At 42.5% G+C, this 57,774-nt stretch overlaps 1 protein-coding gene across 1 annotated transcript; it reads right to left on the bottom strand.

Moving 5' to 3' along the window:
* Nucleotides 1-13,289: 13,289 nt before the first annotated feature.
* On the bottom strand, nt 13,290-51,437 carry sepsecs (Sep (O-phosphoserine) tRNA:Sec (selenocysteine) tRNA synthase). Its single transcript, XM_023969930.2, has 12 exons — nt 51,354-51,437; nt 50,831-50,955; nt 46,933-47,087; nt 46,687-46,805; nt 44,121-44,279; nt 40,673-40,826; nt 40,317-40,419; nt 38,834-38,963; nt 36,351-36,442; nt 17,415-17,508; nt 16,445-16,535; nt 13,290-13,852 (listed from the first exon to the last, which is right to left on the bottom strand). Exons 2-12 carry the CDS (start codon nt 50,942-50,944, stop codon nt 13,609-13,611), a joined length of 1,455 nt encoding a protein of 484 aa, XP_023825698.1. The 5' UTR covers nt 50,945-50,955; nt 51,354-51,437; the 3' UTR covers nt 13,290-13,608.
* Between the last annotated feature and the right edge of the window lie 6,337 nt (nt 51,438-57,774).

The following is a 57,774-nucleotide window of genomic DNA, read 5'->3' as shown; positions in this document are numbered from 1 at the left end:
CAGTACAGCACAGCACAGTGAGTAGAGTGCAGTCCAGTACAGCACAGCAGTGTTTAGTTCAATAGAGTGGAGTACAGTACAGTAGACTACAGTTAAGTACAGTATAGTATAGCAGAGTACAGTACATTATACTTTACTCTACTGGAACTCTCAGGTGTGCCGCAAAACATTTCCTAATCTTGATAATTTTTTGGAACACACTTAAACGTGACCTGTGGAATGCACATGGAATTTTGATGTGGGAGCACCAGTGCCACTCAGATAATACATTGTATGGCACACATGGTTACATCTGTATTGTTGTTTCAAGTTCTGTGCTCTCAGGCTGTTGTTACATTTGTATCATTTGAGGGGCATGCATCAAAAAGGTCATTTGTATCATTTTACTTTGCCTGGAGGCCCATTAGCACAGGCAAGTCTGAATAGGAGTAGCTGTACCACAGCCTCTGCAATAGAAACAAATGGAGCATGGCTCTCTCAAATTTGCAGGTGTTAAAATCTCGGTGTTGAGGTAAAAAGTGTTGTAAGTTTTATATCTGAATGTTGATTCTAGAGGGGTTAACACCAGTGGGATTGAAATTGATGCCACCTGCAGTGAATAAATTAAGGGTTATTTGAATCACAGTCACATGGTGATGTTGTTACTCAACTGTATTGAATTGCTTTCTGTTAACTCTGAGTGAAAAAGACATGGGAGAGGCCTCATTATCATATTTCCCAGCATGCAGTTTTTTTTTTGAATAGTTTTTTTTWATATCTATGTTTCTGCATGCACATTGATTGATTAATTTATCTTCTACTACAGAAAGATACATTGACAGTCATTCTAACTGCAGATTGCAGGTGATTAAAAGTTCCAATTGTTGGATATCCTAACTCTGGCTAGATTCCAATAGGAATTATATAACACTATGTATGCCAGCATAATGTGACTTGCCGATGTGGCCTGCAAACCAGGAATTTCAGACCAGTGTGTTAGGGTAAAACGAGTAGTGATGGTGTCACGCCCTGACCGTAGATTGCTTTGTATGTTTCTATTTTTTGTTTGGTCAGGGTGTGATGTGGGTGGGCATTCTATGTTTGTATGTCTAGGTTTTGTATTTCTATGTTTTGGCCTGGTGTGGTTCCCAATCAGAGGCAGCTGTCTATCGTTGTCTCTGATTGGGAACCATACTTAGGTAGCCTGTTTTCCCACTGTTAGTTGTGGGTGGTTATTTTCTGTTTAGTGTTTGTTGCACCTGTCAGAACTGTTTCGGTTATTCCTTTTGTTATTTTGTATTTAGTGTTCAGTTTCGATTAAATAATATGAACACGTATTACGCTGCACCTTGGTCTTCTCCTTCTTCCGATGAATGCCGTTACAGATGGGTCGTTCACGAACGAGTCGTAGGTGAACGTTGGGAGCAGGCACGCATACCAGAAGAGCCGAATCTATTTATTAAAAAATAAAAAAATTAAGATATGAATAATCAAAAGATTTACATGAATACAATTAACTAATTCAAAGAGCAAAAAAATAAATAAAATATAGGCCTAAATGCTCAGACTAACAGCCTCGCCTGTTGTTCCTGTCAATCAGACACGCAGTGTCAACCAATGAACCAAAGATGCGTGAGGGAGGGCCCGAGCCAACTCACTCACAGTCACACATTTAGCAGCTGAGGGGAGAGAGGAAGGACAGCTGTGAAATCAACAGCTGGAAAAATGAGTCGGAAGCACAGTAGCATTTGGATGCATTTTAACAATGTAGACAATGTTAGAGCACAGTGTCGAATTTGCCAAAACAAAATCTCATATATAGCCGGTTCTACGCACAACCTACACCGGCATATGCGAACTGTGCACCCAACTGTGAAGCAAGCTATAGCGGAGCTTCGAGACACTAGCGGGCCTGCTGTGGATAGTGGTGGAGCCAGCACCTCCACACATGGAGATGTATCCACTCAGTCAAGTAGGCCTACTCCGCGACCCACAGTAACGCAGTCTTCTATGGACCAGTTTATGCCAAAGTCTATGTCTATAGCAAAACAAGGCCAAATTGATATTGCATTGGCTAAAATGATTGCTACTGATTTCCAGCCATTTTCGATCATGGAGGACAGAGGTTTTAGAAATTATAGCAATAGTCTAAATCCAATGTACACAATTCCAAGCAGGAAAACCCTTTCAAAATCACTTATTCCACAACTGTACGAGAGCACACAGGCTTCAGTGCGGGAAAGAGTCCAAAAAGCTGCAGCAGTTTGCCTTACCACTGACTGGTGGACATCAAGGGTAACCAATTCTTACATGTCGGTTACATGTCACTTCATTGAAGATTTTTCAATGTCTAGCTGTCTTCTGGACTGCTTTGAGTTCAGCGACAGACACACCTCAGAGAACTTGGCAGAGGAACTGTTGAGAGTGGCCAGAGAATGGCAAGTAGATGGAAAAGTGGTCTGTTGTGTTAGTGACAATGCAGCTAACATAACCAAAGCCATGAAAATGTTAAAATGGACCCATCATCCATGTCTTGCCCACACAATCAACCTGATTGTAAGATATGCTCTGAAGGTGATGAAGCCCACTGTGGACAAAGTGAAAGCAGCTGTGGAAGACTTCCACAGGAGCACAGTAGGTGCTGAAAAACTAAAGTCTACACAATGCCAGATGGGGAAGCCTGAGCTGAGGCCTAAACAAGACTGCAGAACAAGGTGGAATTCAACATTTTATATGTTGAAGCGGTTTCTTGAGTCAAAGGATGCCATCATCTCTACCCTGGCCATTGTCAATGCACCTGTTAATGCTCTGACCCAAGAGGAATGGGAGTTGGTGGAGGAGGTGTGCAGAGTCCTGGAACCCTTTGAGCAGGTCACTGTGGAGATCAGTGGAGAGAGTTACAGTAAGCAGTTATTACTACATCATTATTTAATACGGTATTATACGGTACTCACCGTTCTTGTGATCATTTTGACCCCGTGGGGTGAGATCTTGCTTGTTTGTAGGTGACCAAATACTGATTTCCACCATAATTTGCAAATAAATTCATTAAAAATCCTACAATGTGATTTTCTGGATTTTTTCCCCTCATTTTGTCTGTCATAGTTGAAGTGTACCTATGATGAAAATTACAGGCCTCTCTCATCTTTTTAAGTGGGAGAACTTGCACAATTGGTGGCTGACTAAATACTTTTTTGCCCCACTGTATGTATATGAGCAGTAGATGAGAGATGAGAGCCTCTTTTTTACATTAACCAATCTGTTTGATTATTTGAAATCCAGTGGCAACAATAAGTTATTGAATGGATTGGACAAAAGTAGAAGGAATCTCACTTTTGTGGCAGATAAAGGAAATTCCTCCATGTTAAACCACTGAGTAAACAATTTTTGCATATCACTATGGTCATCTGACATGTCTATGGCATAATGTTCCCATTGAAAGGTTTGGCAGGGATTGTAATTGCAAATATTGAACACAGAAATTACGTATGCAAAAGCCTTCAATGTATTCCACATTACTAAAGTAATCGAAAAAAGTGTTTACATGCTTCTTTACAGACTGGTTGAAAGACTAGCCAAGGTAATTGCTTTACTGTACCCACCTGGTATTATTAGGTTGTATCCATAGAGCATGATAGAAGCCATTTTAGCATAGACCATAGAGCCCCACATTGGAGGTGTCATAATACCCATAAAACCTAGCAGTCAAACAGAAATGGTTCCAATACTTTTTCCACCATTCATTTTTTTACTTGGGGATTTTAGAAACACTTAAAATAAGGGCTGTGTTTCGTGTAGGCTTACCCTGGCGTGACGTTTTGATAACCATGTGTTAAAAAGAAAAATGCTATTGCAACCTCTTTGCAATAAGGAATTAAGACCAAAAGCTCAAGAGAAGTTTCAAGTGTTTAATACCAAGTATACAGTCAGCTGCGTGCATACATTTAGAAAGTTCACAAAACATCTTATACTCTTCCCTCCTTTTGGTCCCCACCCTCTTGTAGGTGTCACCTCCCCAGCTATACATTTTATGAACCCAATGAGTTTCCCTCCTTTCCCCCTGTGGAATGTCCATGGTCCTCTCTTGGTTTAGCTAGATGTCAGAAGCACAACCCGTCCATCTTCATTGTCCTGGGCCTGACCCTGCTCTCTGATCCTAGGCAATTTCCTCTTATCTGATTAGGTCAACCTTCCTAAATTCATTCTCACAGTAATCATTCACTAAACAGGATACAAACAKACTACAGTTAAACTTGAAACATGTTATATTTTAATAGAATCGATCACATGTTAATCTCTCTCGGATAAGTTAACTTTTATCAATATATTTGGCTCTATTTACTCTCAGATTTGAAAATGCTAATTAGCATTAAAGTAGACCGTGCAAAATTACAAATCCCTGCAAGCTGCTGCACGTCATCTCTAGCTGACACCTTTGCTTACAGGTATTGCGTCAATTTAAAACTTGAACAAGACAGTTAACAGTCCGTTTAAAGAAATGTTGCCAATTTAATCATTACATTTAGATAACATTAGATAGTTAATACACATATTCTTACCTTTGCTTCGTTTCGGCAGTCTTGCCCAGATCATCATGGAATTTGTAGTTCTTTATGATAACCACATTAGCAGCTAATTATCATTAAATTTTGGGGGGGTAATACAGGCGAATATATTGATAAGTCATCTTGTACTAGAGAGATGTACACGCAGGAGTGGAAAAAGTACCCAACTGTCATATTTGAGTAAAAGTAAAGATACCTTAATAGTAAAAGTCACCCAGTAAAATTCTACTTGAGTAAAAGTCTAAAAAGTATTTGGTTTCAAATATACTTAAGTATCAAAAGTAAAAGTAGAAATAATTTCAAAATCCTTATATTAAGCAAACCAGATGGCACCATTTTCTTGTTTTTTATTTATTTACGGAAAGCCAGGGGCACACTCCAACACTATTTACAAACAAATAATGTGTTTTTAGTGAGTATGCCAGATCAGAGGCAGTAGGGATGACCAGGGATGTTCGGGTTGATATGTGTGAATTTGACTATTTTCCTGTGCTGCTAAGCATTCAAAATGTAACAAMGAAATAGGGTGCAGGCCAGGCAGCAGGCTGTTAGCCAACCTGCCAGCTTAGTGGAGTCTGCCAATAGCACAGTCAGTGTAGTCAGCTCAGCCATCCCCATTGAGACTGTGTCTGTGCCTCGACCTAGGTTGGGCAAAACTAAACAWGGCGGTGTTCGCCTTAGCAATCTCACTAGGATAAAGACCTCCTCCATTCCTGCCATTATTGAAAGAGATCGTGATACCTCACATCTCAAAATAGGGTTACTTAATGTTAGATCCCTCACTTCAAAGGCAGTTATAGTCAATGAACTAATCACTGATCATAATCTTGATGTGATTGGCCTGACTGAAACATGGCTTAAGCTGATGAATTTACGTGTGTAAATGAGCCTCACCTCCTGGTTACACTAGTGACCATATCCCCCGTGCATCCCGCAAAGGCGGAGGTGTTGCTAACATTTCGATAGCAAATTTCAATTTACAAAAAAAAAAAAGACGTTTTCGCTTTTGAGCTTCTAGTCATGAAATCATGCAGCCTACTCAATCACTTTTTATAGCTACTGTTTATAGGCCTCCTGGGCCATATACAGCTGCCTCTCTGAGTTCCCTGAATTCCTATCAGACCTTAGTCATAGCAGATCATATTCTAATTTTTGGTGATTTAATATCATATGGAGAAGTCCACAGACCCACTCCAAAGTCTTTCGGAGCCATCATCGACTCAGTGGGTTTTGTCCAACATGTCTCTGGACACTCACTGCCACAGTCATACTCTGGACCTAGTTTGTCCCATGGAATAAATGTTGTAGATCTTAATGTTTTTCCTCATAATCCTGGACTGTCGGACCACCATTTTATACGTTTGCAATCGCAAAAATAATTCTGCTCAGACCCCAACCAAGGAGCATCAAAAGTCGTGCTATAAATTCTCAGACAAGACAAAAATTCCTTGACGTCTTCCAGACTCCTTCTGCCTACCCAAGGACGTCAGAGGACAAAAATCAGTTAACCACTAACTGAGGAACTCAATTTAACTTGCGCAATACCCTAGATGCATTTGCACCCCTAAAAACGAAAAACATTTGTCATAAGAAACTAGCTCCCTGGTAACAGAAAATACCCGAGCTTTGAAGCAAGCTTCCAGAAAATTGGAACGGAAATGGCGCCACACAAACTGGAAGTCTTCGACTAGCGTGTAGTACGAAGAGCCCTCACCTGCGCTCGATCATCTCTTTTCAACTTAATTGAGGAAAATAAGAAACAATCCAACATTTATTTTTGATACTGTTGCAAAGCTAACTAAAAAGCAGCATTCCAAGAGAGGGATGGCTTTCACTTCAGCAGTAAAAAATCATGAACTTTTTGAGGAAAAATCATGATCATTAGAAAGCAAATTACGGACTCTCTTTAAATCTGCATATCCTCCAGGGCTTAGCTGTCCTGGATCTGCACAGCCTGCCAGGGCCTGGGATCGAGAGAGACACTTAAGTGTTTTAGTACTATATCTCTTGAACAATGAGGAAATAATCATGGCCTCTAAACCTTCAAGCTGCATACTGGATCCTATTCCTACTAACTACTGAAAGAGCTGCTTCCTGTGCTTGGCCCTCCTATGTTGAACATATAAACGGCTCTCTATCCACCGGATGTGTACCAAACTCACTAAAAGTGGCAGTAATAAGCCTCTCTTGAAAAGCCAAACCTTGACCCGGAAAATATAAAAAACTATCGCCATATCGATCTTCCATTCCTCTCAAAATTTTAGAAAAAGCTGTTGCGCGGCAACTCACTGCCTTCCTGAGACAACAAATGTATACGAAATGCTTCAGTCTGGTTTTAGACCCATCATAGCACTGAGACTGCACTTGTGAAGGTGGTAAATGACCTTTTAATGGGTCAGACCGAGGCTCTGCATCTGTCCTCGTGCTATCTAGACCTTAGTGCTGCTTTGACACCATCGATCACCACATTATTTTGGAGAGACTGGAAACCCAAATTGTTCTACACGGACAAGTCTGGCCTGGTTTAGATCTTACTGTCGGAAAGATATCAGTTGTTCTCTGTGAATGGTTTGTCCTCTGACAATCAACTGTACATTTCGGTGTTCCAAAAGGTTCCGTTTTAGGACCACTATTGTTTTCACTATATATTTTACCTCTTGGGGATGTTATTCGAAAACATAATGTTAACTTTCACTGCTATGCGGATGACACAACAGCTGTACATTTCAATGAAACATGGTGAAGCCCCAAAATTGCCCTCGCTAGAAGCCTGTGTTTCAGACATAAGGAAGTGGATGGCTGCAAACTTTCTACTTTTAAACTCGGACAAAACAGAGATGCTTGTTCTAGGTCAAAGAAAACAAGAGATCTTCTGTTAAATCTGACAATTAATCTTGATGGTTGTAAAGTCGTCTCAAATAAAACTGTGAAGGACCTCGGCGTTACTCTTGACCTGATCTCTCTTTTGACGAACATATCAAGACTGTTTCAAGGACAGCTTTCCATCTACGTAACATTGCAAAAATCAGAAATTTTTCTGTCCAAAAATGATGCAGAAAAATGTATCCATGCATTGTTACTCTTAGGTCACACACTGCAATGCTCTACTTCCGGCTACCCGGATAAAGCACTAAATAAACTTCAGTTAGTGCTAAATACGGCTGCTAGAATCCTGACTAGAACCAAGAAATTTGATCATATATTACTCCAGTGCTAGCTTCCCTCACCTGGCTTCCTGTTAAGGCAAGGGCTGATTTCAAGGTTTTACTGTTAACCTATAAAGCGTTACATGGGCTTGCTCCACCTACTTTCCGAGTTGGTCCTGCCGTACATACCTATTCGTACGCTACGGTCACAAGACGCAGGCCTCCTAATTGTCCCTAGAATTTCTAAGAAACAGCGGGAGGCAGGGCTTTCTCCTATAGATCTCCATTTTTATGGAAGTCTGCCTACCCATGTGAGAGACGCAGACTCGGTCTCAACCTTTAAGTCTTTACTGAAGACTTATCTCTTCAGTAGGTCATATGATTGAGTGTAGTCTGGCCCAGGAGTGTGAAGGTGAACGGAAGGGCTCTGGAGCAACGAACCGCGCCTTGCTGTCTCTGCCTGGCCGGTTCCCTCCTCTCCACTGGGATTCTCTGCCTAACCTAATTTACAGGGGCTGAGTCACTGGCTTACTGGTGCTCTTTCATGCCGTCCCTGGAGGGTGCGTCACTTGAGTGGGTTGAGTTACTGACGTGATCTCCTGTCTGGGTTGGCTCCCCCCTTGGTTTGTGCTGTGGTGGAGATCTTTGTGGGCTATACTCGGCCTTGTCTCAGGATTGTAAGTTGGTGGTTGAGATACCCTCTAGTGGTGTGGGGGCTGTGCTTTGGCAAAGTGGGTGGGGTTATATCCTTCCTGTTTGGCCTGTCCGGGGGTTTCTTCTGATGGGGCCACAGTGTCTCCTGACCCCTCCTGTCTCAGCCTCCAGTATTTTAGCTGCAGTAGTTTATGTGTCGGGGGGCTAGGGTCAGTTGGTTATACCTGGAGTACTTCTCTATCTAATCCAGTGTCCTGTGTGATTTTAAGTATGCTCTCTCTATTCTCTCGTTCTCTCTTTCTTTCTCTCTCTCGGAGAACCTGAGCCCTAGGACCATACGTCACGGAAACGGGGCATGATGACTCCTTGCTGTCCCAGTCCGCCTGGCCTTGCGCTATTCCAGTTTCACACTGTTCTGCCTGCGGTTATGGAACTCCTACCTGTCCCAGACCTGCTGTTTTCAACTCTTAATGATCGGCTATGAAAAGCCAACTGACATTTATTCCTGATTATTATTTGACCATGCTTGTCATTTATGAACATTTTGAAAATCTTGGCTCTCTCTATTTCTCTCCTCTCTCTTTCTTTCTCTCTCTCGGAAGACCTGAGCCCTAGGACCATACGTCAGGACTACCGGGCATGATGACTCCTTGCTGTCCCCAGTCCACCTGGCCTTGCTGCTATTCAGTTTCAACTGTTCTGCCTGCGGTTATGGAACCGCCACCTGTCCCAGACCTGCTATTTTCAACTCTTAATGATCGGCTATGAAAAGCCAACTGAAAAGTATTCATGATTATTATTTGACCATGCTTGTCACTTATGAACATTTTGAACATCTTGGCATAGTTCTGTTATAATCTCCACCCGGCACAGCCAGAGAGGACTGGCCACCCCTATAGCCTGGTTCCTTCTCTAGGTTTCTTCCTAGGTTTTGGCCTTTCTAGGGAGTTTTTCCTAGCCACCGTGCTTCTACACCTGCATGCTAGCTTTGTTTGGGGTTTTAGGCTGGGTTTCTGTACAGCACTTCGAGATATTAGCTGATGTACGAAGGGCTATATAAAATAAACTTGATTTGATTTGATTTACTTTTGGGTGTCAAGGAAAATGTATGGAGTAAAAAGTACAATATTTTCTGAAGTAAAAGTAGTCAAAAATATAAATAGTACAGTACAGATACCTCAAAAAATTACAAGTATTTCTACTTAAGTACTTTAAACCACTGTTTACACAGTTATCAAAACTTCATGCCAGGGTAACACAGCCCTTATTTTAAGTGTTTCTCTTGGCCTGGCCCCTATGGGAAAAATCAATGGTGGAAAAACGATTGGAACCATTTCCCTGTTTGACCGCTAGGTTTTATGGGTATAGAGTACCACAGTATGAGTCATAATACCCATAAAACCTAGAGGTCACGCTGACGTGACGTAACAAGGTGACTTATCAATATATTTGCGTGTAATTACCCCAAAAATTTACTATTGACTATTTCAAAATGGAGATATCCTCAAAGGCGCTGCCCATGCTGTCACAGATGCTATAATGGCACAGATATAAAGATGAGTCCTCTATGGTTGGTTGTATCTCTTTAAAATGACATTTTCTGTGTGAAAAGATCCCATCGTACTACCTGAAATGCTGCCCCTCACAAAAAAATGTATGTTATTGTTTTCATTCTTATTCAGAGAAAGCAGCATACCATCCTGCATCCCACTGCTGGCTTGCCTCTCAAGCTAAGCAAGGTTGTTCCTGGTCAGTCCCTGGATGGGAGATCAGATGCTGCTATAAGTTGTGTTGGAGTGCCAGTAGAAAGCACTCTTTCCTTTGGTCCAAAATAATAATAATGTCCCATGGCAATAATTGGGGACATTGCCCTGTGTAGAGTGCCGCTTTTTGGATGGGTTGTTAAACGAGTGTCCTGACTCTCTGTGATCACTAAAAATCCCATGGCACTTATCGTTAGAGTAAGGTTGTTAACCCCGGTGTCCCGGCTAAATTCTCAATCTGACCATCATGGCCACCTAATCATCCCCAGCTTCCAATTGGCTCTTCAGATTGCCCACCAGCTGCATTAAGCACTGCAGTGCATCTCCTCCTCATGGGCTGCACCAGATTTGACAGTTCTTGCTGTGAGATGTTACCCCACTCTTCCACCAAGGCACTTGCAAATTCTCAGACATTTCTGGGGAGAATGGCCAGCCCTCACCCTCTGATCCAACAGGTCCCAGACGTGCTCAATGGGATTGAGATCCGGGCTCTTCGCTGGCCATGGCAGAACACTGACATTCCTGTCTTGCAGGAAATCACGCACAGAACAAGCAGTATGGCTGGTGGCATTGTCATGCTGGAGGGTCATGTCAGGATGAGCCTGCAGGAAGGGTACCACTTGAGGGAGGAAGTCTTCACTGTTACGCACAGCGCTGAGATTGCCTGCAATGACAACAAGCTCAGTCTGATGATGCTGTGACACACCGCCCCAGATCATGACGGACCCATCACCTCCAAATCGATCCCGCTCCAGAGTACAGGCCTCGGTCTAACGCTCATTCCTTCAACGATAAACGTGAATCCGACCATCATTATTCACTCGTCAGTGAAGAGCACTTTTTGCCAGTCCTGTCTGGTCCGGCGACGGTGGGCTTGTGCCCATAGGCAACGATGTTGCCGGTGATGTCTGGTGAGGACTTGCCTTACAACAGGCCTACAAGCCCTCAGTCCAGCCTCTCTCAGCCTATTGCGGAGGGATTGTGCGTTCCTGTTGTAACTCAGGCAGTTGCTGTTGCAATCCTGTACCTGTCCCGCAGGTGTGATGTTCGGATCCTGTGCAGTTGTTGTTACACGTGGTCTGCCACTGCGATGATCAGCTGTCCGTCCTGTCTCCCTGTAGCACTGTCTTAGGCGTCTCACAGTACTGACATTGCAATATATTGCCCTGGCCACATCTGCAGTCCTCATGCCTCCATGTAGCATGCCTAAGGCATGTTCACGCAGATGAGCAGGGACCCTGGGCATCTTTCCTTTGGTGTTTTTCAGAGTCAGTAGATAGGCCTTTTGAGTGTCCTAGGTTTTCATAACTGTGACCTTAATTGCCTACCGTCTGTAAGCTGTTTGTGTCTTAACGACCGTTCCACAGGTGCATGTTCATTAATTGTTTATGATTTATTGAACAAGCACGGGAAACAGTGTTTAAACCCTTTACAATGAAGATCTGTGAAGTAATTTGGATTTTTACGAATTTTCTTTGAAAGACAGGGTTCTGAAAAAGGGACGTTTCTCAATTTTATATATACAAAAGTATGTGGACACCCCTTCAAATGTGTGGATTCAGCTATTTCAACTACACCCGTTGCTGACAGATGTATAAAATCGAGCACACAGCTATGTAATCTCCATAGACAAACATTGGCAATAGATTGGCCTTATAGTACCGTCATAGCATGCCACCTTTTCAAGAAGTCAGTTTGTCAAATTTCTGCCCTGCCAGAGCTGCACCGGTCAAGTGTAAGTGCTGTTATTGTGAAGTGGAAACGTCTAGGAGCAACAGCGGCTCAGCCGCGAAGTGGTAGGCCACACAAGTTCACAGAACGGGACCGCCGAGTGCTCAAGTGTGTAGTGCATAAAAAACATCTGTCCTCGGTTGCAACACTCACTACCGAGTTCCAAACGGCCTCTGGAAGCAACATCAGCACAATAACTGTTCGTCTGGTTTTCATGGCCGAGCAGCCGTACACAAGCCTAAGATCACCATACGCAATGCCAAGCGTCAGCTGGAGTGGTGAAAAGCTTTGGAGCAGTGGAAACGCCTTCTCTGGAGTGATGAATCAAGCTTCTCCGTCTGGCAGTCTGACTGATGAATCTGGGTTTGGCGGAAGCCAGGAGAACACTGCCTGCCCCAATGCAAGTGCCAACTGTAAAGTTTGGTGGAGGAGGAATAATGGTCTGGGGCTGTTTTTCATGGTTCGGGCTAGGTCTCTTAGTTCCAGTGAAGGGAAATCTTAATGCTACAGCATACAATGACATTCTAGATGATTCTGTGCTTCCAACTTTGTGGCAACAGTTTGGGGAAGGCCCTTTCCTGTTTCAGCATGACAATGCCCCCGTGCACAAAGCAAGGTCCATACATAAATGGTTTGTCTAGATCAGTTTGGAAGAACTTGACTGGCCTGCACAAAACCTTGACCTCAACCCCATTGAACACCTACGGAATGAATTGGAATGCCGACTGCGAGCCAGGCCTAATCACTCAACATCAGCGCCCGACCTCACTAATGCTCGTGGCTGAATGGAAGCAAGTCCCTTCAGCAATTTTCCAACATCTAGTGGAAAGTCTTCCCAGAAAAGTGCAGGCTGTTATAGCAGAAAAGGGGGACCAACTCCATATTAATGCCCATGATTTTGGAATGAGATGTTCGACAAGCAGGTATCCACATATTTTTGGTTATTTAGTGTAAGTATTCACACCTGAGTCGATATGTTAGAATCACTTTTGGCAGCGATTACAGCTGTGAGTCTTTCTGGGTAAGTATTTAGGCATGCCCTAACAAAGGGGTTAAACTTATTGGCTCAACCCTTTCATTTTTTATTACATTTGTAAAAAATGTCTAAAAACATAATTCCACTTTGACATTATGGGGTGTTGTGTGTAGACCAGTGACAAAAAATGTACATCCATTTTAAATTCATGCTGTAACAAGATAATGTGGAAAAAGTCAAGAGGTGTGAATACTTTCTGAAGGTACTGTATATAGACCACACTATTGCCTCAATGTCCTTGTGATCAGTGGTGTCTTCAATGAATACAACCAATTCATACAAACATTGGATAACTTATCAGTGTAAATCTGTACAAGCAAATAGCATTAGTCACACAGAACTTGTTTTCCACAGTGCCGCTGGAATGCAGTATTGTCATGTGTTAATAATAATAATGGTGACATTTTAGAAGACCTATACTTCCATGGACCAACAATCTTTATTTCAGGTTTTTGCTCATATACAGTGTCTTCACACCACAGGTGTCACATTTATTTCCTCCTGAACTTACTTAGATATGCCACAGCAAGAGGTGTGAAGACCTATGCAATTAATACATCTTTGTTTTTTTATTAATTTGAGAAGATTTCTATAATTGTAATCCTTCTTAAGATTCAAATTTAAGGCAGCAAAATGTGACAACTTTGAAAGCAAGGGGTTTGAAGATTTTCACTAGGCATAAAATGTTACTATCTGAAAAAGTACATGAGCACTTTTTCCCTACATCTTTTTATTCACTCTCCAGCATGGTCCTCCAGGCCTGTGAGAGGCACTGGTAAACCACTTCTTGCACTGCTTTCCTTCTTGAGGCTCTTCAGGCACTTGTCCAGTCTTTTGATGCACAGTGTCACGTCATCCCGTGTGATGCCAACAGCCGAGGCAGCGTTGAGATAGGGGTGTGGATACGCCTCCGAGTGGGACATGAAGCCACAGAACATGTGACCGCTCACCATCTGTTTGTTACCAAGGGCAACCACCCTGAAAACAGACATTACCATTACCACACCTTCTGCATGCAGCAATCGTCTTGAAACAAGCAAGTTTAAAAAGCTGCTTGGAAGAAACGCCCACAAAAGAGAAAGAGATAGCAAATTTATCCCATACTACAAAATTGCTTCCTATTTGAACAAACATGCAAAGCTAATTAATTTCTGAAAAGGGGAAAATGTTATTTCAGCTGTACTAGGCTATACAATTATTGTATGAGAGATTCATTTCTTTGAAACATTGAACATTAATGTGTTCACTTCCAGGAAAATAGGGGGTAACCCTGTGGTAACAGGAGAAGATGCTTTGACACTTGGAAGAAAAAAAACATCACAGCTGAAAGACCAAATTAATCATTTATGAGGATGTTTAAAAATATGTCCACCTTCCTTTTGTCTTCCTTGCTTCATCACAAACTATTAGGTGGGACCAGAAGAAAAAAGAAAATGCATAAAAAGTTGCAATTGAATGTACTCTTGATAAACTCAACTTAATTCCTCCTTATCCAGGAACTGTATTCTAAACACATACAGTTGAAGTTGGAAGTTTACATATACTTGTTTAAATGACTCCAACGTAAGTGTATCAACCACTCCACAAATTTCTTCTTAACAAACTATAGTTTTGCCAAGTCGGATAGGACATCTACTTTGTGCATGACAGAAGTAATTTTTCCAACAATTGTTTAGACAGACAGATTATTTGATTTATAATTCACTGTATCACAATTCCAGTGGGTCAGAAGTTTACATACACTAAGTTGACTGTGCCTTTAAACGGCTTGGAAAATTCCAGAAAATGATGTCATGGCTTTAGAAGCTTCTGATAGGCTAATTGACATCATTTGAGTCAATTGGAGGTGTACCTGTGGATGTATTTCAAGGCCTACCTTCAAACTCATTGCCTCTTTGCTTGACATCATGGGAAAATCAAAAGAAATCAGCCAAGACCTCAGAAAAAWAATTGTAGACCTCCACAAGTCTGGTTCATCCTTGGGAGCAATTTAAAAACGATTCAAACACCACGTTCATTTGTACAAACAATAGTACGCAAGTATAAACACCATGGGACCACGCAGCCGTCATACCACTCAGGAAAGAGACGCGTTCTGTCTCCTAGAGATGAACGTACTTTGGTGCGAAAAGTGCAAATCAATCCCAGAACAACAGCAAAGGACRTTGTGAAGATGCTGGAGGAAACAGGTACAAAAGTATCTATATCCACAGTAAAACGAGTCCTATATCGACATGACCTGAAAGGCCGCTCAGCAAGGAAGAAACCACTGCTCCAAAACCGCCATAAAAAAAAGCCAGACTATGGTTTGCAACTGCACATGGGGAAAAATATCGTACTTTTTGGAGAAATGTTCTCTGGTCTGATGAAACAAAAATAGAACTGTTTGGCCATAATGACCATCGTTGTGTTTAGAGGAAAAAGGGGGAGGCTTGCAAGCCGAAGACCACCATCACAACCGTGAAGCACGAGGGTGGCAGCATCATGTGGGGGTGCTTTGTTGCAGGAGGGTCTGGTGCACTTCACAAAATAGATGGAATCATGAGGGAGAAAATGATGTGGATATATTGAGGCAACATCTCAAGACATCAGTCAGGAAGTTAAAGCTTGGTCGTAAATGGGTCTTCCAAGCATACTTCCAAAGTTATGGTAGGGAATTTTTACTAGGATTAAATATCATGAATTGTGAAAAACTGAGTTTAAATGTATAATTAGTTATTTACTCCTGTGCCCACTCAGTACAGCAGGCCATTCATGACCATCATGATTTTGACTCAATTGTTTTTTTGTTTTTTTTAATCGCATACTAATCTTAAACTAGTTCTAAATCCTAATAAAACCACATTTATGTTGTCTCTAAGTCTTGTAATATTGACCCTGAGGACATGTGTATTTGCACATTAAAAGGGAGCCCAAATTGAGTAAGTTCTCCATTATAAGTACTTCGGTAATTGGATTTACGATAAACTCTCTTTTAAAAAACACATTGAAAATCTGACAAAAAAAGCAGAGAATTAAGATTGGTTTCTTTTATAGAAATAAATCCTGCCTCACTTTGGAAAGTAGAAGGAAGATTGTTCAAGCAATGCTTCTCCCAGTACTTGATTATGGTGATATAATCTGTTTTAAAACCTTTAGACTTAAGTCTATCACTCAGCACTGCGTTTTATCACTGGGGACAATTTTCTTACACATCACTGCATTTTGTATAGTTCTGTTGGCTGGGAGTCTCTGACTACCAGAAGGGCCCAGCACTGGCTACTTTTTGTATACAAAGAGGTTCTTCAGAGACTCCCCCCACTACCTCAACTCACATATTAAATTGTCCCACTGGTCTCCACTGAGCTGGGGAAAAATACTTTTCGTTTGGCACAGCGGTCTAAGGCACTGCATGTCAGTGCTAGAGGCGCTACAGACTACAGACCCTAGTTCGATTCCAGGCTGTATCACAACCGGCCGTGATTGGTAGTCCCATAGGGCGGCACACAATTGGCCCAGCGTCACCCCGGTTAGGGTTTGGCCGGGGTAGGACATCATTGTAAATAAGAATTTGCCTAGTTAAATAATTACCTGGCCCCCGACACCTGCCTGGTGAACAGCATGGAGCCCAGTTCAGTCACAGACTTGTCGCTCTGTGTCTGGAGGCCATCCAGAGACATGGCTACATGAAAACATGCACAGACAAAAGGTCAGCACAACATTGGAATTCGAAATGTACATCTTTTACTTTGTCATAAGTCCCCAATTTTACAGACATAGAAGCAATATTCACCCAGCATGTGTCGAGCAGAAAAGTGCTGTGACATGCATACGCTAGCTTGTTTGAACTTTACCGGAGTTAAAGCTTTAGATTTGTTGCAAGCTTACAAGGACTGACTATGGAGAGAAAATAGCTACTAATACACATTTTGAAATATATTACCTTTCACTCTACACACTAAGTTGTAATGTAGAATGAAATTTGCATTGGGGTCAATCAAGCATGTTTAGATTTCGGACGTAGACAGCATTCGTAGAAACTTTCACACCACACAAATTTTGCTCCAATATTCTCATAGGATGCCCCAAACTAAGAATATCGTACGAACATTACATTTCAGGCGAATATTATGTAATGTGAAAGCAACTTTACTCTGATTTAAGAATTGCAATACCTCAGATCCAGTAATTTAGGGCTAATCTAAAGATCTCTGGATGAATCTCTGGGCTAATTTCTAATCTCTGGATTAGCCCTAAATTACTGGATCTGAGGTATTGCAATTCTTAAGTGTGATAAGGGTTGTGTAAGAGGCATCTTAACCACTGCTATGGAGTTGTGTGCGCTGTATCTTCCCTAGTGATAGGGTTGTGTGAGAGTGCATCTTACCCAGTGATATGGGGTTGTGTGCGCTGTATCTTACCCAGTGATATGGGGTTGTGGGCGCTGTATCTTGCCCAGTGGATATGGCGTTTGTCGTTGCGCTGGTATTTACCCAGTGATATGGGGTTGTGTGCGCTGTATCTTACCCAGTGATATGGGGTTGTGTGCGCTGTATCTTACCCAGTGATATGGGGTTGTGTGGGGTGTGCAGCAGTCTCTCCCCATGAGCCGCAGCAAGCCTTTTCAGCTCCTGTGCCAGGTAGGTGTACATCTCCTTCAGACCATGCAAACAGAGATAGATATAAATAGCATTACGCTCCCACTCTCTCCCTCAGCCTTATTTTAGCAGAGGGCTGTTTATTACTTATCTAGCAGTTTTCCTCCGCGTAGACCAGTGTTTCTCAACCTCTGGTCTGTGACCGCGGTCCCTGGGATGATGCAGACCAGTCCCTCAGATGGTTAAAAGACTGATTTAGTCAGTTCTCAAGTGCTAGTTTTCACTCATTTTAACTCCCGTTCCCAAACTGTGCTAGCATTATAACAATAATACATTTATTTTATATAGCGCTTTTCATTACAAACAGAATCTAAGTTACGTAAAAATAAATACACTAATGTAAATTTGGGGATCTATGCACCCCGATGACAGTTTAGCTGTCAAAACATTGTTGAATAGATTAATGCATCGGATCTACTAGTGTGCAGCTTTTCCTTTCTTTATAATGCACGTTCAGTCTTGCCTGGTCTGACATTAAAGACACAATCCAGCTATTTTTTTACGTTTCCTGTTGAAAAACAATATCCCAAGTATGCAGTGCCTTCGGAAAGTATTCAGACCCCTTGACTTATTCCACATTTTGTTACGTTATTTTGTCCCTACTGCCTCTGATCTGGCGGACTCACTAAACACATATGCTTCGTTTGCAAATTATGTCTTCGTGTTGGAGTGTTCCCCTAGCTATCCATAAATTAACAAAAACAAACTAATTGTGCAGTTCGGTTAATATAAGCAATTTTAAATAATTTATCATTTTACTTTTAAAAGTATATTTTCGCAATTGCATTTACTTTTGATACTAAAGTATATTTAAAAGCAAATACTTGTTTACTCAAGTCTGACAATTGGGTACTTTTTCCACCACTGGTAMTGGCCAGACAGAAGCCACTCCACAGTAAAAGGCACGACAGCCCGCTTAGAGTTTGCCAAAAGGCACCTAAAGGACTCTCAGACCATGAGAAACAAGATTGAACTCTTTGGAATGAATAGTGGTGGCAGGATCATGCTGTGGGGATGTTTATCAGCAGCAGGGACTGAGAGACTAGTAAGGATCGAGGGAAAGATGAATGGAGATCCTTGATGAAAACCTGCTCCAGAGCACTTAGGACCTCACAACAGGACTGCGACCCTAAGCACACAGCCTAGACAACGCAGGAGTGGATTTGGGACAAGTGGGTGAATGTCCTTGAGTGGCCCAGCCAAAGCCCGGACTTGAACCCGATCGAACATCTCTGGAGAGACCTGAATATTGCTGTGCAGTGACGCTCCCCATCCAATCTGACAGAGATTGAGAGAATCTGCAGAGAAGAATGGGAGAAACTTCCCAAATACAGGTGTGCCAGGCTTGTAGCGTCATACCCAAGAAGACTCAAAGCTGTAATCGCTACCACAGGTGCTTCAACAAATTACTGAGTAAAGGGTCTGAATACTTATGTAAATGTAATATTTCAGTTTATTTTTAATACATTTGCAAAAATGTGTCATTATGTGGTAATTGTGTATAGATTGATGAGGGAAAAAACAATTTAATRTATTTTAGAATAAGGCTGTAACATAACAAAATGTGGAAAAAGTCAAGGGTTCTGAATACCTTCCGAATGCACTGTATAAGGTCCCACAGTTGACAATGTACGTCAGAGCAAAAACCAAGCCATGAGGTTGAAGGAATTGTCTGTAGAGCTCAGAGACAAAATTAAGAACACCATCAATCTTATACTTTTTAACTATTTGGTCTTTTACCTTGCAACATCATTGGAACATCATTCCACCTGCCAATCAACATTGTCTCTCAAAGTTTGGTTGTGGCTGGCTAATCCCTTGTTGTACAGGCAAGCAAGCGATTGTGAGAATGAATTTCATATAATGGAAAAGTTAATGCCTACTTACATGTTTGCATCAATTGCCCGACTCCTTGAAAGTAGTGTAATGATTATATATTGCATTTGCATACGTGATGAATGATGATCGCTGGCAATTAACTGCAGTGATGGATAAGTAACACATATCATGGAATACCTGTGTGTACGTCTATAAGGACAAATGGCATGGAATTATATGATATGGATGGTTGAAACAACAGAAAGGTAGGGTGATGTATTTTCATCTGAAAAGTGGGTGAAATTTGGAAGTATACATTTCTCAAGCACATCAAAGTTATTTTTGTTGTGTTGAGATTCACGCCCGGTAAAAACCCTAGGCTATTCCGCAATCTATTCCAGAATTCTAACTAAATACACCAGCGACACCATTTAGGAGATACAGATTGTGAGCATGGTGTTTCTGATCGGTTTGACAATTGTCTTCTAATGTATTTGTCTGGCTAAAATGCAATTTTMTTGCACACATTTTGTGCTTGGTTTTCAGATAAATTTAGCCTATTGAAAAATTTWAATGAAAAAATGACAAGGTCAAATAGATCTAACTTATGATGCGTGGATTTGATAGCTTTATTCAATGTATTTTAGCACATGCCTCACTAGGCTACATGACATGAAAGAGCGAGTGTCTCGTGCACTAAATGATGCCAGGTAAAAATGTAAGGATTCTGTGCCTTTCACCTTTGGGAGAGGACTGCAGATGTTTTATTATGTATGTATGAACCATACATTGATACTTTGAGTCCAAAATAGGATGTAAATAACAGGGTTGTTTGCAATTCTCTGGAACACCTCTAAAAGGCTAGGATCTGATAAAAAAAATTACATTTGAACAAGGCAGAGAATAGTAGATATCCAAGATTTGAAGTTGGCAGTAGTAAACGTGGTGGTCATCCAGTATGTCGAATTTCTATTTTCTTGATCAAAGAAAATAGAGTTGTAACAAATAGTATGAAATTAATTTGTGAGAATGTTTTATCCGCGTTTGAGTTGAAAGTGTACTCTTTTGCTTTAGGATTATGTGTTCTCCATGCATGAATGAGGTTGTAATCAGAGAGTATATGCTGGAGAGCCTTGGTTGCGTGTGGAATGCAGTTGATCTTATTCGATTTGTCTCGCATGTCCAAAATGGCATTCATGTCTTTCCCAATAACCAGATTAAATTCAGTTAWTTCTAACAATATGCTGTTCAGAGAATCAAAATTATATGAATTCGGAGAGTACACACTAATAAAAGGTCATTTTCTTTACATTATGGATACATTTAAGGATAGTGATTCTGCCTTCTTGGTCTTCGCCTTAACCCAAGATGGTGATTGAGTTTCTTATGTATAATTATGATTACACCTTCCGTTTGGTTTGGGGCTTATGAAAAAGCAGCCAGTTTCTACAAATGGTTCCGCATTCTATGTGCGTCCTTATGGAGCAGGTGTGTTTCTTGGAGCATTACTATATCAATATGGTTCTTGCTAGGATATGAAGACAGCTGGAACGTTAATTAGGAACATTTTGGCCTTTCAAATTCCAAGAGAATAGCATTAGCATTGTTTTTCATAAAGGAACGTTATATTAATTATATAATTGTTATCTTTAGTGTTGATAAGCCCATGGATGTGTAACAAAAAGCAGGGCCCAGGGGAAACATACCTAGTTTAAATAAAGGTTTAAAAAATGGGTAAGTCAGTTAAGAACAAATTCTTATTTGACAATGACGGCCTACCACGACCAAACCCTCCCCTAACCCGGATGATGCTGGGCCTATTGTGCGCCTACAGCTACAGTATCCTATTTGACTGTTTAGGCTTGCATATCTGTTGTTATATTGACTTTTTCAGGGTTTTTTCTTCATTACCCACCCCGACTTATCCAGGTCTGCTAACTAAACTGTAAAGGTCTGACATTTTTTTTGTTCTTTTGTTTTTGTTTATTTTGTAATACCTGCTAAGACACTCCATTACAGGGAGGGGTCTTCTGGGTGAGAAACGACCAATGGAAGAATTTTAATTTGAATTTAACTTAGATTTAAGAATTTGTTCTTAACTGACTAGTTAAATAAAGGTTAAATAAATATAAAAGGAGCAATAGATCTTAATCCATTGTAATTTACTKTAAGCAATATGGTTCATGTGACAAAGATACATTTGCCCTCCATTTTTATTAAGCATTTAACATTAGAACCGTCAAAAGCTTAATTTAAATAAAAACCTTGAACCCACCTGTCRCTGACTCTTCCTAAATATGTGTATTTTACACTCTAGCAGCGCTTTGAGACAAATATCATATAACACAAAAACGTTGAGCATTTCATCCTCAAAGCGGCATGAAGTTGGACCCCCCCCCCCCCTCGTGCCAATGTCATTTGGTTGTGTTTATATAGGTCTTAGGTAACAGAATGTTCAATCTAAATATTTGAAAGAACATGACATTTTCCTTACTTTGTTCTGTAGGATATACAGCATGTAAAAAGGTTCGATGCCTTTGTTACAACTATGAAACAAAAAGCATGTGCGTTGGAACACAGTAAGTGTATTTTTGACAAATAAAATACCCAAACCACCAAGACGCACGGTCAGTAAGATGCGCGGTCAATTAAGAAAATATCAGAAAATATCAGTAGCCTAAACATCGAAAGCCAAGTGAACAAAACAGATCACCGACCATTTCGAATCCCACAGTACCTTCTCCGCTATGCAATCTTGTTTCCGAGCTGGTCATGGGTGCACCTCAGCCACGCTCAAGGTCCTAAACGATATCATAACCGCCATCGATAAAAGACAGTACTGTGCAGCCGTCTTCATCGACCTGGCCAAGGTTTTCGACTTTGTCAATCACCACATTCTTATCGGCAGACTCAACAGCCTTGGTTTCTCAAATGACTGCCTCGCCTGGTTCACTAACTACTTCTCAGATAGAGTTCAGTGTGTCAAATCGGAGGGCCTGTTGTCCGGACCTCTGGCAGTCGCTATGGGGGTGCCACAGGGTTCAATTCTCAGGACTCTTTTGACTACATATATCAATGATGTTGCTCTTGCTGCTGGTGATTCTCTGATCCACCTCTACGCAGACAACACCATTCTGTACACTTCTGGCCTTCTTTGGACACTGTTAACAAACCTCCAAACAAGCTTCAATGCCATACAACACTCCTTCCGTGGCCTCCAACTGCTCTTACATGCTAGTAAAACTAAATGCATGCTCTTCAACCGATCGCTGCCCGCACCGCCCGGCCGACTAGCATCCCTACTCTGGACGGTTCTGACTTAGGTATTTGTAGTTGTCCACATATTCTAGGTGTCTGGTTAGACTGCAAAGTCTCCTTCCAGACTCACATTAAGCATGTCCAATCCCAAAATAAATCTAGAATTGGCTTTCTATTTCGCAACAAAGCTTCCTTCACTCATGCTACCAAACATACCCTCGTAAAACTGACTATCCTACCGATCCTTGACTTTGGCGATGTCATCTACATAATAGCCTCCAACACTCTACTCAGCAAATTGGATGTAGTCTATCACAGTGCCATCCGTTTGTCACCAAAGCCCCATATACTACCCACCACTGCGACCTGTATGCTCTCGTTGGCTGGCCCTCGCTTCATATTTGTCGCCAAACCCACTGGGTCCAGGTCATCTATAAGTCTTTGCTAGGTATAGCTCTGCCTTATCTCTTATCTCCCGTCTTTCCTTACAGTTCTCTACTGCCAATGACTGGAACGAACTGCAAAAATCACTGAAGCTGGAGACATATCTCCCTCACTAACTTTAAGCAGGTTACCAATCACTGCACCTGTATACAGCCCATCTGTAAATAGCCCACCCAACTACCTCATCCCAATAWATATATWTTTTTTWAACTCTTTTGCACCCCAGTATCTCTACTTGCACATCATCATCTGCAAATCTATCACTCCAGTGTTAATGCTAAATTGTAATTATTTTGCCACTATGGCCTATTTATTGCATTACCTCCCTAATTTTACTACATTTGCACACACTGTATACAGATTTTTCTATTGTGTTATTGACCCCATGTTTGTTTATCCCATGTGTAACTCGTGTTGTTTTTGTCGAACTGCGTTGCTTTATCTGGGCCATGACGCAGTTGTAAATGAGAACTTGTTCTCAACTGGCCTACCTGGTTAAATAAAAGGTGAAATAAAATGTAAAAAAAAAATTGCCAAGAGAGGTTATCTATTTTTTTCGTTGGCTGTTTATTTACCACCACAGATGGGCGCTGGCACTAAGACTGCACTGAGTCAGCTGTGTAAGGAAATAAGCAAACAGGAAACCGCACACCCAGAGGCGGCGCTCCTTGTGGCCAGGGACTTTAATGCAGGGAAACTTAAATCAGTGTTAGCAAATTTCTATAAGCATGTTAAATGTGCAACCAGAGGGGAAAAAAATCTATATCAACTTACCTCCACACACAGAGACAAAGCTCTCCCTCGCCCTCCACTTGGCAAATCTGACCATAATTCTATCTTCCTGATTCCTGCTTACAACCAAAAATGAAAGCAGCAATCACCAGTGACTCGGGTCTATAAAAAAAGTGGTCAGATGAAGCAGATGCTGACTGTTTTGCAATGGCATTGAGGAGTACATCACATCAGTCACTAGCTTCATCAATAAGTGCATCGAGGACATCGTCCCCACAGTCACTGTACATACATACCCCAACCAGAAGCCATGGATTACAGGCAAACATTCGCACTGAGCTAAAGGGTAGAGCTGCCGCTTTCAAGTTGAGGGACTAACCCGGAAGCTTATTAGAAATCCTGATATGCCCGACAAATCATCAAGCAGGCAAAGCGCCAATACAGGACTAAGACTGAATTGTACTACACCGGCACCGACACTCGTTGAATGTGGCAGAGCCTGCAAACTATTACAGACTACAAAAGGGAAGCACAGCCGCAAGCTACCCAGTGACACAAGCCTACCAGACGAGCTAAATCACTTCTATGCTCGCTTCGAGACAAGCAACACTGAGGCATGCATTTGAGCAACAGCTGTTCCGGACGACTGTGTGATTACTCTCTCCGTAGCCGTCATGAGTAAGACCTTTAAACAGGTCAACATTCACAAGGCCGCTGTGCCAGACGGATTACCAGGACGTGTGCTCCGGGCATGTGATGACCAACTGGCAGATGTCTTCACTGACATTTTCAATCTGTTCCTGATTGAGTCTGTAATATCAACATGCTTCAAGCAGACCACCATAGTCCCTGTGCCCAAGAACACTAAGGTAACCTGCCTAAATGACTACAGACCCGTAGCACTCACATCCGTAGCCATCGAGTGCGTTGAAAGGCTGGTAATGGCTCACATTAACACCATTATCCCAGAAACCCTAGACCTACTCCAATTTGCATACCGCTCAAACAGATCCACAGATGATGCAATCTCTATTGCACTCCACACTGCCCTTTCCCACCTAGACAAAAGAAACACCTACGTGAGGAATGCTATTCATTGACTACAGCTCGGCGTTCAACACCATAGTGCCCTCAAAGCTCATCACTACGCTAAGGATCCTGGGACTAAACACATCCCTCTGCAACTGGATCCTGGACTTCCTGACGGGCCGCCCCCAGGTGGTAAGGGTAGGTAGCAACACATCTGCCACGCTGATCCTCAACACTGGAGCCCCTCAGGGATGCAAGCTCAGTCCCCTCCTGTACTCCCTGTTCACCCACAACTGCATGGCCAGGCACGACTCCAACACCATCATTAAGTTTGCAGACCACACAACAGTGGTAGGCCTGATCACCAACAACGACGAGACAGCCTATAGAGAGGAGGTCAGAATAACAACCTATCCCTCTGTCGTGTCTTTGACTATGCCAGATTAATTGCTATGCTATGCTATAAAATAATTTATCCGTAATTAATATTACCTGATTGAACTAATCATGTAAACGTAATTAACTAGAGGGACACCACTAAATAATATTTATAGAGCTGTTATCTTCCGAATAAACTCTTAAAGATTTAGTAATATTTTACATCCATAGCAGTCACATTAATCGTCATTTTATTCAGTCTCATCTGAAAGTGGTAAATCCTTGGTTATCTGCAAGAATCCTGGCTAACAAGTTGAATCAGCAATACAAAATTGGGTTTAATTATTTATTTACTAAATACCTAACTAATCACACAGAATCACACAAACAATTAAATCATAACTTGATCACAAATTGCCGTCATACAGAAAAACGTCCCTAGCGGGCGGAATAGATATGACAGCTTGTTACACAAAGAAAAGGGGCGGGATTTTAGTGAAAGAGCGGGAGACTGGAACATAGGCGAAGCTGTGTTATCGTAAATACAGTATCTTATGCATTCTAAATTACCMCCCATTTGAAGAAGGAAAATGCAATAAATATTTACTCTGAGCTGCGCTTCAGTAGGTTGGTGGTAGATGGAAGACCGTATCGCCAACCCGAGTCTTCTGTCCTTTGAAGAATGTCTCTGGTGGTCACTGGATACGTTGGAGTAACGTCGTGTGTAGTAGACGGGATACTCTGACTGCCCTTCCTAACCTGCGTTTGTAGKAGCTGTTGCCAACTCAACGGCTAGGAGGTATCACTTCTGTAGTGAATACGAGTTCAAAGTTCATACCATTTACAACCAAAGTCCATGCTGATGTTGGGTTAGTTCTGTAGTTATTATCTGAACCATTCTGACATCGGATCGTCATCCTAAATGTACCCGGAACAGGAAGTTATATTTTTGTCAATGGCTTTTATAGTGGAGGGAGAGGGGTGTGTCTGAAAAGTTTATAACCCATGTCTCTTCACAGGGGCGGGCCCCTAGTTGAGCAGAAGCCCAAATTTATGAAAATCCAAATCTCTCATTTGGAAGCTAAAKWTACATTTAATCTCTTCACAAATAATTTCATATTCAAACATTTGAATTAAACAACAATTCCATGTGAATCCGATACCTCTGACGTTTAGACTTTCCATAGTAGAGTTTATGTCATTCTATCATTGATGAGAATGTGTCAGAGGGCAACCGAACTGACATAATATACCTTAAGTACCACCGCATATGTTCAGTTGGTCYGATTACCAGAATATAGTTCATTTCCCCCCACTTCTGATGTTCCCAGAATCTSTATGTTAACCAAGGGGTTTTCTTATGTCACATCAGTTATAGTAGGGAGAGGGAAAAGGGGGGAAAGAGGTATTTATGACTGTCATAAACCTACCCCCGGGCCAACGTCATGACACCTCAATGTAATCAAGACAAAAGGAGATGATTGTGGACTACAGGAAAAAGAGGACTCAGCACGCCCCCATTCTCCTCAACGGGGCTGTAGTGGAGCAGGTTGAGAGCTTTAAGTTCCTTGGTGTCCACCTCAACAAACTAGAATGGTCCAAACACACCAAGACACTCGTGAAGAGGGCACGGCAAAACCTATTCCCCCTCTGGAGACTGAAAAGATTTGGCAAAGGTCCTGATATCCTCAAAAGGTTCTGCAGCTACAACATCGAGACCATCCTGACTAGTTGAATAACTGCCTGGTATGGCAACTGCACGGCCTCCGACCGCAAGGCACAACAGAGGGTAGTGCGTACGGCCCAGTACATTACTGGGGTTAAGCTGCCTGCCATCCAGGACCTCTATACCAGGTGGTGTCAGAGGAAGGTCCTAAACATTGTCAAAGACACCACCCACCCCAGTCATAGACTGTTCTCTCTACTACCACCGCATGGCAAGKGGTACCGGAGCACCAAGTCTAGGACCAAAAGGCTTCTCAACAGCTTTTACCCCCAAGCCATAAGACTCCTGAACAGGTAAAAAAATGGCTACCCGGACTATTTGCACTGTGTCCCACCCACCCCCTCTTTTACGCTGCTGCTACTCTCTGTTTATCATCTATTCATAGTCACTTTAAATTATACCTCCATGAACATATTACCTCAATTAGCCCGACTAACCGGTGCCCCTGCATGTTGACTCTGTACCAGTACCACATGTATATAGCCTCACTACTGTTATTTTCCCTGTCATTTTACTGTCTTTATTTAATTATCTATTGTTTACCTAATACCTATTTTTTCCTTAGAAATTGCACTGTTTGGTTGGGGCTTGTAAGTAAGCATTTCACTGTGAAGTTTACACCTGTTGTATTCGGAGCACGTGACAAATACACTTTGATTTGATGATGTTTGGCAAAACAGGTTCATTAGAAACCTTGGAATCTGCTCTTTTTGATAGGGTATAGCAATCAAAACGTCTGGCCTGCATGGACCTCTGTAGGATGATATGGAAGAAGAGCTTACTTGGAAAGCTTCATTCTTTTCTTTGTCAATGTACACAGCGCTGGTCATCAGTCTCTTCATTCTCAATTTTACAATTGATAATATTGACATTTAATCTCGTCTTTAGGCCACATCTATTATAATACAMTTCCAATCAAAAGTTTGGACACACCTACTCATTCAAGGGTTCCTCTTTATTTTTACTATTTTCTACATTGTAGAATAGTGAAGAAATCAAAACTATGAAATAGCACATATGGAATCATGAAGTAACCAAAAAAGTGTCAAAGATTATTCAAAGTAGCCACCCTTTGCCTTGACAGTTTTGCACACTTGGCATTCTCTCAACCATTTTCACCTGGAATACTTTTCTAACAGTCTTGAAAGAGTTCCCACATATGCTGAGAACTTACTGGCTGCTTTTCCTTCACTCTGCGGTCCAACTCATCCCAAACCATCTCAATTGGGTTGAGGTCGGGTGATTTTGGAGGCCAGGTCATCTGATGCAGCACTCCATCACTCTCCTTCTTGGTCAAATAGCCCTTACACAGCCTCGAGGTGTGTTGGGTCATCGTCCTGTTGAAAAACAAATGATAGTCCCACTAAGATGGGATGGTATATCGCTGCAGGATGCTGTGGTAGCCATGCTGGTTAAGTGTGCCTTGAATTCTAAATAAATCACAGTCAGTGTCACCAGCAAAGCACACCCACACCATCACACCTCCTCCATGCTTCACGGTGGGAACCACACATGCGGAGATCATCCGTTCACCTACTCTGCATCTCACAAAGACACGGCGGTTGGAACCAAAAACCTCATTTGGATTCATCAGACCAAAAGGACAGATTTCCACCGGTCTAATGTCCATTGCTCATGTTTCTTGGCCCAAGCAAGTCTCTTCTTATTTGGTATCCTTTAGTAGTGGTTTCATTGTATCAATTCAACCATGAAGGCCTGATTCACTTAGTCTCCTGTGAACAGTTGATTTTGCCATATGCCTTGACCACAGAAGGCTGGTGGCACCTTAATTGGAGAGAACGGGCTCGTGGTAATGACTGAAGCGGTATAAGTGGCATGGTGTTAAATACATCAAACACATGGTTTCCAGGTGTTTCATGCCATTCGCACCGTTCCGGCCATTATTATGAGCCGTTCTCCCTTCAGCAGCCTCCTGTGGCCTTGACCTCTTTCTCCCCTCTCCCTCCAGATGATATCCTGCAACTAGTGATGTCTGGCCGCCCGACAACCTGCCCACTTGACTACATCCCCTCCTCCCTTTCCAAACCATCTCTGGAGACCTTCTCCCATTCCTCACTTCGCTCATCAACTCATCCCTTGATCACTGGCTGCGTCCCTTCTGACTTCAAGTTGGCCCCTTATCAAGAAACCAACTCGACCCCTGACGTCAAAAACTACAGACCGGTATACCTTCTTTCTTTTCTTTCCAAAACAATTGAATGTGCTGTCTCTGACCAACTCTCTAGTTCTCTCTCAGAACAATCTTTTTGACCCTAACTAGTCCCACTTCAAGGCAGATCACTCAATTGAGACTCCTCTCCTCTGTGTCACAGAGGCTCTCCGCACTGCCAAAGCTGACACTCTCCTCTGTTCTTATCCTCCTAGCTCTATCAACTGCCTTCGACACCGTGAACCAGCAGATCCTCCTCTCCACCCTCTCAGGGTTGGGTGTCTCAGGCTCTGCACACTCCTGGATTGTATCCTACCTGGCAGGTCATTCCTACCAGGTGGCGTGTAGAGGATCTGTGTCTGCACCACTTGCTCTCTCTACTGGTGTCCCCTAGGGCTCGGTTCTAGACGCTCTCCTCTTTTCTCTTTACACAAAGTCACTCGGCCCTTCATATCCTCACATGGTCTCTCCTATCATTGCTATGCGGATGACACTTAACTATTTTTCTCCTTCCCCCCTTCTGACACCCAGGTGGCGACACGCATCTGTGTGCCTGGCAGACATCTCAGCTTGCCCAGGACCTAACCATCACAGTTGACGACTCCATGGTGCAAAGAAACTTGGCGTGACCCTGAACAATACCCTGTCGTTCTCTGCAAACATCAAAGCAGTGACTTGTTCCTTCAGGTTCATGCTCTACAACATCCGTAGAGTAAGACCTTTCCTCACACAGGAAGCAGCGTAGGTCCTAATCCAGGCACTTGTCATCGCCCGTCTAAACTACTGCAACTCCGTTGGCTGGGCTCCCCGCTTGTGCCATCAAACCCCTGCAATTTGTCTAGAATGCTGCATCCCGCCTGGTGTTCAACCTTCCTAAGTTCTTCCATGACAACCTGCTCCTCTGCACACTCCACTGGCTTCCAGTCYAAGCTTGCATCATCTTCAAGACCCTGGTGCTTGCCGAGGGAGCAGCAAGGGGAACTGCACACCCTTACCTTCTGGCTATGCTCAAACCCTACATCCCAGCCCAAGCACTCCATTCTGCCACCTCTGGTCTCTTGGCCCTCCCACCCCTATTGGAGGGCAGCTCCCGCTCAGCCCAGTCAAAGCTRTTCTCTGTCCTGGCACCCCAATGGAGGAAGAAACTTCCCCCTAAAGTCAGGACAGCGGAGTCCCTGCCCATCTTTCGAAAACATCTGAAACCCTACCTCATTGAAGAGTATCTTAAATAACTCTCACAGTGCATCCAACGCACAGCTCATCACCATCTAACACCATCCCTACCGTGAAGCATAGTGGTGGCAGCAACATGCCATGGGAATGCTTTTCAGTGGCAGGGACTGGGAGACTGYTAAGGATAGAGGGTACAATGAATGGAGCCAAGTACAGGCAAATCCTTGATGAGAACCTGCTTCAGAATGCAAACAACCTTAGACTGGGGGCGAAGATGTGTGTTCCAACAGGACAATGACCCCAAGCATACAGCCAAAGCAATGCTAGAATGGCTTCAGAACAAGAATGTGAAAGTCATTGAGTGGCCCAGACAAAGCCCAGACTTGAAACCCATTGAAAATCTGTGGAAAGTCTTGAAGATTGCTGTTCACTGCTGATCCTCACCTAACTTAACAGTGCTTGAGAAAATATGCAATGATGAATGGGAGAAAATCCCCAAATCCAGATGTGCAAAGCTGATACAGACATAACAGCTTTGAGTCGTCTTGGGTATCACCGCCAAAAGGTGCTTCTACAAAGTATTGACTTAGGGGTGTGAATACTTATGTAAATAAGATATGGCTGTATTGAATTTTCTATAAATTTGCAGAAATGTCAAAAAACATGTTTTCACTTCGTCATTGTGGGGTATGTGTGTGTAGATGGGTGTAATCTATTTAATCCATTTTTTAATTCAGTCAAGGGTTATGAATACTTTCTGAAGGCACTGTACTTCCTCCAAGTTAGCTAACCGCTGCAGCTAGTATTGACATAATTAAGTCACTATAGATTAGTTTCTATGAAACAGCTGCCTGTGTTAGACATTATTGGCTATCTGCAGACTGCGGTTACTACACCCACTGCCATTGAGGCTACTAGCGCCGTCTCTGGCCCACACTCCAAGCACAGTAGGTGGCAGTAATGCACCAACGTTGAATGCCAACTGCCGAAAAACCCCACAGAAGGAGGAGGCTGCTAGCTAGCTACACCGGTATACAGTGTCCTTTGCCCCCACCAGCTGAGCACTGCTTTCCCACAGTTCTGTTAATGTTACGGCGAGGGAAGTAGCTAGCTATAGCACGATGCTTGGCATTGKGCATGTTGATCTTAGGCTTGTGTGCGTCTCCTCGGCCATAGAAACCCATTTCATGAAGCTCCCAACGAACAGTTCTTGTGCTGACGTTGCTTCCAGAGGCAGTTTGGAATTCGGTAGTGAGTGTTGCAACCATGGACAGACAATTTTTACACTCTACGGGGTTCAGCATTCAGCAGTCCCATTCTATGAGCTTGTGTGGCACTTCGTGGCTGCACTTACCACTTCAAAATAACAGCACTTACAGTTGACCGGGGCAGTACTACCAGGGCAGAAAGCTCTTCAGTACAGGCCATTCTACTACCAATGTTTGTCTATGTAGAATGCATGGCTGTGTGCTCTATTTTACACCTGTCAGAAACGGGTGTGGCTGAAATAGCCGACTCCACAAATGTGTAGGGGTGTCCATATACTTTTGGCCATGTAGTGTCACTAGCAGCCTCAATGGCAGTGGGCACAGCATGTAGTAAGTGACGTGCGTACTGGGCGCAGCACGTTGTGGGCACGGCATGTAGTAAACAAYGTCTGCAGATTGACCCTTCTCGTGTTCACTGCCGAGTTAGTCCAGTGTTCGTAGCTAACTATGTTGTGCTAGCTAGCGAATATGCTAACATTAGCTAGCTAAACATTTGGCTACGGACTGGCGCTGGCAGTATGGGACTATGGCGAGTGAATTAAATTGTTTCTTCATCATCTTGCTAGGTAGTTATCTAGCTGTGGCCATCTGGCTAGTATGAACAAGGGTGTTCTACAAAATAGCAACATTAGCATTGGAATATAGACCATTAACTAAGCCAGTAATCTGTATATAATGACGAGATGCTCATGTCTCTGCCCTAACAATGGGAGTCGTTGTCCCAAAGGCAGGAAGGCAGGCAACAAGCTTAGGTCCAAAATAAGCCCACAGAAACGCATTGGGCATATTTTGTACAGATTTTGGCGAGACTGAAACCTCTCACTTTGCCTCTTCCTCTCTGACTAAGAAACACACGCAGACATGCATTGCCAAATGACGCTACTCACTCCTTCTGGTTTGGAGTATATTAACAATGACTTCAAGGTCTTTGCTGTATGAACACAAAATAGATTGACTGCTGACACTCAGGGGGTGCTAAGTATTGTTGGCAGGCAAACGTTTGATAATCTTCCTGGTGTGTCTGATCTTTTATGGTAACGCCTACAGTCTCTGTACTGCCCAATCATATTCATTTAAGACCATCATAAAAAGCATTCCAATTACAGCTATGTAGCTGCAAATACACTACCCTATTCTCGGTCACGGCAATAATGCTCCAAAAGACTGGTAATAAAGACATGGTGATAAAAGGGCCTCCAGAGTGGCGCAGCGGTCTAAGGCACTGCATCGCAGTGTTGTGGCTTCACTACATCCTGGGGTTCGATCACAACCGGCCGTGACCAGAAGTCCCATAGGGCGGTGCACAATTGGCCCAGCGTCGTCCGGGTTAGGGGAGGGTTTGGCCGGGGGGCTTTACTTGGCTCATCACGCTCTAGCGACTCCTTGTGGTGGGCCGTGCACCTGCAGGCTGACTTTGGTCGTCAGTTGAACGGTGTTTCCTCTGACAAATTTGTGCGGCTGGCTTCCGGGTTAAGCGAGCAGTGTGTCAAGAAGTAGTGCGGCTTGGCAGGGTCCTGTTAAGGAGGCGCATGTCTCTCGACCTTCGCCTCTCCCGAGTTCGCACGGGAGTTGCAGCGATGGGACAAGACTAACTACCAATTGGATATCACGAAACTAGGGAGAAAAAGGGGTAAATAAGATATTTTGTCATAGAGTGAGTCTCATCCAAAACGGAGTTTTGCGAGACTTGTGGTCATGACTGTAACAATGTAAATGAAGGTTGGGTTGGTTTCAATCCTGCCCACATGCTGACAGGTGGCAGCACACAAGTAACCAATTCACAGTGCAGCTACACACGACCCGACCATAATACTTCTGGTAAATACGGGTATACTTTGGATATCCCTATGGTGCTAGTTTGGGACAAATCGGTAAATTACACAATGTACATGGGACAATATGTTAAAATTCAATAGCTACAAATCTCAATGACTTAACCTTAAACCAACTATACATTTTATAAATTGATATAGAAATATTGAAACATTTAATGAGAAAACTAAAAGGTGTGCAACATGAAAATTGTCTCATTTACATTTTGTAACTTATTGATTGTCCCCAACTAGCCCAGGAGATCCAAAGTCAAACCAACCACTAGCAGGCTGAAYGTAATTGCAACAAAAGTACACCTTCACTTGAGGTTTACAAAATCCCTCTGGTGGCTGAGTTGACCCATTTTAAGAAATGCCATTGACTTGTGGAGAAAAAGTTTAACGTCTTTGATAGGCTGATGAGGAAGTTGTTACAAGAACTGCCACCTGGTGATGTTAGCATAGGGCTAACGTGTGCCAGGTTTTCTGATGGGGTCAGCTACAACATAGCGTTCTATCCCGTGACACTATGCAGACTAATTGGCTAATGCTTAAAGTTAACCTTAATCTTTTTCTAATGTTGTCAAGATGTTTTTTTGAATGTCTTTTCACACCAAATGCTAACCAAGATTGTTGAATCAGCAAAGTCAGCCAACCACTGGGAATGGTGCGGAACACAAACCCTGGGACTGTGGGCGATGGTCTGTTTTTGACCAATCATTAGTCCTGTGTGTCCCCTACTTTACAGTTCTCACTTCCTTAGCTAAATGTATACCAGCTCTTAATGAGAAAGAGTCCTTTTATGACATAAATTATTCAAAGCTGTTGAATCGCAAGGGTATGTTATGAAATCAGTAAGCTGCAGATGGTATTAATAAGGTCGTTCAACATTGCAGCTGACTTTGAAGGCTTTGATGCTATCCTACATGGCCATAATCTGGTTCAGACTTCAAATATTCATGATCAAGACCAATTGAAATCAATAAAGTCTGACAGTGCCAGGTCACGTAACAGGCAAGAGGTATTTCCTGGGAGGATTTGAGCAAACATTAATCTGATAGCATTTTGGTCATTGTATGGCATACCATAGGAATCAACCTTTCATGGTGACACAGAAGAACCATGTTTGAAGTAACCAAATACTGTCTGGGGACACCAGCGCACCATTTCCAGTGCAAAATACAAGAGCTAAACTCAGCAAAAAAAGAAACGTCCTCTCACTGTCAACTGTATTTATTTTAAGCAAACTTAACATGATTAAAATAATATTTGTATGAACATAAGATTCAACAACTGAGACATAAACTGAACAAGTTCCACAGACATGTGACTAACAGAAATTGAATAATGTGTCCGTGAACAAAGGGGGAGTTCAAAAGTAACAGTCAGTATCTGGTGTGGCCACCAGCTGCATTAAGTACTGCAGTGCATCTGCTCCTCATGGACTGCACCAGATTTGCCAGTTCTTGCTGTGAGATGTTACCCCACTCTTCCACCAAGGTACCTGCAAGTTCCCGGACATTTCTGGGGGGAATGCCCTCACCCGCCGATACAACAGGTCCCAGACGTGCTCAATGGATTGAGATCCGGGCTCTTCGCTGGCCATGGCCAAACACTGACATTCTGTCTTGCAAGAAATCACACACAGAACAAGCAATATAGCTGGTGGCATTGTCATGTTGGAGGGTCATGTCAGGATGAGCCTGCAGGAAGGGTACCACATGAGGGAGGAGGATGTCTTCCCTGCAACACACAGCGATGGGATTGCCTGCAATCCAAGCTCAATCCGATGATGCTGTGACATACCGCCCCAGATCATGACGGACCCTCCACCTCCAAATTGATCCCGCTCCAGAGTACAGGCCTCGGTGTAATGCTCATTCCTTCGACGATAAATGCAAATCCGACCATCACCCCTGGTGAGACAAAACTGCGACGCGTCAGTGAAGAACACTTTTTGCCAATCCTGTCTGGTCCAGCGACGGTGGGTTTGTGCCCATAGGCGACGTTGTTGCCGGTGATGTCTGGTGAGGACTTGCCTTACAACAGGCCTACAAGCCCTCAGTCCAGCCTCTCTCAGCCTATTGCGGACAGTCTGAGCACTGATGGAGGGATTGTGCGTTCCTGGTGTAACTCGGGCAGTTGTTGTTGCCATCCTGTACCTGTCCTGCAGTTGTGATGCAGTTGCAGGTGTTACACGTGGTCTGCCACTGCGAGGACGATCAGCTGTCTGTCCTGTCTCCCTGTAGCGCTGTCTTAGGCGTCTCACAGTACAGACATTGCAATTTATTGCCCTGGCCACATAAGCAGTCCTCATGCCTCCTTGTAGCATGCCTAAGGCACGTTCACGCAGATGAGCAGGGATCCTGGGCATCTTTCTTTTGGTGTTTTTCAGAGTCAGTAAAAAGGCCTCTTTAGTGTCCTAAGTTTTCATAACTGTGACCTTAATTGCCTACCGTCTGTAATCTGTTAGTGTCTTAACGACCTTTCCACAAATGCATGTTATTTAATTGTTTATAATTCATTGAACAAGCATGGGAAACAGTGTTTAAACCCTTTACAATGTAGATCTGTTAAGTTATTTGGATTTTTACGAATTATCTTTTAAAGACATGGTCCTGAAAAAGGGACGTTTCTTTTTTTGCTGAGTTTATTTTTTATCCCTTTTGCAAGTCTGATTTTCCACATATATTGCCTAGGATTGTCTGGGAATGGTGTAGTACATAACGCGTTTTAGTATACTGTATTGTTAGCTCTATTTTAGTAAATGGAACCAACAGGGACTATTTTGGAAACTCCTCTCCTTCACTTGAATGGATTTCTCCTTGCTGTCGCCCTCCCCCTCTACTTAAATTGTATTTTTTTCTCTGGAGTTTACATGTAGAGAACACACAGTGCTGACAATCAGCCAAAAAACAGAGAGCGGCCGACTTACACCCTTGTTGTACTAAGATGTTTCCCTAAATTAAAATACATGCTAATCAGTTTCACTTTATTTCCTAAACTGAATGAATATTTAATTGGGCCCCAACCTTCTGCTCTGCCAGGAGTTTCCTGTAGCCGCTGGCTCCCAGGGTGAGCAGGGTGATGAGTACATCTAGGGAGGGTGAGGCTGATGCGCGACCTGGAAACGGAGGGAAGTCAGTGTCATACTAAAGGGGACAGACAAACACTTTCGAATCTGAATCCTTCCTAGGATTGTATCGATATCGGTATCAATATCAATTCCTCTCAACGATTTGGTTCCTTAATGGTTCCAATTCATACAATAATTTAAATATAAGCTCATTATTATGGCTTTGAATGGTTAAAATCTAACTCCAATTCAGGGAGAACTTAATGATAGCTAAATGGAAGGAATGTGCTCAAGTCTATATTCTTGCATAAACAGAAAAAGGGTGCTTGAAGTTAACAGTCGATCACAAAGAAAAAAAAGAGGATAAGCACTCACTTGATATAGTTGGAAATGGAAGTCTGTTTCTTTATTCTACTCTCATCTTTTAGGCAACATAACCTACTACAACACATACTAGCCACATGCAGGTCTTTATTGTAGCCTAGCACTAACATACCGGATTTCATGACATGTTGATTATTTTAAAAACTGGTGAGTTACTTCTGGGCTGGAATACAATACTGCACAACAAGTAGCTCCCCAGGATTGGAATTGGATCGAGACCGTGAGCTCACAAAATTAATGAACTTTCAATATTCCAGAGGGGAAACAGAATTTGTCACCAACATCAGACAGACGTACAGTGGGGAGAACAAGTATTTGATACACTGCCGATTTTGCAGGTTTTCCTACTTACAAAGCATGTAGAGGTCTGTAATTTTTATCATAGGTACACTTCAACTGTGAGAGACGGAATCTAAAACAAAAATCCAGAAAATCACATTGTATGATTTTTAAGTAATTAATTTGCATTTTATTGCATGACATAAGTATTTGATCACCTACCAACCAGTAAGAATTCCGGCTCTCACAACCTGTTAGTTTTTCTTTAAGAAGCCCTCCTGTTCTCCACTCATTACCTGTATTAACTGCACCTGTTTGAACTCGTTACCTGTATAAAAGACACCTGTCCACACACTCAATCAAACAGACTCCAACCTCTCCACAATGGCCAAGACCAGAGAGCTGTATAAGGACATCAGGGATAAAATTGTAGACAAGCAACAGGCTGGGATGGGCTACAGGACAATAGAAGCAGCTTGGTGAGGAGGCAACAACTGTTGGCGCAATTATTAGAAATGGAAGAAGTTCAAGATGACGGTCAATCACCCTGTCTGGGGCTCCATGCAAGATCTCACCTCTGGGGCATAATGATCATGAGGAAGGGTGAGATCAGCCCGAACTACACGGCAGGACTGGTCAATGACCTGGAGAGAGCTGGGACCACAGTCTCAAAGAAAACCATTAGTAACACACTACACCGTCATGATTAAAATCCTGCAGCGCACGCAAGGTCCACCTGCTCAAGCCAGCGCATGTCCAGGCCCGTCTGAAGTTTGCCAATACCATCTGGATGATCCAGAGGAGGAATGGGAGAAGGTATGTGGTCTGATGAGACAAAAATAGAGCTTTTTGGTCTAAACTCCACTCGCCGTGTTTGGAGGAAGAAGAAGGATGAGGTACAACCCCAAGAACACCATCCCAACCGTGAAGCATGAGGTGGAAACATCATTCTTTGGGATGCTTTTCTGCAAAGGGTACAGGATGACTGCACCGTATTGAGGAGGAGGATGATGGGGCCATGTATCGCGAGATCTTGGCCAACAACCTCCTTCCCTCAGTAAGAGCATTGAAGATGGGTCGTGGCTGGGTCTTCTCCAGCATGACAACGACCCGAAAACCCAGCCAGGGCAACTAAGGAGTGGTGCCGTAAGAAGCATCTCAAGGTCCTGGAGTGGCCTAGCCAGTCTCCAGACCTGAACCCAATAGAAAATCTTTGGAGGAGCTGAAAGTCCGTATTGCCCAGCGACAGCCCGAAACCTGAAGGATCTGGAGAAGATCTGTATGGAGGAGTGGGCCAAAATCCCTGCTGCAGTGTGTGCAAACCTGGTCAAGAACTACAGGAAACGTATGATCTCTGTAATTGCAAACAAAGGTTTCTGTACCAATATTAAGATCTGCTTTTCTGATGTATCAAATACTTATGTCATGCAATAAAATGCAAATTAATTACTTAAAATCATACAATGTGATTTTCTGGATTTTTTTTTAGATTCCTCTCTATAGTTGAAGTGTACCCATGATAGAAATTACAGACCTCTACATGCTTTGTAAGTAAGGAAAACCTGCAAAATCGGCAGTGTATCAAATACTTGTTCTCCCCACTGTATATAATACACACAGAAATACAACCACTGATGGCTGGCAGAACAATTACACTACATGAGCCTCACATGATAACAAACTAGTAACTCATCCAGATAATGGCAACTTTACACAAAAAGGTTGCAGCCCTGGTTCAAACGCATATGGCCCTTAGGAATCTTAAACAGCACTAACCTGGATACATTCTGCTGATCTCCTGAATGAAAGACTCATCGAAACCAGCAATTATGGCACCACCTACTGGAACCATGAAGTTTTTGTCCAGGCTTTGTACAAAGGCATCGATTCTTCCAACACGAGCCCCCTAATGAGATTATAGAAATAACCAAACTTTGCTATGTATAAAAATAATATACAGTGCATTTGGAAAGTATTCAAACCCCATCCTTTTTTCCACATTTTGTTACATTACAGCCTTATTCTAAAATGTATTACATAATTTGATTCCCTCAGTAATCTACACACAATACCCCATCATGACAAAGCAAAAACAGTTTTTTATTTATTTATGCAAAGTATTCAGACCCTTTGTCATGTGACTCGAAATTGAGCTCAGGTGTATCCTGTTTCCATTGATCATCCTTAKGATGTTCTTGGAGTCCACCTGTGGTAAATTCAAGTGATTGGACATGATTTGGAAAGGCACACACCTGTCTATATAAGGTCCCACTGTTGACAGTTCATGTCAAAGCAAAAACCAAGCCATGAGGTCAAAGGAATTGTCTGTAGAGCTCCGAGACAGGATTGTGTGGAGGCACAGATCTGGGGAAGGGTACCAAAAAATTTCTGCAGCATTGAAGGTCCCTAAGCAAACAGTCAAGACAACGCAGCAGTGGCTTCGGGACAAGTCTCTGAATGTATGTCTCTGATGTTCCAGATACTCAACTAGTCTAAAGGAAAGTTGTATTGCTTCTTTAAATCAGAACAACAGTTTCCAGCTGTGCTAACATAATTGCAAAAGGGTTTTCTAATAATCAATTAGCCTTTTAAAATGATAAACTTGGATTAGCTAACACAACGTGCCATTGGAACACAGGAGTGACAGTTGCTAATAATGGGCCTCCGTACGCCTATTCCGCAAAAAAAATCTGCCGTTTCCAGCTACAATAGTCATTTACAACATTAATGTCTACGCTGTATTTCAGATCAATTTGGTGTTATTTTAATGGACAAAATGTTTTACTTTTCTTTCAAAAACAAGGACATTTCTAAGTGACTCCAAACTTTTGGGACGGGGTGGCAAGTAGCCTTGTGGTTAGAGCATTGGGCCAGTAACCGAAAGGTTGCTAGATCGAAACCCCGAGCTGACAAGGTAAAAATCTGTCGTTCTGCCCCTGAACAAGGCAGTTAACCCACTGTTCCTCGGCCGTCATTGTAAATAAGAATTTGTTCTCAACTGACTTGCCTAGTTAAAGAAAGGTTCAATAAAAAAAAAAACAGCAGTGTATGTGAATGTGATATCAGTTTTTTATTCTTCATCAATGTGAAGAAAAAAAATCTTTAAAAAATGTAACATTTGCAAAAAATGTCAATTTGGGAGATTGTATAGAATAAGGCTGTAACGTAACAAATTTWGAAAAAAATCAAGGGGTCTGAATACTTTCCGAACGCACCGTATATATTTTTTTTGGGGGGCGGGGGATTTATGAGTTGGTACCTGCTGAATAAGGTGCATACACTTGGATGACTGCACTCCATAAGCATTGTTGACAATATGGGGGATATCATATTTGGCAGACATAGTGGCTAGCTCCTCCAATCTGCAAGAACAGAGAAAGGTCATCAAATAATGCCCTCGTACTCTTGACCTAACATACACTGGAGTAATGTAGAAGTATGTTTGTCAATACAATAAATGTTTGTCATGAATTAGATATAATAAACATGCAGATTACACAAATAACATTTGTTTCCAGTTATACCATTTATTGTAGCACATGATAATTGGACATGCACATCTGCCTTTCACAGCTCTACTGAACCATGATTGGATGGCTTGAGGACAAGGCATACCTGTCGGGAACACGTGGGGCAAAGCAAGAAGTAGTGGAGTGGATGCAAAGGATGTTCTCTGCTCCCAGCTCTTGCACCTTACGTTCCACAGCTTCCATATCTGTTCTCAGCTCATCACCCTCCAAAATGTTCTCAACCACCACTGGTTCAAACCCTGTCCATGGTTACAAGGAGCAAGAGAGTTGTCAATGTTGGGGTTGGACAAGAGTTGCCTCATGGTGAACTACACTGGGGCAGCCCAAAAACAGTAGGTTTTTAGCTGCCACAGTGGATGCATAAATTGAGCAAGAGCGCAAGATACTTGATCAAGCAATCACAGGCGGGAGCTGTGAGTAGGGTTGCAAAGGGTCGGAAACTTTCCGGAAATTTTCCATGGGAAGTTAAGCCCGGGAATTTGGGGAATTTTGCTTAAATTCATCAAAAAAGTTTGCTTATAATAGTGAACCTTTTTAGTGGGATATACATAAGGCAATTCTAAGTCTTGCGGCATATTTTGGTTAAACTATCACCAAGTCAATGGAATTGCAACCCTCTGCATGCACAGTGCATTCTTCCATCACATGTACAGCTGATTCTCAAGATCTTGCACACTAATGAGACGCTATTGAGCTCACACTACTACACTGTCTGAGCCAAGGACTACATACTTACATACTTTCTGGTTTTGATTACAATACTGGGTGGGGTGAATATATTGTATATGACATACATMATTTTTTGTTAACTAGTAAATAGTAGCCTACAGTAATGTGTGTTTAAATCATTTCTAACTTGTTAACAATTTCTGCTAGTTCGTTTTTGCTACCATGTGGGTTTTTAGCTTGCTTGAGCCTGCTAACTGAGGAGTGTTAATTCACCTGTTTCCATACATGTTTCATTTTAAAACATTTATCAAACAAAGAAAATCTAACTGCTTAACTGTTAATCTGTACATGGAACTGTATTTGTTTTTTTTTACATTTTTTTTTKRATTTTTTACAGGAAAATGTCACGGGCACTATCTGATGTGTGGAGACATTTCACTGCAGCTAATGTAGAAGGAAAAGCTGTCTACATTTGCAAATACTGTGCCAAATCATGTGAAGAATGCAACAAAGATGCAAAATCATCTGGCCAAGGGCATAAAGTTCCCTCAGCGCTCACAACAAGCAACCTCTGACAAAAGTCCTTCTACTTCTACTCGAGGTGAAAATGATGAATCAGACACCTTATCGATAGCAACAGCTCATGGTCCTCCTGGATTCATACGTTTTTTTGACTCAATGGAAGAACATAGTCAGAGAAATGCTGATGAATGTCTTGCTCGGGCTGTGTATGCAACTGGTTCACCTCTGATGCTCACAGGCAATGTGTATTAGAAGAGATTTCTGAATGTTCTTCGCCCAGCATACACCCCTCCAACCAGACATGCTTTATCTACTCATTTGCTGGATGCAGAGTTCAACAGAGTTCAAGTGAAGGTCAAGCAAATCATAGAGAAAGCAGACTGTATTGCAATCATCTCTGATGAGTGGTCAAATGTTTGTGGGCAAGGAATAATTAACTACATCATCTCCACCCCTCAACCAGTATTCTATAAGAGCACAGACACAAGGGACAACAGACACATCGGTCTCTACATTGCAGATGAGCTGAAGGCCGTCATCAATGACCTTGGATCACAGAAGGTATTTGCACTGGTGACAGACAATGCTGCGAACATGAAGGCTGCTTGGTCTAATGTGGAGTCCTACCCTCACATCACACCCATTGGCTGTGTTGCTCATGCATTGAATCTGCTCCTCAAGGACAGCATGGCACTAAAAACAATGGATACACTACAAGAGAGCCAAGGAAATGGTTAGGTATGTGAAGAGTCATCAAGTTACAGCAGCAATCTACCTCACCAAGCAAAGTGAGAAYAATAAGAGCACCACATTGAAGCTGCCCAGCAACACCCGTTGGGGTGGTGTTGTAATCATGTTTGACAGTCTCCTGGAGGGGAAGGAGTCTCTCCAAGAAATGGCCATATCACAGTCGGTCGATTAAGAGGATCCTCCTGGATGATGTATTGTGGGAGAGAGTGGTAAGCAGCCTGAAACTCTTGAAACCTATAGCAGTAGCCATTGCACGGATTGAGGGAGACAATGCCATCCTGTCTGATGTTCAGACTCTGCTTCTGAATGTAAGAGAAGAAATCCATACTGCCCTGCCCACTTCACTATTGCTCCAAGCAGAGGAAACTGCAGTTCTGAAATACATCAAAAAGCGTGAAGACTTCTGCCTGAAGCCCATACACAACGCAGCGTACATGTTGGACCCCAAATATGCTGGCAAGAGCATCCTGTCTGGTGCAGAGATCAACAAGGTCTATGGCGTCATCACTACCGTGTCTCGCCACCTTGGCCTGGATGAGGGCAAGGTTCTTGGCAGTCTGGCGGAGTACACTTCCAAGCAAGGGCTTTGGGATGGAGATGCAATATGGCAGTCGTGCCAACATCTCATCAGCCACCTGGTGGAAGGGACTTTGTGGATCTGAGGCTCTTTCCCATGTTGCCTCCATCATCCTCCAAATCCTACCAACATCAGTTGCCTCAGAGCGCAACTAGTCCATGTTTGGAAATACACACACCAAAGCACACAACAGGCTGACCAATACAAGGGTTGAAAAATTGGTGGCCATCCGGGCTATTTGAGCCTGACAATGAGCCATCCTCAACAAGGCGTCAGAGTCTGATGTTCAAGAAGTGGACAATGAGTGGTCCAGGGAGAAGACATGGAAGCCTGAGAGGAAGACAACCAAAGCTTTAGTTTCATTTTACAGCTTTATGTTGAAAATGTTTTTGGGAGATGGGGATTGGGGATCATTCAATATTCCCTTTCTTTTGTTGTTCAGTGAAATTATCCCATGTGAAGAGTCAACTTTTATTTCTATTGGAAGGATTTAATAATTCGCAATTATGTCTACTTATAATAAGGTAAAAGGTTTATGATTTTGTCTCCATATAATATGGTAAATATATCCAATGCAAAAAACATCTACATTTAAATGGTATTAATATTAATTTGCATATATTTCCATTAATAACCCATATATTCCCGTTAATTCCCATGGAAAGTTTCCACCTCTGAATATTTCCCAAAATGTGCAACCCTAGCCGTGAGACTTATTCTTGAAAATAGAAACCTAGAGTAAMTTTGTGCTGAGCAGGGCGAGCCTCTCATTGACCCATGCTGCTCATGCCCAGGTTTCATTGTAATTAATGGGAGCATGTCACACTCTGCAAAAGTTAGACCCTACGCGTCAAGCAGCTCTTAGAAAAGAGAAATCATTTTTTCAAACCCAACTGAACTGATAGGTAAATCTATTGCAAGAATACAAATCAGAGCATGAATGTAGAGTACAATAAACTGTTGATGGATAGTTTTAAGAGCAGAACATACTTTTATGTTAATGTTAGTGCCTAACCTGCAGTGATCATAGCTTTGAAACAGGACTTCTGGTCAATGCGGGGCCAGATGATGTAGCGCCCCTTTGGTCTCTTGTGGCGAAGTGTTAGGAAGCACAGTGTCAGGCTCATCCCTGTTGCCATTGGAACTACGAAACAACTGGCCACACTTCGCACACCTGCAAACACACACAATTAAGTGATAATGCCCGAGAAGCCGGTGTTGAGGATATATTGGCATGGATTTTTTTTGTTGGCCGCCAAACCGTGCCAATATATCCTCCAAACACTGGCTTTGAGGGCATTATTACTTTAATACAACAGGTCTCCAACATATTCAAACAATGATTGACATAACATTATTTTGATGAATTTATTGATACCATTTCATACTTCCACAAGATATAGTCCTGACACAAATCTAGGGTTCGTCATTCATCAGTCATTCGTTCTAAATTTTCTGTTGCCATGATGGCTGACAACGTTCTTATCCCTTGCTTGCTAGCTAGCCAACTTTGGCTATGACAGTCACGTCAAACAAAACAGCCAGAACAACAGCAAAGGTGCTGCATTCACATTTAAGCGGTTTTCTATAGATTTTTTGGGGATACCTCCATAACAATGAGCCAATGTGAGATTTTGCCTGGCATAGAATATTTGCTCTCTTAGATCGAGGGAAAGATGAACGGACCAACGTACAGGGAGATCCTTGATGAAAACCTGCTCCAGAGCGCTCAGGACATCAGAATGGGGCGAAGTTCACKTTCCAACAGGACAATGACCCTAAGCACACAGCCACAATAATGCATGACTGGCTTCAGGACAAGTCTCTAAATGTCCTTCGGTGGCCCAGCCAGAGCCCGGACATCTCTYYAGACCTGAAAATAGCTGTGCAGTGACGCTCCCCATCCAACCTGACAGAGCTTGAGAGGATRTTTATTTTATTTAACTGAGGATATGCCGAGAATGGGGAAAAACTCCCCAAATAAAGCTGTGCCAAGCTTGTAGCGTCATACCCAAGAAGACTTGAGGCTGTAATCGCTACCAAAGTTGCTTCCACAAAGTAATGAGTAAAGGTTCTGAACACTGTTTTTYCTTTGTCATTATGGGTGGTATGGTGTCTAAATTGATGAGGGGGAAAAAACGATATCATCCATTTTAGAATAAGGCTATAACGTAACATAATGTGGAAAAAGTCAAGGGGTCTGAATACTTTCCGAATGCACTGTAGGTGCAGATAAAATAAAATATTCTATAGATATTTCAAATCGATACTGCAATTTTATTGCAATTTGATGTTCCAAACATATTGATCTGTCTGCTGCAGCAAGTCATGGAAATAAAAGTGCTTAAAACATGTTTGCTCACTACTTAAAAAGAAGATGGAGAACAAGCTATGTAACGTGTGTAACAACACCTGCACAGGATCGGTACATCCGAACATGACARCTGCAGGACAGGTACAGGATGGCAACAACAACTGCCCGAGTTACACCAGGAACGCACAATCCTTCCATCAGTGCTCAGACTGTCCCCAATAGGCTGAGAAAGGCTGGACTGAGGGCTTGTAGGCCTGTTGTAAGGCAGGTCCTCACCAGACATCACTGGCAACAACGTTGCCTATGGGCACAAACCCACCATCGCTGGACCAGATAGGACTGGCAAAAAGTGCTCTTCACTGACGAGTCACGGCTTTGTCTCACCAGGGGTGATGGTCGGATTTGCGTTTATCGTCGAAGGAATGAGCGTTACACCGAGGCCTGTACTCTGGAGCAGGATTGATTTGGAGGTGGAGGGTCCGTCATGGTCTGGGGCGGTGTGTCACAGCATCATCGGACTGAGCTTGTTGTCATTGCAGGCAATCTCAGCGCTGTGCGTTACAGGGAAGACATCCTCCTCCCTCAAGTGGTACCCTTACCGCAGGCTCATCCTGACATGACCCTCCAGCATGACAATGCCACCAGCCATACTGCTTGTTCTGTGTGTGATTTCCTGCAAGACAGGAATGTCAGGTGTTCTGCATGGCCAGCAAAGAGCCTGGATCGCAATCCCTTGAGCACGTCTGGGACCTGTTGGATCGGAGGGTGAGGGCTAGGGCCATTTCCCCAGAAATGTCCGGGAGCTTGCAGGTGCTCTGGTGAAGAGTGGGGCAACATCTCACAGCAAGAACTAGCAAATCTGGTGCAGTCCATGAGGAGATGCACTGCAGTACTTAATGCAGCTGGTGGCCACACCAGATACTGACTGTTACTTTTGATTTTGACCCCACCTTTGTTCAGGGACACATTATTCCATTCCTGTTAGTCACATGTCTGTGGAACTTGTTCAGTTTATGTCTCAGTTGCTTAATCTTGTTATGTTCATACAAATGTTTACACATGTTAAGTCTGCTGAAAATAAACACAGTTGACAGTGCCGAGTTTATAATAATCATACTATTAAAAAATAAATAAACAAATAGATACTTGGGAGTGAAAGTATCGATATAATATTGTCTACAATAATATTGTGATATGTTGGCTTACTATCGATCCCCCCCCCCCCCCATCAATTATCAGTAGGCTGAATGGAAACTTAGTTACACACCTGAAAGTTTTAAAATGTCCAGCACAACTGAATTAGTCAGCTTGTTCAGCAGACTGGAACCTGTAGCCTTGGGTTGAATTGCAGCAATGTCACCAGATCGTCCTATCCCATGGATTAACCTGTGTAAAGCAATAAACACAGATCTCATGATCTGACATGTATGACAAAACTGAAGGCTACTTGGAATTTAGCAAAGCTAAAGTAAATGTGTCTATTTTGAAAATGCTACAAGTAACAGCTGATAACCTGTAATGTCGTCGGGCCACCAGACTAGAGGCCACTCTGCCCTCCCTCTCGCCAACGCCACAATTTCCCAAGAAGTTGTTGCTGTCCATCACAGCCAGTTCATTCAGGAAGAGTTCTATTGTGCTCTCGCTCCATCCCTCCTCAGGACATTTGCCCTATAAGGTACAGTGAGGATACGCAACAAGGTACATGCTTCAGCCACAACACCTGAATTATGTAGGCTAAGTAGAACTGTATACAAATGTATGTGTAGTATCCATCTAAGTTATGGTTGTTGTGCACTCCATCTCCATTCACATCATGGATGTTATCATTAGTCCAAACTGTTGCGTTATGCAATAAAAATGAGTTGGAAGTAAACAGAACGAAGCGGGGAGGGACCTACCTGAATTTGTCCAATACTAGTAGTGCCATCGAACATTCAAGCTGCTGTACATACTATGGAGCTCTAGTCTAGAGGACCCAGTTAAATAGTGTTTGAGAGGATTTTTAAACACTCTACATTTTTTGACAAATAGGTGTAATTGTTGCAATAGCTTGTGAGTGGACAACATATACTATCATCCTAAATTGACATGTTAGATTTTTTTTGTCAGATTATTTTACATTGCGCTAATTTCCCTAACGTGGACAGTTTGTGTTACTACCTTATGCAAGCTTGCATTTGTACCACATGAATTGAGTGGAATTACACATCCTTTTAACCTCAGATTGGGGATGTTAATATAAAAAGTTTATAGTCATCAAGATGGTACTAAATCGATTGCTTTAAACAGATTCATATATTTAGTTTGGTACCGTTTATTTTATTATACGCGCCTGTCCATCTAACCTAAATGGCAAATTCAAATCAGGTACACAAACAAATACACAGATGACAGTGAAGCTATTACTCAAATGAAAGCCAACCCCATGCCACTATGTAGAACTACCTGTAAGGTGATGATTCGTTGACATTATCCAGTCAAAAAAAAGTGTTTGGTTTCCTTTTTCGCATTGGCCATCTACTATATACATTGGCACAAAGAGAATAGTTGAGATTACTACAGGTTCTCATCAAAGGGATTGGATGCGCGTGTTAAAGAAACACACCTCTAGATTATAATGGAGCGGAATGGACAGCACATTCTCCGCTGAGTTTATAAATCTGTAAAAAGAGCGGCACAGTAGCACTGTTTTATATAAATTGTTGTCAACAAAATTAGGTTGCTGTTACTCCCGTCTCGATTGCAGAATGAAGACTTGACAACATGTTCAAAAAAAATGTTTAACCACACTTGCAATAGTCCCCTCATTTGGTGATTGGCATTTAGGCTGTGCCAATGAAAAAGGCAGCAGACAGACCTACAGTCTGTTTTAGCAGGGACTTTTTCTAGCGTGACCTGATTTGAAAATCTTTTTGTAAAAATGTTTTTTTGTAGTGATTCATATGTTGATGATGTAAAGAATATTTGCTGGTCTGTTGGTGTGTAATGAGGAGCAGCCCAAACGCTGCACTTGACGCATTTATGAAACTACTTATTCCAGTTACTAATAAGCACACACCCAATTAAGAAAATGACTGTAAAAACTGTTAAATCCCCTTGGATTGATGAGAAATTTAAAATGGTATGGTTGAGAGGGATGAGGCAAAAGGGATGAGGCAAAAGGCAAATGGCAGCCCAACTGATTGGCAAACGTACTGCAAATTAAGAAATCATGTGACTAAACTAAATAAAAAATAAACTACACTATGAAACAAAGATAAATCATATAAAGAATGATAGTAAAAGCTTTGGGTAACCTTAAATAAATAAAAATAAATAAAAAGCCAACTCAGCTCCTTCATTCATTGAATTAGATGGCTCATTCATCACAAAGCCCACTGATATTGCAAACTACTTTAATGACTTTTTCATTGGCAAGATAAGCAAACTTAGGGATGACATGCCAGCAACAAACGCTGACACTACACATCTAAGTATATTGGACCAAATTATGAAAGACAATAATTGTACTTCTGAATTCCGTAATGTCAGTGTGGAAGAGGTGAAAAAATGATTGTTGTCTGTCAACAATGACAATCTGGATGGAAAATGACAGAGGATAATAGCAGACAATATTGCCACATCTTCAATTTAAGCTTACTAGAGAGTGTGTGCCCTCGGGCCTGGAGGGAAGTTAAAGTAATTCAGCTACCCAAGAAGGGTGAAGCCCCGTTTACTGGCTCAAATAGCCGACCAATCAGCCTGTTACCAACCCATCGTAAACTTCTGGAAAAAATTGTGTTTGACCAGATACAATGCTATTCAGAATTTCAGCATGACTGATGATTGGCTGAGAGAAATTGATGATAAAATGATTGTGGGGGATGTCTTGTTAGACTTCAGTGCAGCTTATGACATTATCGATCAAAGTCTGCTGCTGGAAAAACGTATGTGTTATGGCTTTACACCCCCTGCTAATGTGGATAAAGAGTTACTGTCTAACAGAACACAGGTGTTCTTTAATGGAAGCCTCTCAAATATAATCCAGTTGGAATCAGGAATTCCCTAGGGTAGCCCCTTGCTTTTTTCAATTTTTACTAACGACATGCCACTGACTGAGTAAAGCCAGAGTGTCTATGTATACGGATGATTCAACACCATACACGTCAACTGAAATGACTGCAACACTCAAACAAGAGCTGCAGTTAGTTTCAGAGTGGGTGGCAAGGAATAAATTCAAACTAAAAGTATTTGGAACAAAACAAGCCCTAAACCTCAACTAAATATTGTAATAAATAATGTGGAAATTGAGCAAGTTGAGATGACTAAACTGCTTGGAGTAACACTAGATTGTAAACTGTCATGGCCAAAACATATTGATGCAGTAGTAGCTAAGATGGGGAGAAGTCTGTCTATAATAAAGCGATGCTCTGCCTTCTTAACAGCACTATCAACAAGGCAGGTCCTACAGGCCCTAGTTTTGTCGCAACTTGACTACTGTTCAGTTAGCTTGAGGTAGTCACATCATATATGTACTTGGGAGTATTGCTGGATGGTACACTGTCCATCTCTCAGCACATATCAAAGCTGCAGGCTAAAGTTAAATCTAGACTTGGTTTCCTCTATCATAATCACTCCTCTTTCACCCCAGCTGCCAAACTAACCCTGATTCAGATTACCATCACCTGCTCTTCACAGTCCCCAAATCCAGAACAGACTATGGGAGGCACACAGTACTACATAGAGCCATGACTACATGGAACTCTATTCCACATCAAGTAACTGACGCAAGCAGTAAAATTAGATTTAAAAAACTGAGAAAAAAAACACCTTATGGAACAGCGGGGACTGTGAAGCAACACAAACATTGGCACAGACACACAATGATAACATACGCACTATACATACACATGGATTTAGTACTGTAGATATGTGGTAGTAGTGGAGTAGGGACCTGAGGGCACACAGTGTGTTGTGAAATCTGTGAAGATATTGTTATGTTTTTTAAATTGTATAAACTGCCTTAATTTTGCTGTACCCCAGGAAGAGTATGGGGATCCATAAAATATACAAATAGAAACACCAATCTGAGGAAAAAAGAATGTGTAATTCCCCCCAATTCGATGTGGTCAAAACGTCCGTTTGTGTAATTTAGTGTCCACATCATGGAAAGTAGAGTAATATACATTAATTAGATATGGTAAAATAATTAAATATCTTAATTTAGGATGATAGTAAATTAAGCAAATTCACACATTTGTTCAATAATCACATACGTCTTAGTATTAACCATTTAAATCGTTTTTAAAAAATGCTCTTAAACAGAATTTAACCAGGCGCTCTAGACTAGGTCGTCAATAGGGTCTGTGCAGCAGGCTGAACGTTTGACGTCCCTATTCAGAGAATTCTAAGGTCTGTAAATCGGATCATACCTGTTCCAAAAGCAGTCTAATCAGTTGCTCATGACTGCGACGTGCCTGTGACCCCTGGCGAATGTATGATGGCGACACAATCTTCTCACTTATGGAAAAGTTTTCACTATTCATCTCAACAATTGCTGTCAAATAGATGGGTAGATTAACATATGCAATTCGTCAGTATAAACTTGTACTTTAGCGAACGTGTTCCTCACGAAACTCAAGTACAAAGTACAACCTGCTTCTAACGTTATGCGACGACTAGCTTCGTCGCGCAACTAGCCATTTCAATGACCATTTACATMAACAATTTAGACTTTACTTTTATGTTACAGATGGCTATCTGTAAGTCAAACGTATTAATATAAATGGTAACTTAAATGGCTAGTAGCGGAACGAAGCTATGCGACGACTAATCCAGAATCTGGGWGTAGTGTGTAGGCTAGAACGACGAATCCAAGTGACGCTCAGCACCATTATTGAAAATCTTGATTTGGCAACTGGTTATTGTAACGTTTATCTTTTTAATCTGCTTTACCTTTCTTTCTATTTTCCCTGTCACGAACCAGTCGCTAGAGATCTCCTTCTCTGTCAGCAACACTAAAAAGAAAGTACTTCCGGGTCACAGAATTTCGTTAACGTCCTAAATAAAGTCCCACGTAATAGTAAAAAACATTTATTGTCGGAACATTAACAATGATTCGTATTTGTTCATATTTAAGTGACATTTGCCTTACATGTGATATTTAAAACATGTTCCAATGTCAAATAAATGGCCACAATGCGAATCACTGTATATGGAATACATTGGTTTATAGAGCAAAAACGATTATTGGTGCTTCAGTAAAAGTATTGTTGTGAATACTCAGTAGGGTCTGTGGAATTTATAAATGGTGTTATGTCATGGCGGACTGAGGTCTAAATACCCAGAAACACTTTCTTCTCTATCCACTTCATTCATGCAATACACTTGCATCACATTGCCAGCAGCATACCACCCTGCATACCACTGTTGGCTTGCTTCTGAAGCTAAGCAGGGTCGGTCCTGGTCAGTCCCTGGATGGGAGACCAGATGCTGCTGGAAGTGGTGTTGGAGGGCCAGTAGGAGGCACTCTTTCCTCTGGGTCTAAAAAAATATCCCAATGCCCCAGGGCAGTGATTGGGGACACTGCCCTGTGTAGGGTGCCGTCTTTCGGATGGGACGTTAAATGGGTGTCCTGACTCTCTGAGGTCATTAAAGATCCCATGGCACTTATCGTAAGAGTAGGGGTGTTAACCCCGGTGTCCTGGCTAAATTCCCAATCTGGCCCTCAAACCATCATGGTCACCTAATAATCCCCAGTTTATAATTGGCTCATTCATCCCCCTCCTCTCCCCTGTAACTATTCCCCAGGTCGTTGCTGCAAATGAGAATGTGTTCTCAGTCAACTTACCTGGTAAAATAAAAATAAATAAATAAAAAATCTTATCTTACCAACATAGACAGGGCTCTAGCTCCACAATGAAATAGGGTGCAGGCCAGGCAGCAGCAGGCTGTTAGCCAGCCTGCCAGCTTAGTGGAATCTGCCACTAGCACAGTCAGTGTAGTCAGCTCAGCTATCCCCATTGAGACCGTGTCTGTGCCTCGACCTAGGTTGGGCAAAACTAAACATGGCGGTGTTCGCCTTAGCAATCTCACTAGATAAAGACCTCCTCCATTCCTGCCATTATTGAAAGAGATCGTGATACTCACATCTCAAAATGGGCTACTTAATGTTAGATCCCTCACTTCAAAGGCATTTATAGTCAATGAACTAATCACTGATCATAATCTTGATGTGATTGGCCTGACTGAAACATGGCTTAAGCCTGATGAATTTACTGTGTTAAATGAGGCCTCACCTCCTGGTTACACTAGTGACCATATCCCCCGTGCATCCCGCAAAGGCGGAGGTGTTGCTAACATTTACGATAGCACATTTCAATTTACACCAAAAAAAATGAAGTTTTCGTCTTTTGAGCTTCTAGTCATGAAATCTATGCAGCCTACTCAATCACTTTTTATAGCTACTGTTTACAGGCCTCCTGGGCAATATACAGCGTTCCTCACTGAGTTCCCTGAATTCCTATCGGACCTTGTAGTCATAGCAGATAATATTCACATTTTTGGTGATTTTAATATTCACATGGAAAAGTCCACAGACCCACTCCAAAAGGCTTTCGGAGCCATCATCGACTCAGTGGGTTTTGTCCAACATGTCTCTGGACCTACTCACTGCCACAGTCATACTCTGGACCTAGTTTTGTCCCATGGAATAAATGTTGTAGATCTTAATGTTTTTCTCATAATCCTGGACTATCGGACCACCATTTTATTACGTTTGCAATCCCAACAAATAATCTGCTCAGTCCCCAACCAAGGAGCATCAAAAGTCGTGCTATAAATTCTCAGACAACACAAAGATTCCTTGATGCCCTTCCAACTCCCTCTGCCTACCCAAGGACGTCAGAGGACAAAAATCAGTTAACCACCTAACTGAGGAACTGAATTTAACCTTGCGCAATACCCTAGATGCAGTTGCACCCTAAAAATGTTAAAATTTGTCATAAGAAACTAGCTCCCTAGTATACAGAAAATACCCGAGCTCTGAAGCAAGCTTCCAGAAAATTGGAACGGAAATGGCGCCACACCAAACTGGAAGTCTTCCGCCTAGCTTGGAAAGACAGCACCGTGCAGTATCGAAGAGCCCTCACTGCTGCCAGGACCTAGGATCAAGAGAGACACTCAAGTGTTTTAGTACTATATCTCTTGACATAATGATGAAAATTAATCATGGCCTCTAAACCTTCAAGCTGCATACTGGACGCTATTCCAACAAAACTACTGAAAGAGCTGCTTCCTGTGCTTGGCCCTCCTATGTTGAACATAATAAACGGCTCTCTATCCACCGGATGTGTACCAAACTCACTAAAAGTGGCAGTAATAAAGCCTCTCTTGAAAAAGCCAAACCTTGACCAGAAAATATAAAAAAACTATTGGCCTATATCGAATCTTCCATTCCTCTCAATTTTTTGGGAAAAAGCTGTTGCGCAGCAACTCTCTGCCTTCCTGAAGACAAACAATGTATACGAAATGCTTCAGTCTGGTTTTAGACCCCATCAAGCACTGAGACTGCACTTGTGAAGGTGGTAAGTGACCTTTTAATGGCGTCAGACCGAGGCTCTGCATCTGTCCTCGTGGCCCTAGACCTCAGTGCTGCCTTTGATAACATCGATCACCACATTCTTTTGGAGAGATTGGAAACCCAATTGGTCAACGGACAAGTTCTGGCCTGGTTTAAATCTTATCTGTCGGGAAGATATCAGTTTGTCTCTGTGAATGGTTTGTCCTCTGACAAATCAACTGTACATTTCGGTGTTCCTCAAGGTTCCGTTTTAGGACCACTATTGTTTTCACTATATATTTTACCTCTTGGGGATGTCATTCAAAAACATAATGTTCACTTTCACTGGTATGCGGATTACACACAGCTGTACATTTCCAATGACACATGGTGAATCCCCAAAATTGCCCTCGCTAGAAGCCTGTGTTTCAGACATAAGGAAGTGGATGGCTGAAAACTTTCTACTTCTAAACTCGCCAAAACAGAGATGCTTGTTCTAGGTCCCAAGAAACAAAACAAAGAGATCTTCTGTTGAATATGACAATTAATCTTGATGGTTGTAAAGTCGTCTCAAATAAAACTGTGAAGAACCTCGGCGTTACTCTGGACCCTGATCTCTCTTTTGACGAACATATCAAGACTCTTTCAAGGCAGCTTTTTTCCATCTACGTAACATTGCAAGAATCTGAAACTTTCTGTCCAAAAATGACGGAGCAAAAATTAATCCATGCTTTTGTTACTTCTAGGTTAGACTACTGCAAATGCTCTACTTTCCGCTACCCGGATAAAGCACTAAATACACTTCATTTAGTGCTAAATACGGCTGCTCGAATCCTGCCTAGAACCAAAGAATTTGATCATATTACTCCAGTGCTAGCCTCCCTACACTGGCTTCCTGTTAAGGCAAGGGCTGATTTCAAGGTTTTACTGCTAACCTACAAAGCATTACATGGGCTTGCTCCTACCTATCTTTCCGATTTGGTCCTGCCGTACATACCTACACGTACGCTATGGTCACAAGACGCAGATCTCCTAATTGTCCCTAGAATTTCTAAGCAAACAGCTGGAGGCAGGGCTTTCTCCTATAGATCTCCATTTTTATGGAATGGTCTGCCTACCCATGTGAGAGATGCAGACTCGGTATCAACTTTTAAGTCTTTACTGAAGACTCATCTCTTCAGTGGGTCATATGATTGAGTGTAGTCTGGCCAGGAGTGTGAAGGTGAACGGAAAGGCTCTGGAGCAACGAACAGCCCTTGCTTTCTCTGCCTGGCCGGTTCCCCTCTCTCCACTGGGATTCTCTGCCTCTAACCCTATTACAGGGGCTGAGTCACTGGCTTACTGGTGCTCTTTCATGCCGTCCCTAGGAGGGGTGCGTCACTTGAGTGGGTTGAGTCACTGACGTGATCTTCCTGTCTGGGTTGGCGCCCCCCTTGGGTTGTGCCGTGGCGGAGATCTTTGTGGGCTATATTCGGCCTTGTCTCAGGATGGTAAGTTGGTGGTTGAAGATATCCCTCTAGTGGTGTGGGGGCTGTGCTTTGGCAAGTGGGTGGGGTTATATCCTTCCTGTTTGGCCCTGTCTGGTGGTATCATCGGATGGGGCCTGACCCCTCCTGTCTCAGCCTCCAGTATTTATGCTGCAGTAGTTTATGTGTCGGGGGGCTAGGGTCAGTTTGTTATATCTGGAGTACTTCTCCTGTCTTTCCGGTGTCCTGTGTGAATTTAAGTTTGCTCTCTTAATTCTCTCTTTCTCTCTTTCTTTCTCTCTCTCGGAGGACCTGAGCCCTAGGACCATGCCTCAGGACTAGCTGGCATGATGACTCCTTGCTGTCCCCAGTCCACCTGGCCGTGCTGCTGCTCCAGTTTCAACTGTTCTGCTGCGGCTATGGAACCCTGACCTGTTCACCGGACGTGCTACCTGTCCCAGACCTGCTGTTTTCAACTCTCTAGAGACCGCAGGAGCGGTAGAGATACTCTTACTGATCGGCTATGAAAAGCCAACTGACATTTACTCTGAGGTGCTGACTTGCTGCACCCTCTACAACTACTGTGATTATTATTATTTGACCATGCTGGTCATTTATGAACATTTGAACATCTTGGCCATGTTCTGTTATAATCTCCACCCGGCACAGCCAGAAGAGGACTGGCCACCGCTCATAGCCTGGTTCCTCTCTAGGTTTRTTCCTAGGTTTTGGCCTTTCATTGCATTGCTTGCTGTTTGGGGTTTTAGGCTGGGTTTCTGTACAGCACTTTGAGATATCAGCTGATGTAAGAAGGGCTATATAAATACATTTGATTTGAATTTGATTTGACTTGGACCTCCTGAGTGGCGCAGTGGTCTAACATGCTGACCAGACCGGACACGTCGCGTGCGCGAGCGTGGCAAAATAAATGTTGAAATCCATGTTATTAAATTATTGCACCCACACTACTCACGCGCGCCAACGAGTGTCTGTGTTGCCAAGGGCTAAAATAGAACTCCTTTCTATTTCTGACGCAGATCGTGCTGCAAGTCCTGCCTCTCCCATCTCCTCATTGGTTTATAGAAGCAGGTACTCACGTGCCATCTCCTCATTGGTTATACCCACGTGAGTGATTGAAAGACGAACTGTTTTGCCGGTAGCCGTGGTAATACTATGAAAGTGTAGATGCCAATCACCATATAAGTCCAAAGATGAAAAAGCCTGGAAGGAGGAGAAATGACTAGAAACGATTCGGTTGGCCGTTTTATGTGTGGATTAATTGGCGGAGTAGATGAGCTTGTGCATTTCAGGTAAAATAACAACTCAATGTTTATATCCCTTGACAAATTAGCTAGCAACAGCAAGCTAGCTAAATATGACAAATTAGCTATTAAGTGCAAGCTAACTAGCTAAATTGCCATACATGTTTAATGCTTTTCTACCTGTCCCCAAATTAATGTCATTGGTTCAGAGTTTGTTTTGCTATTTTAACCTGTGTGTCGTAGATCGTGTTTGGTGTAGGGGAACAAAATAAATTCATGCACGCAGCCGGTTTGGGTTCGGTGTAAGGCACTGCATCGCAGCGCTAGCTGTGCCACGACAGATACTGGATTCGAGTTCAGGCTCTGTCGCAGCTGGTGGCGACCCATGGGGTGGTACACAATCGGCCCAGCATTGTCCAGGTTAGGGGAGGGTTCGGCCGGCAGGGATGTCCTTGTCCCACTGTGCACTAGCTGACACGGTCTCCGACACATTGGTGCTTCTCTGTTTAGTGGGTATTGTGTCAAGAATGGTTGGGTTGTATTTCGGAGGACGCATGGCTCTCGACCTTTGCCTCTCCCGATTCCGTACGGGAGTTGCAACGATGAGACAATACAATACACTGTAGGCCTATACATGGCATATTGGCTTATGTAAAAAAACWAACATTTATTTACAATTGAAACATAATGAATGTCAACCAGGCTATGGGTAAAGTCACCAATTTTGTAAAATGTGTCAGTTAAAGTTCATGGTCAAACTCACTCTAGGATACATTCATTCGTTTCAATGAAATATTTCATCAAATTTGTCAGTAAAAAATTTGTGGTCTGACATTGTCATTTCAATCTGTCATCAAATAAATCCATTAAATTAGTGATGGGCACCGATATGGAAAATCTATGTCCATATCAGTAGCATTTTTTCGATTCGATATTGATATTTAAATATAATTTCATTATTAAGCATATAGCTTAATTTCCTCAGTCTGCTGTATCGGTCAAGCTTAAAACCTTGTAAAACCAGTAGGATCTGCAGAATCTATTTAGTGTAATTTCATGGGGGACTGAGGTTAATATGCCCAGCAACA

The sequence above is a fragment of the Salvelinus sp. IW2-2015 genome, linkage group LG3, assembly GCF_002910315.2.
Source record: "Salvelinus sp. IW2-2015 linkage group LG3, ASM291031v2, whole genome shotgun sequence".
Classification (NCBI taxonomy): Eukaryota; Metazoa; Chordata; class Actinopteri; order Salmoniformes; family Salmonidae; genus Salvelinus; species Salvelinus sp. IW2-2015.
This window is presented reverse-complemented; position numbering and strand designations above follow the sequence as displayed.

Excerpts from the sequence above, each read along its gene's own strand:
- sepsecs (XM_023969930.2), bottom strand. The coding sequence starts at position 50,944 with ATGAATAGTGAAAACTTTTCCATAAGTGAGAAGATTGTGTCGCCATCA. Across the intron at positions 40,827-44,120 it reads CAAAGCTATGATCACTGCAG|GGTTTGAACCAGTGGTGGTT; the intron begins GTTAGGCACTAA and ends AACCATGGACAG. Across the intron at positions 13,853-16,444 it reads AGGCAGGTGTCGGGGGCCAG|GGTGGTTGCCCTTGGTAACA; the intron begins GTAATTATTTAA and ends GTCTGTTTTCAG.